Raw genomic sequence first — 72089 nt, 5'->3', positions numbered from 1 at the left:
TTCCAAGTTCAAACTGTAGTTCCAGCAGCATTTTCAGGCTTCCATGGAGGTATGAACAAAATTTCATATTGTAAAACTTATTTAACAACAAAAATTCATTTAACTAATAACATTGAGGAGTTGCCATTTAATTTCGATTGAAGGTGATTAATTTGCAATGTAATGACAGGATAAAAGGCAAATATCAAGAGACAAACTTAACAGAATTCTATCCATGTCTTCCTGGTAATGAATATGCTCAACTAAAATCACATGTTTATGGACTGATATCAGTATTTGGCTGGATCTATCTGCATGGAAAGACATTTTCAAAGATGAAGTATGTGAAATTTCATTAACAGATATCCCTTTGCAATTAATTTTAATGATAGAGAATACCAACAGTGAACATTTTGCAAAGTTTAAGGGAAGGATCCCTAAATGGCATTTTATTTATTAAGCTGCTAACATTAGGGGGTTTATCCACCAAAGTATGTGGAATTTATTGCATCAATTTGCCCTATGTAAGTTCAACCAGAGAATCACCTGATGAAAACAAAACTTTCCCTTTTTGTATTGAGGTATAATTCATATACAACATTATATTAGTTTCACATGTACAACATAATGATTTGATATTTGTATATATTGTGAAATGATCACCACAAGCCTAGTCAACATTCAAGAACTAAAAGTATTTTTGGCCTTGCCACACAGCTTGAGCAATCCTAGTTCCCTGACCAGGGACAGAATCAGTGCCCCTTGCAGCGGAAGTGTAGAGTCCTAACCACTGGACTACCAGGGAATTCCCCCAAAATGTTTTAATTTAAATCATCCCAGTGTATGAGCTGGAATTCAAATTACAGTCTTAACATATTTTGTCTCATAGAGGTTTCCCCGGTGGCTCAGATGGTAAAGAATCTTGTCTCATTATGATACATAAATTATGCTATCTGATTATATTTTGTACAAATTAAATTTGCTGTGACTTTAACTAGTTTTTTACCTATCACACTAGGAATTTTTTTATCATCTTAAAGATGAGAATGACTGAGGCTCAAAGTGGTCAATCAGTTTGTCTTAAGTTACAGAGCCAGAACTTAACCCAAGTATATTTGTCTCTAAGTTTGTCTTTTCATGTATAACTCTAACCAATGTCTACTTTCCCATGCAGCTCCCAGGGCAGTGGGGGTGAAGTGCTCAGAGCCGATGTGAGAGCAGTGCAGTGTGGAGGCCTTGGTGTGTCCTGGTGTTCCCCTCCCTGTCCCTGGTTATAGACCTACTAAATGCATTGTGCTGGCCCTTGTCCATCTCTTTTATACTCTGATTTTCTCAAGGTTCAGTTCAGTTCAGTCACTCAGTCATGTCCAACTCTTTGCGACCCCATGAATCACAGCACGGCAGGCCTCCCTGTCCATCACCAACTCCTGGAGTTCACTCAAACTCATGTCCATCGAGTCTGTGATGCCATCCAGCCATCTCATCCTCTGTCGTCCCCTTCTCTTCCTGCCCTTAATCCCTCCCAGCATCAGGGTCTTTTCCAATGAGTCAGCTCTTCACATCAGGTGGCCAAAGTATTTGAGTTTCAGCTTCAACATCAGTCCTTCCAATGAACACTCAAGGTAGCCACTTAATTAAAGCTTAAGTATCAATGCTCTGATGTCATTATAACTTAAATTTAAAACTAAGTATGTCATATATCCATAGAAAGATAGGTACATTAATGTTTACTGTAGCTTTTTTCATGCCAGAAAAAAATGGAAAATTGGAAACATTTCATACTCCATTAACTAGAGTATGAATAATCAAATTGTGGTATATTTATATAATACAATATTACTCATCAATAAAAACAGTGAACTACTGATACATGATCAAACTGAATGGATATAAAAAGTATGACGCTCAATGGAAGAAGTCAGACATGAAAGAAGACTTACTGTACAATTTCATTTCTATAAACTTCAAGAGATAGCAGGGACTTCCCTGGTGGTCCAATGGCTAAGACTCCATGATCCCAATGCAGGAGACTCGGGCTCAATCTCTGGTCAGGGAACTAGATCCCACATGCCACAACTAAAAAAACCTACAGGCCACAACTAAAAATCCTACATGCCACAGCTAAGTCCTGGTGCAGACAAATAAATAAACATTTTTTAAAAAGAGAGATAAAAAAACTTATCTATGGGATGGAAAGCAGACTTATGGTTGACTGTCAGACAAAGGGAACAGAGTAGGAAAGAATATGAGAGAACTTTTAGAGTAAGGCAAATGCTCTGTGTTGACCTGGATATAAACAATTATCAAAACCTAACGAACTGTTCACTTAAGATCTATGTAGTTTACTATTTGTATTTATACTTTAATTTTTTTAAATACCAAATTTGTTAAAGGCCCTAAGGTTGAACTGGAGTCTGAATCTATTTTAAGCCTTAACAGCTTTGAAACAAATATTAGGTTTATTCTAGCAAGTATGCTTAACTTACTGCATCAACTCTGCCTTACATGGACACAATCACAGGACCACTGGCCAAAGCATGGTGCAGTTAACAAGGAAAATGAAAAGGCATTCTGAGTTAGATCGTCTAAAGAGTTAAGCTGAAAATAGCACCATGGTTGTTTTTACAGCTGGATACTACAGTAACTACTGTTCTCCATATACATAAAGGTGTTTGAAAGTTTCAAGTGGGTCCTCAAGTTTCTTCCTTAGTGTGCTTGCTAAAAATGTAATTCCATTTGTAGAGCCTATAACTTTGCTATGGTTCTAAAGAATAATGTGAATGTGAAAATGAAATAGAAGAAACCCTGTAGTAAGAGGCAGGCAAATTGATTTCCAATCCTCTGGAGATGAAATTAATTCATGTATTTTGGAGCTGATTAAGTATTTTTCATATATTTAAAACAATGAAAAAAATCTCTCACTTCAACTAAGTTTACACTTACCCACATGGGAATCTTTAAAAAGTTTCCTGAGAATGTGTTTTTTTTTTTCTTTAGTTTTGTTAAGTTTGCTATCTGTTCTTTGAGAAAGAAAAAAAAGTCAAATGCAAAAATATAAAAGGCTTTGTCTGATGGCTTCTTTTGTCATCTTAGAAGACAGATATCAAAATGCCATGAGTGAGCTTACCTTAGACTCTTCACAAAGAAATTATGGACAATTTTAATTTTATTGGGATAATTTTGTATCTTGTTATTGGGATATTTTTGTATCCCTAGTATTCATTTGTCATTGCGCCTAGTACCTAGCAGGTATTGAAAATGATGGATAGATGAACTGATGGATGGATGGATAAGAATTTTGGAGAGTCTATGGCTTACAACATCACAGACTTACCAAGAGAAAAAAACGGCTTCTATTACTACTGACTTATCTATATCAATTTGGACCTCATGAAAAAACTGAAATTAAGAGGCTCCTCCCTCCATGGGTACCTTTGTGGTCATTAAGTGGACAAAGAGGTCTATAGACTTTGAGTGTATGGAATATTATTGCTTAGCAACAGTGTGTTTTAGAAAATTATACTCTTCCTTCAAATTTTTGGACAAGTGTCTGCTGCTGCTGCCAAGTCACTTCAGTTGTGTCCAACTCTGTGTGACCCCATAGACAGCAGCCCACCAGGCTCCCCCGTCCCTGGGATTCTCCAAGCAAGAACACTGGAGTGGGTTGCCATTTCCTTCTCCAATGTGTGAAAGTGAAGTCGCTCAGTCGTGTCCAACTCCTAGTGACCCCACGGACTGCAACCTACCAGGCTCCCCCATCCATGGGATTTTCCAGGCAAGAGTACTGGAGTGGGGTGCCATTGCCTTCTCTAGGACAAGTGTCTAGATTACGTTCATCAAATTCTCTCTTGAAATATGAATTTTATTCTAGGAAACAAATGAAACAAAAAAGATTTTCCCACCAGTGTCATGAAAGAGCTTTGTGAAGTTCTGAATTTCTGTGCTTTTCTTATGATTAGGCACAGTAAAGTGTTTAGTTTCTCTATTAGATCTATCTTTTTCTGCCACTATCTTTGTTCCCACCTCCTACCCCCACTCCTGCTACTCCAGCTCTCATTGGTATTATGCTTGTATCTTCTCCATGGGCCCCTGAACTGGACAGAGGTCCTTTACAATCCAATGCTTCATTTGATACACTCTGCTTCCTCCTTTGCAGCCCTTTAGATTTGGTTGTTCTCAAATATGTTCTTTCGTGAGGCACCCCCCGTCCATTCCTGAACAGAATCTACCACCAAACTTAAAATACCCAAACCCCTGGGGAACTTCTGTCTCCCATGGTGGCCAACACTTCTTCTACCACAGAGACCATTCCTGGTCTCTCATGGGTGGCAGCTTCTCACTGACACAGTAACACCAACAGAAGGAAAGGCTCTACCAATTTACCTTAATAAAATATGAACTTGAATGTGGAGTAGGAGCTCTTGAGCTATTACAGGAAAACATAATTACAAGGAGGACTTAACTCTGGTTTTGAATCAGCCTGAAATTGTAGGCAAATCCCTTGACCCCCACCCTACGTGTAAAGCCACAAGACTAAGGGAGGACATCATCTCCTGATGCCAGCTCATCAGATTTCAAGAAAAATAAGTTCCATGTATTTTAAAAGATTTTCTAACTTGGTGGATTTATATCACAAAACCTTGAATTTAATCAGCTCTCTAGTCCACCATCCCATACTATTTTCCTTTTACTATTGGGAATATTGAACTTAGCCTTTTGGAGAAGTTGTTTAATTTTATATTTCTACCAAAGAATAATTATTTCTATGCTTTTAGATACCTGTATGTAAAAATGCCAAAACCCTCACCTTTTTTGCATATAAAGGTTATTCTTTCAAAAGAGAGACTTTGTCATATATCAGGTGGAAGAGGCATTTCAACATTTTTGATGATGACAGTGATGTCAGTGACAGAAGATCATGTTTTCCAGAGTTGTTGAATTTCTTGCTTAATCTGATTGATTTTATTTCTGACTTGGCCTATTATTTAGTAAACTTGTCATTACTTTATTCCATCTGATTTTATTATAAGTTGTTTAATTTTTTTTAGATTTTAAAAGTTGAGGAGAGACATGTCATCTTATCCTTTGCCTCTGAGCATGGCTGTGCCTGGAGAATACAAGATACAGATATCCATCTTGAGTTTAACATATCTTTAAGAGGCTGCTCCTGACCTTCAGCGTGCCTGCTCCTCAGCCATGGTGCCCTCCAGGAAGTTCTTCGTTGGAGGGAACTGGAAGATGAACGGGAGGAAGAACAATCTACGGGAACTCATCAACACTCTGAATGCGGCCAAGGTGCCGGCCAACACCGCGGTGGTTTGCGCACCCCTTACCACCTACAGTGACTTCGCCCAGCAGAAGCTGGATCCCAAGACTGCTGTGGCTGCACAGAACTGTTACAAAGTGGTCAACGGGGCCTTTACGGGGGAGATCAGCCCTGGCATGATCAAAGATCTTGGAGCCACGTGGGTAGTCCTGGGGCACTCCGAGAGAAGGCATGTCTTTGGGGAGTCAGATGAGCTGATTGGGCAGAAAGTAGCCCCTGGCAGAGGGACTTGGAGTGATTGCCTGCACTGGGGAGAAGTTAGATGAGAGGGAAGCTGGCATCACTGAGAAGGTCATTTTCGAGCAAACCAAGGTCATCACAGATAACGCGAAGTATTGGAGCAAGGTTGTCTTGGCCTATGAGCCTGTGTGGGCCTTGGTACTGGCAAGATGGCGACACCCCAACAGGCCCAGGAAGTACACGAAAAGCTCCGGGGATGGCTTAAGTCCAACGTCTCTGATGCAGTGGCTCAGAGCGCCCGCATCACTTATGGGGGTTCTGGGACGGGGGCAACCTGCAAGGAGCTGGCAAGCCAGCCTGATGTGGATGGCTTCCTTGTGGGCGGTGCTTCCCTCAAGCCTGAGTTCCTCGACATCATCAATGCCAAACAATAAACCCTGTCCATCTCCGCTACCCTTCCTGCCGAGCCAGGGACTAGGTAGCTCAGAAACCCAGTAACTGTACTGCCCCCCGACCTCCACACACGCTTCTCGTGACGTCGCCTGACCCCTCTCGTGGCCGAATCCAAAGCTCCTCTTCCTTTACCGTCTACACCCTACCTTGTCGTGGTTGGGACCAGAACCATCCCGCCTCCACTTACTGTACCCGTTGGAACTAAACCTGTCACCAAGGTGGCTCCTTCTTGGCTGAGAGGTGGGAGGGTGGTTTGCTCGTGCGTCCCCTTAGTCCCCAGTGAAGACGGGAGAGAACCGGTCCTGTCCCGTCTCCCGCCATGAGGCCAAGGGCTGAGAGAAAGCCCTGTCCTCAGCTGAGGCCAGGGCGCTGCTCCCTCCCACGGTGCCAATGCCTGTGGTCTGAGCAGTCCTGCGTGTGGGGGAATAAATGCCTGGCACTGAAATAAATAAATAAATAAATAAAACGTCTTTAAGAAATGTTTTTCTTGAGCATTAAAATTTTGAATCTAGATAACTAATATTTTGTGGGACTTCCTTGGCAGTCTAGTGGCTAAGAATCTGCCTTTTAATGCCGGAAATGGTTCAAATCCTGATCAGAGAACTAAGATCCCACATGCCACTGGGCAACTAAGCCCGTAGGCCACAACTAGAGGGAAGCCCACTTGCTGCAGAGAAGAGCCCGCATACTGCAATTAAGACCTGATGCAGCAAAATGCTAGTAATAATAAAGGAATAAAATTAATTAAAATAACTGCTAATCTATTCCTTAGAGGAGTGCATAGGATTAAGAGCAGGAAGAACTTGCATACCAAATCCTGTTATAGTAGGAAGACTTTGTCCATAGTAATGAGCATGGGAAAATCAGTCATTCAGTTTGTCACCCTATATCTAAGAAGCTCTTTCTATAGGTGTAGTACCATGACAGCAACACAGAGAGTTATTTGGGAGCAGAGAAAAACAGTGAATTAACTAGAAAATACCAAAAGGAAAAGAAAAAACCCTAAAACTAAAAAAAATTTTAGGGCAGAGGATCTAGATGAAAGCCCAGATACGAGGATAAAAAATCAGCTGGAAGAAAATGAGACATACACATAAAGATTACTCTTCCAAAATGGAGAAACTTGCTTGGAATGCATTGGACCATGGGTATCCCGAGGAATCTACACTGGACACATTCAAGCAGAACATACCAAACTAAATCCAGTAAATGTCCACTATGTGAACAGCTGGCCTCAGCTGTGTTGTAACCTTTACGGCTGATGCAACAGAATGAGCCATATCATACAAAATTACAACACAAGACCACAACTAAAGACTGGCAGTGATTTGTTTTATGTGGAATCACAAACTGTCATTATTGCAGGTCATTTCAGAAGGTCCAAGTCAGTGGAAAACCTAAGGAATACCAAAAATATAACCCTAGCTAGTAACTAAGACTATATTTGTCAATTGTGCAATCCCTGAAATGATGATTTCTGAGAACACATTTCTCGTATTTTGGTGTTTTCATATTTGGTATTTCTAGTATTTTGGTATTTTCACTGAAGAATGTGCTGATTTGATAAATATACTAGGTGTTTGAATTTCACAAAGTAAACATTCAGGTTTTTCACGAAGTAATTGAATAATCAAGTAATAGCACAAAACCTTATCATTGGTAAGTAAAAATTTGCCTCCAGCTCAAAACACAAAGAAGGTATAAGAAAATTATTAACTAAAAAGTGAGATCAAAATAATCCTTCAGTCTGTTCACATATAGAAAAGAGTGTTCTTTCCTTACTATGGCTGATATAAATAGGTATAGACATGACAGCGCTCTGGAAATCATTATCGGTTCCCTTCCCCATTCTCTTAGATATTACAATGGTCCACAGCCTTTCAAAGTTCAATTCTATGATTCCTTAGTATTTAATTTCTCTCTTTAGGAAGATGGGCTTCCCTGGTGGCTCAGTGGTAAGGAATCTGCCTGCAGTGAAGGAGATGCAGGAGACCTGGGTTTGATGCCTGGGTGAGTCTTTGCTGAAGCGACTGAGCACACACAATCAGGGAGATATTATATTAGATTAATTTTTTCTTATTATTGGACAATAATGGAAAAAATAGGTTGAGAAACACTGTGATAGATGGCCTTTCAGTCTTCATTCTTAGTTAGTCAGCCATTATTTCAAGAATATTTATTAAATAAATGTCCTACATCAGGCACTGTGATGACTGGTTGGAGATATAATGGTAAATAAGACCTTGATCCTGTTCTCAAAAATACCTAACCTATTCAGAGGTCATGAGAGATAAGCAATCAGCCCTGATAGAGAAGGGTCATTACTATCACAGGAGTGCTTTGGAAACATAGAAGGGATGCCAACCTAACCAAAGTGAGGCTAGGAACCAGGACAGGTTTCCTAAAGGATGTGACTTCAGAACTGAGCCCTGAATGACCGGTCAGAGTTAGACAGACAAAGAAAGCATGTGTCAGAGCCTAGAGAAAGAGACGTGGTAAAAAGGAAGGAAATGAAATACTTTAGCATGGCTTGAGCTTAGTGTGAGACAGGAAATTAAAGGAGCAGGACTGGAGTCATTTGTAAAAATCAATCACAAAGTGTTTTCTATGCAACTCTGAGAAGTTTAAAGTTTATCCTGAGGATCCTAGAGTCATGGAGGATTTTAAGCAGATGTTGAAAATATATTACTGAAAATGCACTTTAGATAGTTTATTTTGGCCATGGTTTGAAAAATAAAGAGGTTCTTGTAGTAGCCCATGTGAGACAACAGTGGTCAAGTAAGATGACAGTTGTAGTGAAGGTGAATGGAAGTAAGATTTAAGGGGTGTGGAATTAACAGGACCACAGTTGGGTAGGAGGGGTAAAGGACAGACACTACAAGGATGATATCAAATTTCTAGTATGAGCAATTGGAAAAAAATCCAGAAGGGCATCTGGGAATTTGAGATAATCTGGGAACTTCCAAGGGGATATTTCCATTATAAGTTTGATATGTATGACCCTGAAGGCAAGAGGAAAATTTGAATTAAAAAAAAAACCCCAGCAGATGGATAAGTAAAACTACAGGAATGAAAAAGCTCATCCAGAAAGACTCTGGAGAATGTGAAGAGGAGATGGACAAGAAGAGAACCCTGGAAATATCAACATTTAAAAGACAGCTAGAAAAGAGGAGCGCATGAGAGCAGTTGTCAAATAGCAGGTGGGGAGGAAAGAGGAAACCGGAAATGCAGTACCATGTATGCGGGAGAGACGTAGAACTTTTGAAAGAGGAGAAAACAGTCAGCAGCATCAACTGCTATAGATGCTACCTAGGAAAGTGACTGAAAAGTGCTCACTACAATTAACCAGCAAGAACTCATTGGTTAACCAGAATGAAGTCATTGGTAATATTTATGAGTTAAGTTTCTACAGAATTATGGGGACAGAGGCCACACTGCTATGGGCTGAGCAATGAGCTGAAGGTGAAGCAGTTATATCCTTAAATACTGGTATCTCTTAAGAAACTTGTCTGTGAAGAGGAAGAGAAAAATATATGAGTAGCTAGCTAGGTGGGAATATTATGGATGAAGGGGGGTTTTGTTTCTTTGTTTTATGAAAGAAACTCAAAAATTAAATTCCAGTGAAAGAGAGCCAATAGGCAGAAGTAGATGGTAAACCAGAGAGATAAACTCCCAGGGAAGGCTGTAGAGAGATCCAACCAGATTTAACTTTCATTCATTTATCTCTTTCCAAATCTTTTTTATTCAAAATTTGGAAGGAGACAAATTCAGAAACTTTCCCTTGGAGACAGGAACCACAACACAGAAAACAGTCTATAAGTATTCTTGGTTTACTTAGTTTACTGTCTGCTAATAGCACTGTGTGCTAACATATTTGCCTTCTCCTTTAGAAAAGACAAGGAATTCATTGATAAATCTTATTATTGTTCACCTGATGTCAGAAGATATGAAAACGTCCAGTCTCATGTAAATAACCATAGATGTGGTTTTCCTGACTCTGTAAATAGCAATTTAAATAGATATAGTCCTTGCCCTCTAGAATCTCACAATAAAAAACAGATGACATGAATACACATCACCACCACCAGTACCACACAAGAGAATATGATGGTTCTTAAGTAGGAATTTATATTAGGTACAGTTTGGTCTTTGTTTTTCCTGGCTGTGGAATATGTGGAAGTTTTCTGGGAAATTGAGTGTGGTTAGGAAAAGTATTACTTGACTTTCACATAAACAGGAGAGGCCTGGGAGGGAAGAGGGGAGGGAGAACTTGATTGGATTATAAACGTTAATCGAAATAAATGTATCTCTAGTGGCTCCCACCACCCAACCTTATAATTCAATCAGTGATAGCAATTGATTGATTACATAAAAGTTCAGAGAGATACTGATGGAAAAATTAGGCAAAAGTTGAACAGGTAAGCCTGGTTAGAGGGCAAAAATGCCTACTGGCAATAAAAAGGTTAAAGGGGTATGACACCTTAGATTGGGTAGAAAAGGGTCTAATGATGAAGTATCAAAGAGCAACCAGGCTGATGGGGAGATAGCTCATAGAAGAACACTGTAGATGTGAGGGTTGATGTCCAAACTACATACTACTTTTGGTTTCAGAGAGAAAGAGTGGATGAGGGAGATATGGAAGGAACAGTTGAAGGGTTTAGTAATAACCAGAATGTTGGCACACCCAGAATTTTTAGCATTTTTCTGATAGAGAAGACAAAACTTTGACATTTCTTCGAGAAAATTCTAGGTTATTAAGAATTCAATTAAGAGCTGCAAAGAGGCTTCACATGAAACTATGTTTTAGAATATTTATCTTCTTCTTTGTTGTGGCTGTTGTTCAGTCACTATGTTGTATCCGACTCTTTGTGACCCCATGAACTGCAGCACCCCAGGCTTCCCTGTCCCTCATTATCTCCTGGAGCTTGTTCAGACTCATGTCCATTGAGTCAGTGATGCCATCCAACCATCTCATCCTCTGTTGCCCTCTTCTCCTCCTGCCCTCAGTCTTTTCCAGCATTACAGACTTTTCCAACGAGTAAGCTCTTTGCATCAGGTGGCCATCTACTTCTTAGACTTGGCTATTTATAAGTCAATATAGAGCATCTTGAACTCTATATTCTAGCAGGCAAGAAGTAACAAACAACGATGAAAAGAAAAGTTGTGGGGGGAGAGTTTTTAGACTGAGAGAGTTGAATCCAAGGTAAAAAACTAGCAAGAAACACCAGGACTTCAGCTCAATCTCTGATTCTAAATCTTGTGGTCACAGAAGTCTGGGGACAGGGAAATAGGCCACAGTAATATTCTCCTCTAGTATTACTACTATAACCTGGAAAGAAGTAATGAGAACTTGAAGAAAGGCAGAAGCGATAAGAAAAGAGGGAAGATGGATTTCAAAGAAACTGTGGAGGAAATATTAATAAGATTTGATACCTGAGTAAACATGGCAGGTAAGAAAGAAGTGTACATCACAATAAATGTGGGTTTTTTCCAGAAACGACTCATCACACAGTGCAACTCAGCTGTGGCACCAATGAGATGAATGTATATTCATATGGCATAAGAGAATCAGTTCATAACAACCTGTTTAAATAAAGAAGAGCATTATGATAGTGAGATTTCAACAAAAAGTTTTGTTGCATCAGCTGTCATTAAAAAAAAAAAAAGCAGTAAGGATCTGTGATTTTTTTTCTAGCACCACTCCTCAGAATGTTCCAGCTAGCATGCATGAAAAATGCAGCCAATTTAGATTAGAGGCTTCCTGGAAAGGATATATCAAGCTTAAATAATTTATAGAAAATAAGAGATTACAGAATATTGGAAACAGGAAAAGTCTTAAAGATCACTTAGTTCAATAATTTCCATTAAAAAATAACTATGTACAGACCTCTACAAACATATACAAAAGTGAAGAGCATAGTATAATGAATCTCCACTGACTTACCACCAATTTGATGATTATAAATTTATGGCCAAGCTTGTTTCATCTTTTTTCCCCACCTCATGATATCTATTTCATCCATGAATATTTTAAGATTGAATCTCTAAAAGATGAGAATTCTGTATTTATGTTTTTCTTTCTGGCTTACTTCACTCTGTATAATCGGCTCCAGTTTCATCCATCTAATCAGAACTGATTCAAATGCATTCTTTTTAATGGCTGAGTAATACTCCATTGTGTATATGTACCACAGCTTTCTTATCCATTCATCTGCTGATGGATATCTAGGTTGTTACCATGTCCTGGCTATTATAAACAGTGCTGCGGAGGTGGGAGGGGGGTTCATGTTTGGGATTGCATGTACACCCGTGGTGGATTCATGTCAATGTATGGCAAAACCAATACAGTATTATAAAGTAAAATAAACTAAAAATAGAAAGTTAAAAAAAATAAAAATAAAAAAAATAAAAGATGAGAATTCTTTTAAAAACATAATTCAGTTCAGTTCAGTCGCTCAGTCGAGTTAATAATATCATTATACATAAAACTTAACAATAATTTCTTAATACCATAAAATATGCAATTCAGTTCAGTTCAGTTCAGTCGCTCAGTCATGTCCAGCTCTTTGCAACCCTATGAATTGCAGCACACCAGGCCTCCCTGTCCATCACCAACTCCTGGAGTTCACTCAGACTCACGTCCATCAAGTCAGTGATACCATCCAGCCATCTCATCCTCTGTCATCTCCTTCTCCTCCTGCCCCCAATCCCTCCCAGCATCAGAGTCTTTTCCAATGAATCAGCTCTTCACATGAGGTGGCCAAAGTACTGGAATTTCAGCTTTAGCATCATTCCTTCCAAAGAAATCCCAGGGCTGATCTCCTTCAGAATGGACTGGTTGGATCTCCTTGCAGTCCAAGGGACTCTCAAGAGTCTTCTCCAACACCACAGGTCAAAAGCATCAATTCTTCAGCACTCAGCCTTCTTCACAGTCCAACTCTCACATCCATACATGACCACTGGAAAAACCATAGCCTTGACTAGACAGACCTTTATTGGCAAAGTAATGTCTCTGCTTTTGAATATACTATCTAGGTTGGTCATAATTTTTCTTCCAAGGAATACGCGTCTTTTAATTTCATGGCTGCAGTCACCATCTGCAGTGATTTTGGAGCCCATAAAAATAAAGTCTGACACTGTTTCCACTGTTTCCCCATCTATTTCCCATGAAGTGATGGGACTTCATGCCATAATCTTCGTTTTCTGAATGTTGAGCTTTAAGCCAACTTTTCCACTCTCCACTTTCATCAAGAGGCTTTTTAGCTCCTCTTCATTTTCTGCCATAAGGGTGGTGTCATCTGCATATCTGAGGTTATTGATATTTCTCCCGGCAATCTTGATTCCAGCTTGTGTTTCTTCCAGCCCAGCGTTTCTCATGATGTACTCTGCATAGAAGTTAAATAAGCAGGGTGATGATATACAGCATTGACGCACTCCTTTCCTGATTTGGAACCAGTTTGTTGTTCCATGTCCAGTTCTAACTGCTGCTTCCTGACCTGCATACAGATTTCTCAAGAGGCAAGTCAGGTGGTCTGGTTTTCCCATCTCTTTCAGAATTTTCCACAGTTGATTGTGAGCCACACAGTCAAAGGCTTTGGCATAGTCAATAAAGCAGAAATAGATGTTTTCTGGAACTCTCTTGCTTTTTCAATGATCCAACGGATGTTGGCAATTTGATCTCTGGTTCCTCTGCCTTTTCTAAAACCAGCTTGAACATCAGGGAGTTCACAGTTCACGTATTGCTGAAGCCTGGCTTGGAGAATTTTGAGCATTACTTTACTAGCATGTGAGATGAGTGCAATAGTGCGGTAGTTTGAGCATTCTTTGGCATTGCCTTTCTTTGGGATTGGAATGAAAACTGACATTTTCCAGTCTTGTGGGCACTGTTGAGTTTTCCAAATTTGCTGGCATATTGAGTGCAGCACTTTCACAGCCTCATCTTTCAGGATGTGAAATAGCTCAACTGGAATTCCATCACCTCCACTAGCTTTGTTCATAGCGATGCTTTCCAAGGCCCACTTGACTTCACATTCCAGGATGTCTGGCTCTAGATTAGTGAACACACCATCGTGATTATCTGGGTTGTGAAGATCTTTTTGTACAGTTCTTCTGTGTATTCTTGCCACCTCTTCTTAATATCTTCTGCTTCTGCTAGGTCCAGACCATTTCTGTCCTTTATCGAGCCCATCTTTGCATGAAATGTTCCCTTGGTATCTCTAATTTTCTTGAAGAGATCTCTAGTCTTTCCCATTCTGTTCTTTTTCTCTATTTCTTTGCATTGATCGCTGAAGAAGGCTTTCTTATCTGTTCTTGCTATTCTCTGGAACTCTGCATTCAGATGCTTACATCTTTCCTCTTCTCCTTTGCTTTTCACTTCTCTTCTTTTCACAGCTATTTGTAAGGCCTCCCCAGACAGCCATTTTACTTTTTTGCATTTCTCTTCCATGGGGATGGTCTTGATCCCTGTCTCCTGTACAATGTCACGAACCTCATTCTATAGTTCATCAGGCACTCTCTCTATCAGATCTAGGCCCTTAAATCTCTTTCTCACTTCCACTGTATATTCATAAGGGATTTGATTTAGGTCATACCTGAATGGTCTAGCGGTTTTCCCTACTGTCTTCAATTTGAGTCTGAATTTGGTAATAAGGAGTTCATGTTCTGAACCACAGTCAGCTCCTGGTCTTGTTTTTGTTGACTGTATAGAGTTTCTCCATCTTTGGCTGCAAAGAATATAACCAATCTGATTTTGGTGTTGACCATCTGGTGATGTCCATGTGTAGCGTCTTCTCTTGTGTTGTTGGAAGAGGGTGTTTGCTATGACCAGTGCATTTTCTTGGCAAAACTCTATTAGTCTTTGTCCTGCTTCATTCTGCATTCCAAGACCAAATTTGCCTGTTACTCCAGGTGTTTCTTGACTCCTACTTTTGCATTCCAGTCCCCTATAATGAAAAGGACATCTTTTTTGGGTGTTAGTTCTAAAAGGTCTTCATAAAACCATTCATCTTCAGCTTCTTCAGTGTTACTGGTTGGGGCATAGACTTGGATAACTGCGGTAGTGAATGATTTGTCTTGGAGACAAACAGAGATCATTCTGTCGTTTTTGAGATTGCATCCAAGTACTGCATTTCAGACTCTTTTGTTGACCATGATGGCTACTCCATTTCTTCTGAGGGATTCCTGCCCGCAGTAGTAGATATAATGTTCATCTGAGTTAAATTCATCCATTCCAGTCCATTTTAATTTGCTGATTCCTAGAATGTCGACGTTCACCCTTGCCATCTCTTGTTTGACCACTTCCAATTTGCCTTGATTCATGGACCTGACATTCCAGGTTCCTATGTAATATTGCTCTTTACAGCATCGGACCTTGCTTCTATCACCAGTCACATCCACAGCTGGGTATTGTTTTTGCTTTGGCTCCATCCCTTCATTCTTTCTGGAGTTATTTCTCCACTGATCTCCAGTAGCATATTGGGCACCTACTGACCTGGGGAGTTCCTCTTTCAGTATCCTATCATTTTGCCTTTTCATACTGTTCATGGGGTTCTCAAGGCAAGAATACTGAAGTGGTTTGCCATGCCCTTCTCCAGTGGACCACATTCTGTCAGACCTCTCCACCATGAGCTGCACCTTGGGCTGCCCCATGGGCATGGCTTGGTTTCATTGAGTTAGATAAGGCTGTGGTCCTAGTGTGATTAGATTGACTAGTTTTCTGTGAGTATGGTTTCAGTGTGTCTGCCCTCTGATGCCCTCTTGCAACACCTACCATCTTACTTGGGTTTCTTTTACCTTGGGCGTGGGGTATCTCTTCATGGCTGCTCCAGCAAAGCACAGCCTTTGCTTCTTACCTTGGATGAGGGGTATCTTCTTACCACCGCCCTTCCTGACCTTCAACGTGGGATGGCTCCTTTAGGCCCTCCTCTGCCCACACAGCCACCGTTCCTCCGGTTGCTCCTCCCAGCTGCCGCCCCTGGCCTCGGACTTGGGTAGCTCCTCTCGGCTGTTCCTGCGCGGTTGCAGCCTGGCACTCTCGGCCACTGCCCCTGATCTCGGACGTGGGGTAACTCCTCTGGGCCGCGCTTAGTGCGCCGGGTCGCAGCCGCCCGCGCTTAGTGCGTCGGGTCAATTAGCTGTCAACATTTCTCTGTTTCATAATTTCTCTAGAAATGTCTCTGAAATCTTTTTAATCTATAGTTTCCCTTCTTTCTCTTTTTTTTTTTCAGCTTCTCCTGCTAATAAGAAGCCAGGTAATATGTTTGATAACCTTTCCCACTTTCTGAACTTTGCTGAATGCATCCCAATGATGTCATTTTTAAATAGTCATCTGTTTCCTATAATTTCTCTAGAAATAGAGATTTCATCAGGTTCAAGTCCTACTGATGGGGAAGAATCCTCCACAGGTGACGGAGGAATGATGGTCCAACTGATTGATGGTTAGTTCTTTTTGGTGTGAAAATTCCCTTATTTTTAAAAGATGGCTTAAATTGAAGTCTTCTTGAGGTTAAGTGGTTCACATGTTGGTAGAACAAACTTTCAGTCTTTTGATTCTCAGTTCTCAACCCCTTTTATTGTATCTTATAAGCTCAACATTCAGAAAATGAAGATCATGGCACCTGGTCCCATCACTTCATGGGAAATAGATGAGGAAACAGTGGAAACAGTGTCAGACTTTATTTTTTTGGGCTCCAGAATCACTGCAGATGGTGATTGCAGCCATGAAATTAAAAGACACTTACTCCTTGGAAGGAAAGCTATGATCAACCTAGATAGCATATTGAAAAACAGAGACATTACTTTGCCGACTAAGGTCTGTCTAGTCAAGGCTATGGTTTTTCCAGTAGTCATGTATGGATGTGAGAGTTGGACTGTGAAGAAGGCTGAGCGCCAAAGAATTGATGCTTTTGAACTGTGGTGTTGGAGAAGACTCTTGAGAGTCCCTTGGACTGTAAGGAGATCCAACCAAGGATCAGCCTTGAAGGAGATCAGCCCTGGGATTTCTTTGGAAGGAATGATGCTAAAGCTGAGACTCCAGTACTTTGGCCACCTCATGCGAAGAGTTGACTCATTGGAAAAGACTCTGATGCTGGGAGGGATTGGGAGCAGGAGGAGAAGGGGACGACAGAGGATGAGATGGCCAGATGGCATCACGGACTCGATGGACGTGAGTCTGAGTGAACTCTGGGAGTTGGTGATGGACAGGGAGGCCTGGCGTGCTGTGATTCATGGGGTTGCAAAGAGTCGGACACGACTGAGCAACTGAACTGAACAGAACTGATACTATTAACAACTTACTGAGTGATTATATTGTACCAATTAACTCTGCTAGGAATTGCATGAGATGTGGCTGTACCAATTCTCAAAGTTACCCAAGCCCTAAATCCAGAAATCATCCTAATCTTCTCCACTTCTCTTACTTCTACTGAGTCCTATTACTTTTATCTATTTAACATCACTTTTCTTTGCTCCATTCTTTCCATTCCCCACAGCTACTGCTTTAGTTTAGACCTTTACTGTTGCTTTTATGGACCACTAAAATATCTTCTTGAAGGTCCCCTCCTTCACAACAATCTCGCTTCCCTCAATCCACCTCTGCCTTATCAACAAAAGATTTTTCCAAACTTCAATTCTAAATATATTGTTTGTCTGCTTTAATCTTTTGGGATTCTCTCATTTCCACAGTGGAGTCTGTACCCCTTAGTGCAGCCTAAGCCCCTTCCCTCATCTGGCCTTTGCCTCTCTGACCAAACTCATCTGTCCCTACATCCACTCACTATATTGCAATCTATTGAATCACTGAAGTTTTTTCAACGTGCCAGCAAGAATACATAGCGATTAAAAGTAGAGTCTAGAACTGGACTTGACTTTGGTCCTTCAGTTCAGTCGCTCAGTCATGTCCGACCCTTTACAACCCCATGAATCACAGCATGCCAGGCCTCCCTGTCCATCACTATCTCCCGGAGTTCACTCAGACTCACATCCATCGAGTCAGTGATGCCATCCAGCCATCTCATCCTCTGTCATCCCCTTCTCCTGCCCCCAATCCCTCCCAGCATCAGAGTCTTTTCCAATGAGTCAACTCTTCGCATGAAGTGGCCAAAGTACTGGAGTTTCAGCTTTAGCATCATTCCTTCTAAAGAAATCCCAGGGCTGATCTCCTTCAGAATGGACTGGTTGGATCTCCTTGCAGTCCAAGGGACTCTCAAGAGTCTTCTCCAACACCACAGGTCAAAAGCATCAATTCTTTGGCACTCAGCCTTCTTCACAGTCCAACTCTCACATCCGTACATGACCACTGGAAACACCATAGCCTTGACTAGATGGACCTTATTCGGCAAGTAATGTCTCTGTTTTTCAATATGCTATCTAGGTTGGTCATAACTTTTCTTCCAAGGAGTAAGCGTTTTTTAATTTTATGGCTGCAATCACCATCTGCAGTGATTTTGGAGCCCCCCAAAATAAAGTCTGACACTGTTTCCACTGTTTCCCCATCTATTTCCCATGAAGTGATGGGACCGCATGCCATGATCTTCGTTTTCTGAATGTTGAGCTTTAAGCCAACTTTTTCACTCTCCTCTTTCACTTTCATCAAGAGGCTTTTGAGTTCCTCTTCACTTTCTGCCATAAGCGTGGTGTCATCTGCATATCTGAGGTTATTGAGATTTCTCCCGGCAATCTTGATTCCAGCTTGTGTTTCTTCTAGCCCAGCGTTTCTCATGATGTACTCTCCATATAAGTTAAATAAGCAGGGTGACAATATATAGCCTTGATGTACTCCTTTTCCTATTTGGAACCAGTCTGTTGTTTTATGTCCAGTTCTAATTGTTGCTTCCTGGCCTGCATACAGATTTCTCAAGAGGCAGGTCAGGTGGTCTGGTATTCCCATCTCTTTCAGAATTTTCCACAGTTTATTGTGATCCACACAGTCAAAGGCTTTGGCATAGTCAATAATGTAGAAATAGATGTTTTTCTGGAACTCTCTTGCTTTTTCCATGATCCAGCGGATGTTGGGAATTAGATCTCTGGTTCCTCTGCCTTTTCTAAAACCAGCTTGAACATCAGGAAGTTCACAGTTCACGTATTGCTGAAGCCTGGCTTGGAGAATTTTGAGCATTACTTTACTAGTATGTGAGATGAGTGCAATTGTGTGGTAGTTTGAGCATTCTTTGGCTTTGCCTTTCTTTGGGATTGGAATGAAAACTCACCTTTTCCAGATTCCCCCATTTATTAGCCATCTACCCCAAGACATACTTACCATCCCTGGGCCTCATTTGCCTCACCTGTAGATGGGAATAATCTCATAGAATTGTTTTCTGTGTGAGAAGGATAAGTAAAATTGCACAAATGAAGAACTAGCATGAGAGAACTCAGTGAATACTAGATGCTGTTGGTATGTTTTCTGTATGTTTCCATATCCTTTAAACTCATTCCCAAGAATGTTTTTTCTCTTCCTTCTTGATAACATCTTATCTATGTATAGTAAATTCCTATTCTTATGTCACAGCCTGGCTCCATTGCTCATTTGTCATTTAGAATTAAAACACCATACATTCATAGCACCTCTAAACCTTGTATATATTTTGACTCCTCTGCCCCAGATCCATCTACACAAGCATACATGCTCAGTTGCTCAGTCATGTCCGACTCTGTGACCCCGTGTACTGTAGCCCACCAGGCTCCTATGTCCATGGGATTTTCCAAGAAAGAATATTGGAGTGGGTTGCCATTTCCTCCTCCAGGGGATCTTCCTGACCCAGGGATTGAATCTGTGTCTCCCGCAATGGAGGCAGATTCTAAAATTTTTAAAGACGAAGACAGGATCTGTCTTGTTTTTGGCTCTCCTTCCTAGAACATTTGCTTTCCATTGTCCTGGGTCGGTGGACAGTTTAGTAATTTAAAGTTTGGCAAATTGAACTAAGATGAGGTTAAGCTGAATTTTTAGAGCTTATCCAATTGTCTTTACTATGAGTCTATATCTTTTAAACAACTTTTCTAAAACCAAAGACAATTTATCCAAAGCATCTAACAGGGTGACTGGCACATATGCTTAAAACTAGTATTTATTGATTTTTGGTTTCTCAGGTAGACTTTACAGTCAGAGGAAGGTTTAATGACTGGACAAGCAGAATATGCAAGCTATTAAGCTAAGTTTCTCTTTGCAAATTAAAAAATCCAGTACTTTAGTTTATCAATCAGTTTCTTGTGTGTCTGGTTTCCATGAATCATTTCTATAACAACAGCTCACCCTTGCCAGCTCTAATCATTGTTTTCTATACCCATGGGAAAAAAATTAAATGTGAAAATGAACAGAAAATAGGTATACAGAAGCCCAGGAAAATACACTGAGGTGACATTTCTTATACAACAGAAAAAGACCATATAAGTAGATAGTCTAAAGTGGTTTATTTTACAGACCAAAAAGTGCAACCTGCTTCTCAGTAGCAGGATTCTCAAAAACTTAGTATAAATTTTATACTCAGCAATATATCTCAGGAAATATATTCTATAAATTCTGACATTTAATTATACCAAATTTATGAGTCACTATTTGAATATATAAAATAATTGATTTTAGAGTATTAATTGCTTATTAGCTCCTATCTTTTATTATTCAGTTTCTTTTTCTTTTTTTTTTACTAAACTAATCATGTAGGATTGTATCTGATTACAATAAGTTTTCCTTCCTTTCAACATAGTGAAAATTTGTATAATTATGAAAATTTTAAATAGTTAAATCTCTTGCTATTTATTTTAATTCAAATCCAGTATATTTTTATATATATTCAGAACTCAAACTATTCATCTTCATCTTAACCTTCAATTAAATTCCACAATGCAAACCTCTTGGCACTAGAACCACAGTTCATGTTTATTCAACTGAGCTTGTGTCTTGAAAAAGTGTGGAATTTCGGGAGTTTTCTGGTGAGAATCCACATTCTGACATCACTTTGGCCATGACAGTGATTGGCTGTGGGAAGGCAAAAAAGAGTTTATAGCCCACAAGAGCAAGTGAATGAGTGAGTGAGAGAGCAGAGAGAGTATTCAATCTGTGTTACTCACTCCTGGGAGCCTGCCTTCTCACTCCAGGACTGCAAAAGGTAAGGTTTACTATAACAACTTCATTGTCTTATAAATCAGACACTCTGCATTTCACATCTCTGGGGATGGTTTTGAACATTCTATTTAAATATAGATATTAACACATTGTAGAGAATTGCTATGTAATCTAACACTTGTTTATCATTAAACTAGTACCTCAGGTTTTAGATTCTTTTGAAAAGGCTAAGTTTATTAATCTATGCTTGTAAATAAGCTCTTACTATTATATACATTAACTAGAAAATTATGCTTTCTACTTTCTATCTCTGTACCTTACAGATAACTGTTTTTACTCATTCTAATGCATTCAAGGTAACCTAACTGGAATACTATTTTGCATTTATAAATGTACCTCGATGTATGTTGATTTCTCCATCAGTTGCCTAGTCTGTACTTCAGTTATAAACAATATTTTCCAAAATATATATTTGGTTTCAAAGTGTTAACATCTTATAGCTCTAAAATCCAAATGGAAAAATGCATAGTACTAGGGAAATAAATGATGCTGTTAGTTTATCATACTCTTCCCAATAAAAACTTGCAATTAGATTATCAAAACAATCCTTTAAAATTTTTTGAATTGTTGTCTGGGTTCGTAGTGGGCACTATAGAGGTCTTTTGCTCTTGATGAATCACAAAGTAAATAAAATAAGATTTATGTAGGCAGCCGATTGCTGCCTAGGTGAGTCACTTGGTTCTTTTTATATTATTCCTGTTGTATTTTCATCTAGTTGTTTTTAAGGTTTGTTATGAGAAATTTTATACTCCAAAATCTTTCTACAGTTCTATGTATTTACATTTTTAGCTGTTTAAGATATTGTGATTATTCCAACTCTTTTCATAAAGCTACAGAGCAGTAATCTTCCTGTTTGTTGGTGGGCTCCATCAAGAATGGCCAAATTCAAAGTATTATTCAGAGAACCTCAATAGCAATGAAAGCTTCTTAAACAGACAAGTCCCCTTCAGGGGAAAGTCTCTTTCTTCTCATGTGGCCATCAAGAACTAAAGTAGACAGGACTGTGAGCAAGTTAACAAGCAACAAAATCAAAGACCCACTCCACCACAAAGACAGGTGACAGAGGACGCAAGACAGCTTTTCCAGGCCTCTACCCTTCCCCTGTGTAATGTTTATTTTAGCTTCAGATACTCAATAAGGATGTGATAAATCATGACCAGTGATGATAAAATGCAGAATCTATTTTCAGATATAGTATATGACATGGATTTCATATCTTTTAAATATTACTTCTCCCAGTGTCTTTATGGGGAAATTCTGATCACCATTACATACTGCTCTTAAACATTGCCAAAGCTGTCACTCTGGAGGAGAACTCTCTCAGTTAAGTGTGTTGGTGGCTTTCAGCAAAGTTTGTTCAACTTTTATTAAATTAGGATTTTTATCAAACAGAATAAAATTAGGATAGGACTTCACGATTGCTCTCCTTTGCCTGTGAGAAATCTGTGTGGAACTGAGATCTTTGCAAGGCTGCAAACCCCATGACTGCTTACAAAACTACTCCTATTCTGAGAGTTGCATCTTCTATTCCTCCATAGAATCGACATGACTATCACCCTGACCCTGGAAAGGCCCACGTCCATTCCATAACAATCACACCAGTGATTATAAGCTTAAATGGAACTGGAGAACAATGTAATTTGAGGAAATTTGCCTCTGATATCCCAAGATGAACTCTGACAACTTTTCTCATAGATTTTTCCTTAAACGTGGATGTTAGGGTGCTACATGTTGTGAGAATGATATTTCACATATCATGGATTTTTCACACACATAAAAATTCAAGTATTCTAAGATAGCCATGGAAAAATGACTCTTAGTCTTCATAGTACAAACAAACTTTTAGTTTAAAAACTATATAGATGCTGGAAAGAGCCTTTAGGATAACTGGCATAAAAGTAATCATTCAAACGTATTCAAATTTTCCCTTAGTTTTTAATTATAAACAAAACAAACAGGTCACATAACTACACCAGCTGGTGTTCCATGTCAATGGTATTATAAGGCCTCCTCACCCCAATGTGAAACACACTAAACACTCAAACTCTGTCAGTGATGAAATGGATATTCATTTACAAGTCAGATCAGATAGGTTAAAACCAAATATGGAACTCATGATTATTCAAATAGATGGATAAAGTCTATCTTCTACCACTTACATAGCAGGAACAATTTTGAAACAAAAGCAGAAATTTGGTCCTAGCTAGTCAAAACTTTAATTGGACAAAAAATGAAAATTAAATACATCCCCTAGTATGTGAAGTATGTGAAGAAAAGGTACATTCTTAGTTTTACTCATTAACTTTACCACTTCATTAATTTCAGAAGCAATCACCAAAATGAAGACGGTTTTAATTTTGCTCAGCATTTTGGGAATGGCCTGTGCTCTTTCCGTAAGTTCTTTACTAAAAACCTATAGTTATTTCCATTTTTTGTCTTTTGATATTAAAGAGAGAATATATAGTAATTGATTGCTCTTTTAAACAGATGAAAAATTTGCATCGAAGAGCCAAATTAGAGGATTCTGAAGAAAATGGGGTAATTAATTTTAGCATAATTCCTTGGTTTGACTACACTTACTCTAGATTTATTGTACATGAAATATGAATATATCATTTATTGTGTTCATGCAGGTATTTAAGTACAGGCCCCGATACTATCTTTATAAGCATGCCTACTTTTATCCTGCTCTAAAACGATTTGCAGTTCAAGTAAGTATAAAAATTAATTTTTTCTCACTCCTTATAATTGAAAAGGGATTGAATTTAACTACAAAACACCTAAATTCAACTCTCACTGAAATTCAGCCAGAAAGACCACTTGCTAAAGCAGTCTGTTTTTAATATAATAAAGTTTATTCCCAAGTTTTCTTACAAAGCAGAGCTATACACGCACACAGAATAAACTCATTTGGGCCCAGTCTAGAAAGATATAATGAAAGCACACACCATGGAAGATCGAGTTCAGGTGTTTTGACTAATTCACTGACAAAGTGGACAATTTTATCAGTTGTTGACATTTAAGTCAGTGATGCAGCCACGAACTGCCATTTTATAGTAGATTCAATACTGTCATATAGCTGTTTTATATCCAATAATGTAGAGTCCTTTAATTTAGGGGGAAATGAATTCATAAACAGCAAAGACCATTACAAAATTCCTGATAATCTATGGTTTGCTGAAGATTTTCTTAACCTTTGACCTGTGTAATTCACTAGAATAAGAATGGCTCAAGAATGCAAAGGAAAGAGAGAAATTCATGAAGTGAACTAAAAAACTTGTGAGAAAAACAAAACATTCTTAAAATTTATAAACATACAAAAAATAACTAACCACTAAAAATAAGAGTTTCTGTTTATACTGGGTTACTACCTGTGAAGAGGGTTCTGAAAACTAGAGGGTGTGGTGCTGATTTTAAATAGACAACAAACCAGCATTGCGCTATTTTTATTACTATACAGTTTGGGTTCAGGGCACCAATTATGCACCATCTGACCCAGGACTTCTGAGACACTAAAAGCAGTCAGGACGCCGAAAACTATGCCTCAGCACAGTGGCTTGGCATAACATCCTGCCATATGTTGAGCTAACCCATTTCTAACTCATACAATGATAGGAAATGATCATTTTAAAGTATTTCTAGCACCATAATAATTATGGGGAATGTGTGTAGCCGCAGAAATATGAGCATGGTTGATACAAGCATTGTGGGTTTTCAGAATTGCCTTCCATTCTTTGGTTTGCCCATAAATAACAGTGCTCATTTGAAATTTCGTTGTCTTTCTTAAACTAAATGATAATATATTCAAATTTTGGACCACTTCCTCAACTTTTCTAAAATATCATATACTTAGAGATATTCCTATCTAGAAAATTTTACAGATATATACATATGGTCCAATTCAAATGTCCACACTGAAAAGATATTAGGAAAGGTTATATTTTTCCTTATTGATAGACCCAAACTTCATAGATTTTTAAGCAGATCTTTAATATTCAAAATTGCTACAGGCTATATGCAGTAAGGTCTATCTCAAGCAATGTAGAATTTGTAAATAAGAGAGTTGTTTTAAAATAGAATTCATAACGCAACATTGTAAATCAGCTATACTCCAACAAAAATTTTTAAAAAAAGAAAAACTAAATTAATTAAGTAAAATAGAATCCAATAAAATATATCTCACAATCTAACAGTCTGAGCTAGTATCAATGATCTACTGTTCCACTTTACAAAGTTTGATTTCCAAGATGTTTCTCCTTGCATGCCTATTTATATGCTTCCATAGCTCTTAATTATTCATTTTCTTAAGTCTATTAAGTATTTAGTACCCAGATTATCACCCCCCAAATCATTAAGCTTCATTGACTTTGAAATTCATGTTATATTCAGGTGGAATCTTTGTTTATATATAATCATTTCCAAAATACCAACATGCATGAAATACATTGACTGCCAGGCTGTCAACCTATTGCAGTTTATCTGCTTGGCTATAGAAATGGAAGTATAAATAAGGTTAATACCCTAAGCATTTTTAATTGAGGAAACTTTTTTTTATGATTAAAAGATTTGATTAGTCCTTAGTGTGTGAACTCTTAGACAGCAAGGACTTTATCTTATATTTCTTTTATCAGACTCATCTCAGTTATCACAGTACTTGACGTGGAAAAACTGCCCATATTTCCAACTTCTTCTCTTGCTATAATTCTGATTATTAGTACAACACCTGGAATGTGTCTTCTGGAATTGAATAAATCCAGTAAGGATAGAGTTTGGAAGGAGTATATGAAAGACTTCCAGAAGGATCTGTAGGACTTAGTACAACTTGGTAATAAGGCCTCACTGAAAGAAAGGAAAATAAAAAAAAATGCTGAGGCTTCAAGGCATTTCAAGCAGTTTTTAAATTGTCCTTAAATACTAATTGAAGAGTGATGTAGTTGACGTAGAATGGAAGCTAGGGGTGAGGAAGCTTGTAAAATGATGGAAACACTCCCACTGAGTATGATTTCAACACCTTTGAAATTTTTGTACCTTGAAATTTTTGTACCTTGTTTTATGTCCCTGGATAAGTTTCAGAGTTTCCTGGTTTATAGTCTATGGGAACTTGAATAGAATTTTTATCCTGCTGCTGTATGAAAATTGAATAAATCTTAATTACATTAAAAAAACACTCCTGCTGAGACAAAATATGCTACACAAATAAGCTGTTCTCTCTCTATATACTTTAACTAACAAATAAATAGCTTCAATAGAACCTTATGCTTGTTTCACCTCTGGGCTAGGGGAAAGCACAGCAATTAAGGTCACGGCAGTGGAAGAGGCAGTCTAATTGTTCTCTTTTCCACTCAAGGTTATTCTTGGCTCAAGGGGAGAAGCATTCCTTTCCTTGGGTGAATGGCGTGGCCACCTGAAGAATGAGCCCAACAGGCAGAGACCTGAGCAGTACTGGGACATAAATATTCCCTCAACTGATCTCTCACCCTAAGGTTCTTCTATAGCTATGTTTTCTAAGATCCACCGTACTTCACAAGTCACCAGAATCAAAGATAAACTTGCAGGGCAGAAAATGATAGAATCTTATGTTGGGTTTTTACTTATACCAAGGAGAAATAGTGGTTGCGGAAAAAGAAGGAAAATTCAATTGGGATTAGCATTTCCTTTTAAAAAGTAGCAGAGTTGGGACTTCTCTGGTGGCCCAGTGGCTAAGACTGGACTCCCAATGCAGGAGGCCTGCGTTCAATCCCTGGTCAGGGAACTAGGCCCTACATGCCACAACTAAGAACTGCAAATATACATAAATATTTATTTATAAATAAATACATAAATACAAAAATATTTTTAAAAACATAGCAAAGCTCATTAACTTTTATTTTTATATAGACTCCTTGGTTTAATTTATTCTCATTCAATATTGAGTGTTCTAGAGAAATGGTACTCATAAATTTCCTAAATAGGTAAATTAATTTTTCTTCTTATATAGCTTATATCTCTTGTATGAATTTTTCTCTCATAAAGTTTTATAGACACACACACTTCAATTTAGGAATGGCTTTAATTAGATTAAAAGGTACTAAAATTATATGCAAATTTAATTTCAAGTCAAAGTCTAATTTAAATTCACCAGAAGAGCTCTTCATTTAAGAAAATCATCCAGGTGGTGCTACTGATAAAGAACTTGCCTGCAGTGCAGGAGAAAAGGAGACACTGGTTAGATACCTAGGTTGGGAAGAGCTCCTGAAGGAGGGCGTGGCTACCCACTCCAGTATTCTTGCCTGGAGAATCCCATGGACAGAGGAACCTGGCGGGCTACAGTTCACAGGGTCGCACAGAGTCGGACACGACTGAAGCGACTTAGCACACAACAACTTATATTTTGTAATAAGTCTAATTATCATTTCATTCATATTTTATAAAGAAAATGAAACAATGATATCTATGTTATAGCTTAAGATTTGCCTTAACTGGTTGGAGAATTCAGCCATTGTGAGCTTCAGATTCCTTCTCTGTGAAACAAAAAAATTAGACTAGATAATCCTCTCATTCTCTCAGAGCTAAGTCATTCTGCCATTCTTTGCTCTAGTTTTTACATACAAAATGTTTCAACATATTGTCAATACTTTTGAAGTTAAAAATGGAGTATTTCAAAGCATATCTTGGTCACTGTAAAATTCCCCTTTTCCTCTAACCTCATTTTGTATATGTCTAGTCGCCTCATATCTTTCTCACAGTAGCTGAGAACGGTTCTAAGTAAATAAATATATATGTACATATATTCATATGTGTATGAATTCATGTATACATATTTTTTAGAGCAGTAGTGACTCATCTGAAGAAAATGGAAATGGTGATAGCTCAGAAGAGGAGGAGGAAGAAGAGGTAAGGAATTTCTGCAGTCTTTTTTTTTTTTTCCATAACAAACCAGGCAGCACAAAATAAATAGGAAACTAGTTTCCTGTAACTTAGACTCAGCAAATAGCCATTGCCAGCTTACCAACTGCCCTCAGTCTTCTATTTTGGAGAAGGGGGGTATTATTTAAATTAAAATGAACTAAAATGATCTGTTTAAAACACTATTACAGTTTGGGGTTAAAGTTATCTGTAAGCGGTACATGAATACAAAAGTATCTCCATTTTAAGTGGAAGAAATGTTGATTCTGAAAAAAAAGGAAGAAAGCATTATTTACATTTATAGATGGACAGAGGGTGATGGTAAAAGATAAATACATAATAATCCTAAACTTAGTGCAATACTTGTTTTATGTATTGCACGAAGTTTATAAGGACCGAACTTTAAAAATTCAATTTGATGAGTGGGTAGTATAAGAAAGTTAGATTCTCTACAGTGTTACTGTGATTCATCTGCCTTTTTTTTTTTTAATGTTTATTTATTTATGGTTGTGCTCGATCTTTGTTGCTGTGTGCAGGCTTTCTCTAGTCGTGAGTGGGGCTACTCCAGTTGCAGTGCTCGGGTTTCTCCTTGCGGTGGCTTCTCTTGTTGCGGTGAGCAGGCTCAGTGGTTGTGGCCCATGGGCTTAGTTGCCCTGTGGCACGTGGAATCCTCCCAGACCAGGGATGGAACCTGTGTCCCCTGAAATGGCAGGCAGATTCTTAACCACTGGACCACCAGGGAAGTGCCTCATCTGCCTTTCTTGACTCACACAGTAGGGTTGTTCTTTTTAATTGGAATTTCATATGTCTTTTTGTCTAATAATAAAATTCATGTCCTTGCAGAAATGCAAATACTCAAGATGTAGAAATATCTTCCTATACAGTACTACAAATTAGTGTAGTTCATGGCTAAAATTCATCTACATAATCTGGAAATTGTACTAACATGTTTACAGCTGACATCCTTGCCCATGCAAACTACTATTTAGGTACATTTTCCTGGATAGTCAATTATAGCTATCCACTGGTTTGAGAACCTTCTAAATTCAGGTATTCTTAGGTGCTATTTATGAAGGGACAATGACAGTCCAAAATGGATCATGGGTAAATGTCTACTATCCTGAAAACAAAGTGGTATGGGAATTTTAAAAGTGAAAAATAATTAGTTCAATTTTTTAAACCATAAAATAACATTTTCAGTACCATAATTTAAACCCAATAGCTTTTAAAGGAAGACCTTACAAGAATGTCAAGCCATTACCAGGAAAAATGCCACCCATTGCCTGGAGTTTCACATACTAATCTTATACAAGAACTAAGCTAGGGTAATCCATTTAACTACAGCTGTTTGCTGTACAGTGACTGTAAAATTGCCTTACCAACTAGATTTCCCAATTGGATTGCATACCTTTTGGCAATGGTTCTTCATTTGTTGTAATGGTGTTTGGGGATGGAGGGAGATTAAGAGTCCTTCAGGACTCTGATGAAATCTCACCTACTCAAATTTTCCCAACAGTCTGTGAACATTTCTAGTCCTCTCAGAACTTATCTGCAAACTCCCCGAGATCCAGGACACTTGAGACCACAGGTTACAGCCCCTGCTTTGAGGATGAACAGTGTTGTAATCTCTTTTGCATCTCTTCACGCTGCCCAGCTCAGTTTCTTATACATATTTAGTGCCAAGTCAATATTTGGTGGTTTGGTTTTAGAACTTCAGAGGAATAAATGCTCCAAAGACCATTCATTCAAAGTGATAATGGAAAGCGATGTGAATAAGACTTATAGTCTTCCATCCTGAAGAGAATTTAGAACTTCTTTTTTCCCCATCTCTTCTCTAAAATTTCATTGGCAATTTAGGTTAAATACAGAGTCCCCAGGAATTGTATTCCCAGGAACAGGTGCTTAGGCCTATTTTCTACTTGATGATCATACATTTTTTCCCCCTCTCCTAAATTATCCAGTCTCATATTTTAAAGTTTTATTGACACATTGGCTTCCGTTGTGGCTCAGCTGGTAAAGAATCGGACTGTAATGTTAGAGACCTGGGTTCGATCCCTGGGTTGAGAAGATCCCATGGAGAAGGGAAAGGCTACCCACTCCAGTATTCTGGCCTGGAGAATTCCATGGACTATACAGTCCATGGTGTCACAGAGTCAGACACGACTGAGCGACTTTCACTTTCAATATACATAACACAATTATCATAAGTTTGTAGATGATTGAAATTTCAGAAATCAAACACTGTAAGTATTACCCAGAACCTATAGAAAAAGCAGCACATGCATTGCATTCCATTCCATTCATTAACCAGCCCCCACCAAGGGCAAATGCTAGGATGACTCCTATCAGAAAGATTGTTTTTGGCTCTGTGTTTCATTCATATACACACATATATGTATGGAATCATGCAGCATATACTCTTTTACATGTAGTCTCTTTTACTCTCAGCTTCAGAGACTGACTCATATGATTCTGTAGTTGTAAACCATTTGTTCTCAATATCAGTATTTCATCATGTCTGTGTATCACAATGTGCTAACCTGTTGATGGGCAGTTAAGGAGTTTTCAGATTTGGCCTGTGACCAAAGAGTGCTGTACTCCTTCTGGTGAACACATGCATTCATTTCTGGCGGCCACTTTACCTAGACATGAAATGTGTATGTTGAAAGGTCTGCATATATTCATCCTGAGGAGATGTCACCAATAGCTTCCCACAGCTGAGATACTAATATAAACGCCCACTATCCCTGTAGGAGCATTCCATCAACTCTACATTCTCATCCGCACGTTTCTTTCAGTCATTTTAGTCATTCTGGTGGATTAATAACACACTCAAGGACAAATGACTGCTAATTTTTCTATTCAAAAAGATATTTGAGGCCTAGGGCTTCCCTGGTGGCTCCGATGGCAAAGAATTCATCTGCAATGCAGGAGACCTGGGTTTGATCCCTGGGTCAGGAAGAGCCTCTGGAGAAGGGAATGGCTATCTACTCCAATATTCTTGCCTGGAGAATTCCATGGGCAGAGGAGCCTGGCAGGCTATAGTCCATGGGGTTGCAAAGAGTTGAACATGAGTTGAAAACAGAGCCACTAACACACATCCACCCATTAAAAGTTTGACCTACTTTCCTTTTTAAGTCATTGCAGCAGGACAACCTTCAATAAAGTACCAAAAAAAGAAAGCATGTTGTAGGAGAAAATAGAGAATCCTGCGAATTGGGAGTCTGGGTCTGTGGTCACGACCCTGCTGCTAATGACCTGCCATGTCTTTGACCTCATGCTAGTCATTTGTCCCACTGGACCTCAGTTTTTTCACTTGTGAAACAAGAGTGAAGGACCCAATCATATATTTTCCTACCCAAAAGAGCTTTCCTCTTTCTTCCCTAAAAGGTTTAGTCTCTTGGACTAAAGCATATAAACATGAAAAATTAAATAAACAGTATGATGTTTGTGGAATATTTGACAAACTTAGCTTGGAGACTGTTTTGAGGCAGACTCTAGTAGTCCCAAGCGTTCACTGAAACAGTAAAATTTACATATCTATGAAACAGACATAGTTTGTTTTAGTAATAAGAAAAGCTAAATGTGGCTTTTGTTTGTTTGTTTTGAAGTCTTAAAATATAAGATGCCTAGTTAAAGTTATCCTAACATATAATCTCTTTTAAAATGCATTGAAATAAATTCACTTTTCTAGTACTCATTTAAACTAAATAAATTTTCTGTGTATGAATTCCTGACTTTCAATACTAGCTATGAATTACTTTGGGAGATTAACTCAGTCAACAGTTTATTGCCTAACAACAGGGAGTAAAGACAAAACAGTAAAATACTGAAGATGATAAAAATATTCATGGAGGAGTAGTGATTTTTAGAAAACATCTTCCTACAATAACATAATACATCAGTAAGAATTCATTGGAGTGTTCGGTTTCTTCATTTCACAGAAAAATCATGGAATCTTTTGAATACTGCACATAGCTCAGAACTGGCTTATATGTTAGCAGATGGAGTTTGAATTTAATGTATTTCTTGTTCTTTAAATACTCTTGAAAGTAAATGAAATACATTCACTTCTTTTTTCTTATAGTACATAAGACATGCAATTAACTTGTTTGAAGAGAGGAGGTTTTATATAAAAAAATTCCTTAAAATAAAAACAGCCTAGATTTAGTGTGGGCAATTCACATAAATCCTCCTTCTCATCAAAAAATCATCACGGTACAACAAAAGGGCTCAATTTTTCTTTTAGTTAGAAAGATATACTTTCATCATTCACCATAAGACTTTCGTTAATTATTTATCTCAGCTCACTTTCCTTTTCCAAAGAGTGTAAGTAATAATCTTACCTTACAAGGCTGCTCTAGGGAATAAGAAAATGTCTAAATTTCTCAGCTTATTTGTCAGCAAATACAATAATTATTGTACTATTATGTCATTGTAGTTATTAATAAGACTTCAAGAGCCTAAGCTATATATGGTATGATACCATACAGTCAGATGTGCTGTAATTATTACATAAATATTTTGAATTGATTAAGTAGAATACAGAAATATCTAAAACACACCATAGTGAGGTAAATAGGGTGAAAATACTTTGAATTCCAAGCAGTGACAACTGCAACTGGCATAAGAGGAAGCAGAGGTATCAACACTGGGCAACCAGATGGCTGAGGGAAACCATCAGCCATTGTTATTTTCCCAATAATGGTTCATGACTACAACAAATCTTGAGTCAACTTTCAGCTAAAATAATTTTTTTCTTGCTCTGGACATTTTCAACAGGAGACTTCAAATGAAGAAGGAAACAATGGAGGGAATGAAGATTCTGATGAAAATGAAGACGAAGAATCAGAGGCTGAGAACAGCACCCTTTCCACTACCACACTTGGCTATGGAGAGGAGATTACACCTGGAACTGGACACATAGGTCTAGCTGCCATCCGGCTTCCCAAGAAGGTAACAACTCCTCCAAAATGTTCAATCTGCTTTCCTTTCTTTACTGAAGTCTGAGGTTATCCTGACGCTATACCTACAGTATTTTATATTCTCTTCATTAACTTGATGAAAAAGTAAGAGCAGGTGCAATATCCCTGTTTACAAATAAATAAGGAGAGATCTTTCCCCAGGCAAGATCTCTTCCCATGTTCTTACACTGACTTTTCAACATTATCACAGAAGACTCAGGCCAAGCATCTTAGCAATGGATAAAAAGTGCTGAGAGATGCCATTGCATTTCTGGGAAGAGGTTTCCAAGGCAGAGAAAGTGGGTAGCAAAGTTATAGGAAACATCTCCCACAGAAAAGACTTATCAAGTGGCTTTTTCTCCATCAGCATCCAATGACAGAGGTATTCATTCTGGATTTAAAACCTCCACCAGTTCTTTTGTAAGTTAAACTGTTTTCAATTCAAAATTACATGTAGTACAAAGATGTCAGTACAGAAAGCTTGTGTTGGATGAAACAATGGCCTTAAGTTTTATGTTTTTCACACCTAGATTTGGATTCTTTCAAACTCTTCCTTATAGGCTGGGGCTACAGGAAAGAAGGCTACAAAAGAGGATGAGAGTGATGAAGAAGAAGAGGAAGAAGAAGAGGAAGAAAATGAGGCAGAAGTGGATGATCATGAGCAAGGCATAAATGGCACCAGCAGCAACAGTACAGAGGCAGACAATGGCCATGGCACCAGTGGTGGGGATAACGGAGAGGAAGACGGCGAAGAAGAAAGTACGGAAGGAATCACAGTGGCTGGAGAGACCACTGCTTCTCCAAACGGCGGGTTTAAATCTACAACCCCACCCCAGGAGGTCTATGGGACCACCCCACCACCGTTTGGGGAAACCACCACCCCTGGGGAGTATGAACAAACAGGCACCAACGAGTATGACAATGGGTATGAAATCTATGAAAGTGAGAATGGAGATCCTCGTGGGGACAGTTATCGAGCCTATGAGGATGAGTACAGCTACTATAAAGGGCGTGGCTATGACAGCTATGATGGTCAAGATTACTACAGCCACCAGTGAAGGCCCAGATTGGGATGAGTTCACCCCTTCTGGGATTTTGCGTGGCTACCGTTTTCAAAGTTCAACTCAGGAAGGTGCAATATAACAAATGTGCATTTTATAATATGGAATGGTGCTACTGTTCCAAAGTGGTTTTCTATAATTGTTTCTGCAAGTAATGAGCTTCTTATTGCTTTTCCCTACTATGTTATTGAAAGGTCGTAAATCAGGGCCATTCATCAAGTGGTAAACCAATGCATGAGACAGTGTGTGATTGAGTATTTTGAGGTTGTAGTCCTATAAATAGTCATTTTAATGTGTTTCCACTAACTGCTAAAACATATTCTGTGCAAGAGCTGCTTCTTAGAAGAGATTAGATTCACTAACATTAGTGACACTGTATACAATAAATGTGCAGTTCTTTAATCACACTATCTGTCACTGTATATTAGGTTTAATTATCACTGTCATGTATTTTTATGTGACCTGTATGTATATTGTATCTATGGATTTTATCACAAATAAAAATGCAACCCTTCAGATGTGTTATAATTATGAAGAAAAATGAGAGCTTCAGGATGGAAAAAGGTGAGACTGGAGGGAAGACAATTCAGCTACAGGACAAAAGTTTATTTTTGCTATGGTTTAAAACTCAGAAAGACTATAGACATTTTCTCATGGACAAATGAACTTGACTAAGATTTTGACATGTTTGTGGGCAGGGTCAGCCATGTATATCAAGATAAACAGCTTTTATTAGACTTGCCAGATTTTATAAATAAAAATGTAGGACACCTAAATTTGAATTTCAGATAAATAATGAGTAACTCATTAGCATAAGCATGTGCCATGCAATATTTGGCCTTTGTGAACTATTTGGGACATATTTGTACTAAATGAATAATTTATTATTTGAAATTTAAGTTTAATTGAATGTCCTGTGTTATATCTGGCAACCCCATACCTATTTGATTTGGTTTTAGGTAGGGTAGGGGTGCGATGAGGTAGAAAACTCTTACACATACATCAACCCATCATCTCCTTTTTATTATTAAAAAAAGCAAGCTTCAGAAAGGTTGGGTTGCATGGGGATGACCCAGAGAGATGTTATGGGGAGGGAGGTGGGAGGGGGTTCATGTTTGGGAACGCATGTAAGAATTAAAGATTTTAAAATTAAAAAAATAAAAAACTAAAAAAATAAAATTGTGATAAAATGCAAAAAAAAAAAAAAAAAAAAGAAAGGTTGGGTAACTAGTACATGAGCACCTAGATTCACCAATGGTTAACATTTTGCCACATTTATCTCTATTTCTGTGTGCCTATCTTCATATGTGTATATATTTTTGTTGTTGTTCAGTCACTCAGTTTTGTTCGACTATTTGCGACCCCACGGACTGCAGCATGTCAGGCTTCACACATACATATATACTTTGCCAAACCATTAAAGAGTGATTGAAGACATCATGGAATCATAATGCTTCACCCTTAAATACTTTAGCATTTAGTATTAGAACAAGGAATTCTCCTATATAGCTGCCATATCATTCTCATTCTCAAGAAATTCAACATAGATATGCTAATATTTTCTAATACACAGTCCATATTCAAATTTTCCCAGATTCCCATAATATCATTTATTGCTAACTCAGTAAATTCTCACAAAATCAGGTAGGTTTTACTGTCATTGCCAATATTATTGACAAAGGGGCTGAGGAACAAAGAGGTTAAGCAGCTTGTACCAGATCATTGTGGCAAAACTGAAGTTCAGACATAGATAGCCTAGCTTTAGGATCTGTTTCTTAACCATTAGCCTGTGTTCATCAGGAATGCTATATTCACTAGTATGTATTCATTAGGAATGGATGTTAAGCCATGAGTGGGCAGAAAATCTTTAATGATGAGGGTCTGTTGAACAAATAAGCCTTGTTCTCTATCACGAATTTCTTAGAACCAGCTATATTTTATGACTTGAGCCCTAAAGAACATTTCCAAAACAAGGATCCTCTGATATTTTTGGTATACCTTTCTATATAGGCTGTTTGGTATTGTGCAAAATGCATGAAACCTGAGTCAGGTAGGCTCGAATGATGGTGACATCAAGAGCTTCCTTCCTTAGTCTTTGTTCCCTCACCTTCTACATATGGCGTGTACTCTGCCAAGTACACTGTTTCCTGTATACACTGGATTGCTGTTGAGAATCCAATACATTGTGAGATATCCAGATCATCATAAGCTCTCTCCTCTCCAGTCCTTTCTTTTCTGTATCTTAACACTTAGATGTATCTGATTGTAATAGAATTACCTGACCATAAAAATTGCCTTTTGAGAATTCATAGAACATTTTTTTTCTTGTCCTAATGAATCTTTGTAAGCAAAAACTTTTGATTAGATGGATGCCTTGGGAATAGTGTGATAAATATTTATTAGGTGATATAGGAGTGGTTCTCCTGGGTTTCCTTACCCTACTGCTCTTCACCCGGGTGCCCTCTGCCAATAAAATCTCTTGCTTTGTCAGCACATGTGTCTCCTCGGACAATTCATTTCCGAGTGTTAGACAAGAGCCCAGTTTTGGGCCCTGGAAGGGGTCCCTCTTCCTGCAACAAATGGCGACTCTGGTGGGATTCTTCTTTGCTGAGACTGACATCCTGACCACTCAGGGTACTCAGGGGCCAGCTTGCCTACCAATGGACCAGACCCAGCGGCTGCAGCTGGGACCCTTTTGTCCCTGGTCTCCTCCTGACATGGACAACTGGCCAGAGTGCCCCCACTGGTAAGGAACAAGAGACTTTATTGACCTCTCTTCCCTTCCCTCTCTCTTTCCTCTCCTTAACTCTTCCTATCCTTCCCTGTTTTTCTAGTCCCCCGGTCCTGGACGCAGGAATCTGGTCAAAGGGCCCTCAGCCTGAGCTGAGAATGGGAGACTGATCACCTCCTCTTGGCAGAGAACTCGAATTCTGGTTCTGGTCTGGTCTGATTTCTGGTAGGGCCGAGTTCCAGCCCCCCCTTCTCTGGAGGCCCAGGAAAAAGTCCCATAATGCCTGGGCATCTGTAGGTGGCAGGAGATATCTGTAAGGCCACCCCTTTCGCCCCCCAACCTCCCATGTCCTCCCCCTTCTTTCAACCTGGCTTCCTTTCCTCCCTTGAAATCTTTGATGTTAGTACTTGGATTCTTGCATTTGAGGGCTTCCTTGGTGGTGCAGAGGTTAAAGCATCTGCCTGCAATGTGGGAGACCTGGGTTCGATCCCTGGGTCGGAAAGATCCCCTGGAGAAGGAAATGGCAACCCACTCCAGTATTCTTGCCTGGAGAATCCCATGGACGGAGGAGCTTGGTGGGCTACAGTCCATGGGTCACAGAGAGTTGGACACGACTGAGTGACTTCACTTTCACTACAGGTAATTTTTCCTATTTATTTGTGACATTGTCATAAACCAAATCAATATATCATAGAATCATCAAATCTTAGATTTGGAAAGGATTGCTGAAATCTCTGAACTTTATTCATATTTTGAAGTTATTCATTATTATATAAGACTTCCCTGTAGCTCAAACGGTAAAGAATCTGCCTGCGAGGCAGGAGACCAGGGCTTGATCCCTGGGTTGGGAAGTTCCTCTGGAGAAGGGACTGACAATCCACTCCAGTATTCTTGCCTGGAGAATTCCATGGACAGAGAAGCCTGGCGGGCTATAGTCCATGGGGTCGCAAAGAGTCAGACATGACTATGCGACTAACACTGCCCATGCAGTCTAGTTCATTGTTATATACAAAAATCGGTTAATCTTTTCTTTTATGTTTGTTTTTTTGCTTTGCTTTTGACATGTAATATGGGTGTCCACTATTCTATCTCAAGGATTCAAGTCCCTGAGTACAGAATGGTGACTGTTCTCCACCATTGCTCAAGCATCTAGGAATCTCCTTCAGACTTGCAGCCTAATTTTTAAAGGAGCACTGTGGCAAGGCCTTCACTTGGAGGCATACAGTGGTAGCAGAGGAAACATTAAAACTGAATCCAGAAACTAGCACAAATGGGTAATCAGAAAGGCCTGTGTACCATCAACTATCCAGGGTCCATGGAGACAATGAAGTTCTTGGATGAAGACTAGGAGGTAGGCTGGTGAGGGCTATGATTTAACACAGTCCCTGAACACTTGTAGGCTTTCCTAGTGGCTCAGTCAGTAAAGAATCTGCCTGCAATGCAGGAGGAGACCTGGGTTCAATCCCTGGGTTGGGACGATCCCCTGGAGAAGGAAATGGCAACCCACTCCAATGTTCTTGCCTGGGGAATCCCATGGACAGAGGAGCCTGGTGGGCTACAGTCCATGGGGTCAAAAGAGTCAGACATGACTTAGTGACTAAATCACCATGGCAAACCCTAATGCCCTTCCTAGCGGCTCTCTCCTCTGTATCCTGTAATATCTGCTGCATGGAAGCACCCTCTTGAAACACTTTTCCTACTTCCATGTCAGAGTTCCAATCTCTTCCTGCCATTCTAGCTAGCAAGCCTCCTTGGCCTCTTGCTCCAAATTCCCTTTGATCTTCCCTACCAGAAGCCCTATTTTCTGTAATTCCTCATAGTATTTATTGAACGCTCACCTGAAAGAAACCTGACCCAAATTATTAAAAAAAGAAGAGGAACATTTTAATTTTTCCCACAGAAAGATAATCTTTCCCCCAAGAGTGAATCAAATGACTACTTTGAATGGAGAAAAAATAAAAAGTGAAATAAGTTATGCTTATATGGGGTGGTGGTGGTAATGAAGTTGGATATTTATACTCTCCTACACATAGAAAATTCTTTTATCCTTGTTTAATGGTAGAAAGCAGTCTGTAGCTGTGACTGAGATCCTAGGTGCCAGTCAGTATCTGTTCACCTTTATTTCTCTGAACTCTGGGGATTTTTAGCTAAGCCGGTGGTTACAGAATAAATTCTAATTTCTTCCACTTCCCTTGGAGCTAGATGTGTCCATTTGATTTAAGTTCTGGCGCAGTTAAATGTGCACAAGCTCTTGGTTGTCTCCCTCAGATGTTATCCTCTTTCTCTTCCTCCCATTTCTCCCTCCTATGGCTGGAATTCAACCATGGTAGTGAGCCATCTGTGATAGTCTTTGGATGATGAGGTCACAAGGTAGAAAAGGTCTGGCTTTAAGGAGCATGATACCAGTCCTGGACACTCAACCCCTAGAAATTAACTTCTATTTTTTTTAAGCCACTTTGCTAACAGGTTTCTATAATTTTTTTTTTTTCAGAAAGTTACATCCTAACCCAGTAGTTCTCAAAGTGTAGCCATCAGAACAGCAGTATCAGTATCACCAGAGACCGTGTTAGAAGTGCAAAGTCTGGAACTCCATTCAAGATCTATTAAATCAGAAACGGGGGCGGTGGAGGTGGGCAGGTGATTCCCATGCACATTAAGATTTAAGAAACACAATTTTCATTAATATAATAAGTAGTGTTTATTAGACACTTGTTAAGTGTCAGTTGGTTTCTAAGTATGTTACATATATTCAGTTCAGTTCAGTTCAGTTCAGTCACTCAGTCGTGTTCAACTCTTTGTAACCCCATGAACCGAAGCACGCCAGGCCTCCCTGTCCATCACCAACTACCAGAGTCCACCCAAACCCATGTCCATCGAGTTGGTGATGCCATCCAACCATCTCATCCTCTGTTGTCCCCCTCTCCTCCTGCCTTCAATCTTTCCCAACATCGGGGTCTTTTCAAATGAGTCAGCTCTTTGCATCAGGTGACCAAAGTACTGGAGTTTCAGCTTCAACATCAGTCCTTCCAGTGAACACCCAGGACTGATCTCCTTTAGGATGGACTGTTTACATATCTCACTTCATATATGGACTGTTATATACATTCCTTTAGGATGAATGTTACATATGTCACTTCACTTAATTCTTACAGTTACTGGAAGTCAACTCCATTTCATAGGTAAGCACACTGAGTTACAGAGATCTTTAGTAACTTGCCTGAGACAATAGGACTGGTAAGTGGAGAAAGGAGACTGGTCCAGGGTTCATGCCCTGGGTAACTCTCAGAGCTTCTTTCTTCATACAGAAAGGATACCCTGTTAAGATAAGTTAATCTATCTGGGAATCAGAAGAGGAAGCTTTCAATAAGAGCATGTGTAACAAGCATGACAATGTTTTACTCCTTTGCTCTTCAGAGTTAATAAGATAAAACTTCACAGCTTTCATGTCATGCTCAGGTGATTAAAGAAAAAAAAAATCACTTTGAGAACAGCAACTGCTTGTAAGCAAGGAAAATCTCCTTTCATGCTGTTGCCAAAATAGGGCAATACCTTGTTCCTTTTGAGCAGTCAAGCATCCCCACATGGCAGTGTGATTCTAATAGGACCATCAAGACCTCACTGCAGCTGTTGGGTTTGGTCACTGAAATTCCACAGATTCAGCCAGTAGGGAGACTGAGCTCTGGTGGAGTCAAGCAGTTTACACAAGAGCAAGAGCAGGGTCAGCATGAGGTCCTCTCCCTGCATCCCTGGTCCCATGGGAGACCCTGAACCAGAGAGGCCAGACGACAGACAGCACAGGTCCTGGGTCATTCTGCTGATGAGTGACCAGCTCTCGCCTCTAGCCAAGGAGATTGTCATTCAGTTTCTAAGTCATGTCTCTTTTGGGATCCCAAAAGACTGTAGCCCATGGACTGTAACCCACCAGGCTCCTCTGTTCATGGGCAAGCATACTGGAGAGGGTTGCTATTTCCCTCTCCAGGGGATCCTCCCACCCCAGGGACTGAACCCGTGTCTCCTGCTTTGGCAGGTGGGTTCTTTACCATTGAGCCACTGGGGAAGCCCAGCCAAGCAGAAAGACTTATGCTGAGGTGTGCAACTAAACCCTAAGGCGAGGCAGGTGGGGATAAAATTGAAAGTCCTATACTCAACTGACACTAGGGATGTGGATGAGAAATGACGTTGTGGTTATCTCCCGTTAAGACAGAGGAGGGGTCTGCCTAGAACATCTCCTCAGCTGGCTGCTCATCCCTTCTTGCTCCAGGAGAAATCACAAGGCACTTTGCCCAGACTAATTCTGGACTGCAGTCAGTTCTTGCCCATATGGTTTACATGGAGATGTGCAAAGTTGTCAGCTGCTCCTCTAAACGCTTCTTCTAAAAACTAAAGTTTGGGAGGCTTAGGAGTGTCCTGGACCATTTAAAGAAGGCTGGCCACATAAGCAAAGGGAGTCTGGATGGACTAAGAAAAGTCCTAGGGCATGAAAGAGGGCTACTTCTGTGAGACAATTCATGGAAACATGTGGGATCTCACCAGGCAATGAGATGCTAATTGGCCTCCCAGCACATGCCACACTTCAGGGGTGGTTGGTCTGGATATTAGCATAGCCACAAGATAACTGCTTCTGAGAGATGACTTTGGCCCTCTCTCTGTGGTCACTCCAGGGCCTGTCTCCTCACTTCAAATCCCTCTTACCTCCTCCATCATGATGCCTCAACCAATATCCTCCCCAGCTGGCAGCTAGGACAAGCCATATTTAATCTGAGCACTGAATATCCCTCTTGGCTGCTGCTGCTGCTAAGTCGCTTCAGTCGTGTCTGACTCTCTGCAGCCCCATAGACGGCAGCCCATCAGGCTCTGCCATCACTGGGATTTTCCAGGCAAGAACACTGGAATGGGTTGCCATTTCCTTCTCCAATGCATGAAAGTGAAAAGTGAAAGTGAAGTTGCTCCATCGTGTCCAACTCTTCACGACCCCATGGACTGCAGCCTCCTAGGCTCCTCCGTCCATGGGATTTTCCAGGCAAGAGTACTGCAGTGGGTTGCCACTGCCTTCTCCCATATCCCTCTTGGACTTTCCAATTTATTATTGAAACATAAAGTCTATACCCTGCCTCTTTCATGGTTGGCCCTGTTGATTTTCTATCACCCTTTCCGCTCTTAAAAAGATTTTCACATTGCAAAACTATAGCTTTAGCTTTCCAAATGACTGCTTCTGCTGAAAGTTTCAAGAGCCTATTTCAGAACTGAAAAACCAAATGTTGACTTTCTTTCCATTTGGACTCCTCTTATTAAAAAAGACAAAACAAAACAAAACAAAACAAAACCCAATCCATCTCCAGGTAAAGTGAACCTCTCTGAATGATAAAGAGAAGAAATAACAAAGATATAAAAAAGCAGAAAAATACAAATACACTCTTCTGAAAAGGACAGTCTAATGTCGAGAAATGTGAATTTCACTTTAAAAAAAGAATCAACGTTGATCAAAAGGAAACCATGAAACAATCACTTTTGTTTATCCAAATACAAGTACTTGTAAATACCTTCTCCCCTTAGATCTTTAAAATACTCAATGGAAAAGAAAGAAAAACACCAATATAGTATACTAACACATATATATGGAATTTAGAAAGATGGCAATGATGACCCTGTATGCAAGACAGCAAAAAGACACAGATGTGTATAGCGGACTTTTGGACTCAGAGGGAGAGGGAGAGGGTGGGATGATTTGGGAGAATGGCATTGAAACATGTATACTATCATGTAAGAATCGAATCGCCAGTCTATGTCCAATGCAGGATACAGCATGCTGGGGGCTGGTGCATGGGGACGACCCAGAGAGATGTTATGGGGAGGGAGGTGGGAGGGGGGTTCATGTTTGGGAATGCATGTACACCCGTGGTGGATTCATGTCAATGTATGGCAAAACCAATACAGTATTGTAAAGTAAAATAAAGTAAAAATAATAATAATAATAAATAAATAAATAAAATACTCAATGGGTTAGAAACTCATTAACTTGATTTGTTGTTCTAAGAATGAAAGTTCCATACGAATTTCATTCTTTCGTGTTCTGCTTTATTTCAGGAGGCTTTCCTTCCTGTATTTTATAACTCCCAGGATCCAGGAAGATAAGCCCTCCATCAGTGTGTGCAGAATTTGTCTTATCTCTTTTTCTAAAACTTTTTTATTGGAGTATTAGTTGATTCACAACGTTTTATTAGTTTCAGGTGTACAGCAAAGTGAAGCAGCTATACATGTACATATATCCACTGTTTTTTTTAAAGATTATTTTCACATACATGCCATTACAGAATATTGAATAGAGTTCCCTGTGCTATGTCTTATCTTTTTAAAAAATACAAATTCAACCATTTTATTTTATTTTAGTTATGGGTCAGCAAACTGTCTCTGTAAAGGACCAGATAATGAATATTTTTGGCTTTGCAGGCCATATGGGTTCTGTCACAACTCCTTACATCTGTTACTGTAGCAAAAACTGCCATAGACAAAATGTAAACAAATATGCATGACTGTGTTCCAATAAAACTCTATATGCAAAAACAGATGTTGGGCCAGATTTGGCCTACAGGTCACAGTTTGCTAACTCCCATTTTAGATGACTGTATAAAGTCATAACCATAAAGAATTGATTAATTTAAAATTTTTGTTGTTGTTGTTTAGTTGCTAATTTGTGTCTGATTCTTTTATGACCCCATGGACTGCAGGCTCCTCTGTCCATGGGATTTTCCAGGCAAGAATACTGGAATGGGTTACTATTTCCTTCTCTAGGGGATTTCCCAACCCAGGAACTAAATCTGTGTCTCCTGAATTGGTAGGCAGATTATCACTGGGCCACCTGGGAAGCCCAATTTAAAATTTTAGCTGTTGTTAATCACTTTGAATACAAGCCAACTAGCAATTAACTCACAAAACGTAGTAAAATTTCTGGTATTTGGTACATCAATCTGTGAGTTATTTCTTTTCTGCAGCCACTTAATAAAATGCTTCTGATACTTCCCCAACCTGAACACATCAAGAATGCTATTTATCTTTAATAAACAATGTTGAAGATAATATTTTTATTATCCTAATTATCTTTTGAAATTTCACGACAGAGATTTTCAGGCATGTCTCACCTTTTAGGGAGAAGGCAATGGCAACCCACTCCAGTACTCTTGCCTGGAGAATCCCATGGATGGAGGGGCCTGGGAGGCTGCAGTCCGTGGGGCCATGAAGAGTCAGACATGACTGAGCGACTTCACTTTCACTTTTCACTTTCATGCATTGGAGAAGGAAATGGCAACCCACTCCAGTGTTCTTGCCTGGAGAATCTCAGGGACGAGGGAGCCTGGCGGGGTGCCGTCTATGGGGTTGCACAGAGTCGGACACGACTGAAGCGACTTAGCAGCAGCAGCTCACCTCTCAGAGAGCTGAGGGAAAGCTTAATCTTGATTCTAGCTGTAGGACAGTTATAGAAAATCAACAGCATAACATAAACCATTACTTATGCTGTATAATTCTATGGTTGCAGAATGTGGGCTCAGTACTTGTAATTCCCAGGCTCTAGAGCAATAGTTGTGGTTCATGAGCTGCACATGGCCCACAAAAACAAAAATATTTACTATCTGGTCCTTAGCAGAGAAAGTTTGCTGACCCATGTTAGCAAGAAGCATGCAGGATCTTCCCGGATAAGGAATCAAACCCATGTCTCCAGCACTGATGGGTGGATTCTTTACCACTGAGCCACCAGGGAAGCTCCAGTTAAAGAGCTTTTAACCCATGGAGTTATTTTAAGTCCTGATCCACCATGTAAGAAGCACCAAAGCACCATCTTAGATGGTGTAGCCTAATTAAATCTTCAGAGAACTCTTGCACCTACTCTGTCTGAATGTCCCAAATGAGAGATCTAGTAAGGACCACACAGCTGAACCAAGTCACCCTATAGACACTTGAGAGAAAATAATCAGTGGGTGTTTTAAACCACTAACTCTGGAGGTAGTTTGTTACATGGCAATAGATAACTGAAACAAGAACAAACAAGCACAGAGACAATCTAGGTTTGTGAAAATTAAGATAGTCATAAGAAAAGAGCTGCTGCTGCTGCTGCTAAGTCGTTTTAGTCGTGTCCGACTCTGTGCGACTCCATAGACAGAAGCCCACCAGGCTCCCTCGTCCCTGGGATTCTCCAGAAGTAAAATGATACACAATACAGAGAAACACGAAGTTTAAAAACTGAAGAGACCAGATACGCCAAATCAGGTAAGAAAACAGCATGTGTCCAATACAATGAAAAACTAGCTGGTATATGTCATCATGTTCTGTCTCTTAAGAGGATGCTTAGTCCTGTAAAACTAAACAGCAAGGACTATTGGGAATGAAAGATATTTCCCCCTTGAGGTCACACAACAAAATTTTACAGCTACTTCCAGTAATGTCACCATGTCCTGAAGGAAAAGTCTGGTGTCATTATAATTACATTTTAACCACACCCTCTGAGTTACACTTTAAGGTGCAATAAGACATCTTCCTAATATAAAAATAAAAGTAAATTATATTGACATATCTTTCTTTGCTAGTAATAGCTGAATTGTAAACAAATAGCCTAGAGGAACGAACACGGCTAGCTTCACCCTGTCCGTGACTCTTTGTGGTTCCATGAGTCTTTGTGGTTCCATATCTGGCTGAAATTTGTACTTCTGTTGAAATTCCCAAACACCAAGAGAAAAAAAAAATAAAACCAAAAATAAACATAATTTGGGGGTAGATGAGAAAGTTGTAAGTGATGTTTTAAAAAGTGACCTTCTAAAACTCAGGATGAATATTGATCCTCATGAATGAACATATTTAAAACAGAAGTGTGTTTCCTTCTGCTAAAAACACAGCAAGCCTCAACAGACCCATTTCAGACTCACTTCTGGAAATCAATAGGGAATAATTCTTCTATGAAATGCCTAAAGCCTTGACAAGTCTTCAGCCTTGACAAGTCTTTAAGGGTCAATATGGTAAAGAGGAGATGCTCAATAAGGGTACCCCTTTTTCATTCACAACACTGTGAAGACCCCCCCCAATGATTCAGGAGGGAAAACTCTTTATATTTATTGTGTATATAAATTAGAAAATAGAGCATTATTTTAGTCAGAAATATGTATAGTATATACATACCTCTAAAGCCCTGCAATCATACACAGAATTGTATTATCTAACGTGTTAACAATGTGTTGGGAACCAACATCTCACAAGATAAAAAGAGTTCCTACAATCTTAAGTTGGTGGCTCAGAGGTTAAAGCATCTGCCTGGAATGCAGGAGACCCGAGTTTGATCCCTGAGTCGAGAAGATCCCCTGGAGAAGGAAATGGCAGTGCACCCCAGTACTCTTGCTTGGAGAATCCCATGGGGGAGAAGCCTGGTGGGCTACAGTCCATGGGGTCGCAAAGAGTTGGACACGACACTCACTCACTCAGCACAAGTACAGAGAAGACAGGTGGGAGGTTCCAGAAATAGATGGAAAAACATAACAAGACAAAACAAAAACACATAGCTTTACTCCTAGATGAGGGTCCAGTAACTGAACAGACTGTAGGTTATTAGCTCATATTTTATATGATTGTTCTCAATCAAGTGAAGAATAAGAAATTTTTAAAAATCAGCACAAGATGAAACATGTTTTGTGGACTATTTTGTCTAAAAATCTCTTTGAAGATCAACTCCATGTGTCAGGCTGGCCCAGGAAGGCCAAGCGAGGTGCATCATCTTCAGCCATGAACCAAGAACCAGAAGAGGGTTCATGTCTATTTCCTGTTCTTTTCTATTCTTTCCTAATTTTATTTTGTTTTCCGATTAAATATAAATAGTGTGAGGCTAGATAACATTTTTTTTACTGAAACCTGGTCTTTATCTTTGGTTCCTAAGAAATGTTATGGCAAAACTGTTTATTACAGAAAAACATTTTGGAAATTTATATTGAGTTTTTGAAGCTCAAGCTCAATCAGGGGGCAAGTTTTAGGACAGTAGATGTAACATCTCTATTTCACAGAACTTTAGTAAATTCTCTGTTTTCCCCCCATGGTTTCTTCTCTGCAAACTTTCAGCCAAAATAGGCTCTTTTTTTTCCTCTCTCTCTTTTTTTGCTTTAGTCAATTGTAGGTTCCAAATTTAAAGCTCAAGTTGCATTTTTATTTTTTGAGCTTTGAATTCATTTTAGCTTTGGGAGTGCATATATATTTAGCTACTCCCAGTTTACTTCTTGGTAGGGCCAGTAGCTAAGTCAACTTCTCTCTTAATATTCTATGAATTTTCTCTCAAAGAACACAGATTCATCTAGATAGAATTAAACAGTTTCTCATCACTTGAATGAAGGGGAAATCTCTTATACACCAAATTTTTTTGAAAAGAAGGAAAGGCAAAGGAGAGAGAATGATTTCTCTTCTAGTTCAGGAAATTTCTTGTCTAGTCCTCTTCTATAATAAGAGGACAAAACCTTAAAACATTGCAGACTTTCTAATTGTTATAGAAATTTGTGAATGAGTTACATAGCTGTATGCTTCTGTTCAGTCTTACAGTTGACTGAATACGGTTGGTTGGCCTCTCCTTTCCTTTACTTCTATTTCCTTGTTAGCCTTTTTCTGTATCAGTCAAATCATTTACATTTTGTTGAAATTCGGGTCATTAATATTTGCAATGTTTAGGGAAATAGCCCACCATATGCTCTTAAACTGCAACTCTATTATTTCTTTCACTATTTCATTGATTATTTTTTTCCCTTATCAAATGAGTCATAAAGGAAATACGGTGGGAAAATAAGGACAGAAAGGAGATACAGAAGGATGTCATCCGAATACCAGGTTAGTATACAATGATGGGAGAATGGGTAGGATGAGTAGCCATCGTGTATTTATCATTCAGTTTAGAATTAAGAACATCTGTCAATTTAATGTGTATGCTGACTTTATGAGATAGTACAGTGCAGTGCAGTTCAGTTCAGTCACTCAGTCGTGTCTGACTCTTTGCGACCCCATGAATCGCAGCACGCCAGGCCTCCCTGTCCATTACCATCTCCTAGAGTTCATTTAGACTCACGTCCGTCAAGTCCGTGATGCCATCTAGCCATCTCATCCTTGGTCGTCCCCTTCTCCTCCTGCCCCCAATCCCTCCCAGCATCAGAGTCTTTTGCAATGAGTCAACTCTTTGCATGAGGTGGCCAAAGTACTGGAGTTTCAGCTTTAGCATCATTCCTTCAAAGAAATCCCAGGGTTGATCTCCTTCAGAATGGACTGGTTGGATCTCCTTGCAGTCCAAGGGACTCTCGAAAGTCTTCTCCAACACCACAGTTCAAGAGCATCAATTCTTTGGTGCTCAGCCTTCTTCACAGTCCAACTCTCACATCCGTACATGACCACAGGAAAAACCATAGCCTTGACTAGACAAACCTTAGTCGGCAAAGTAATGTCTCTGCTTTTGAATATACTATCTAGGCTGGTCATAACTTTTCTTCCAAGGAGTAAGCGTCTTTTAATTTCATGGCTGCAATCACCATCTGCAGTGATTTTGGAGCCCCCCAAAATAAAGTCTGACACTGTTTCCACTGCTTCCTCATCTATTTCCCATGAAGTGATGGGACCAGATGCCATGATCTTCGTTTTCTGAATGTTGAGCTTTAGGCCAACTTTTTCACTCTCCACTTTCACTTTCATCAAGAGGCTTTTTTGCTCCTCTTCACTTTCTGCCATAAGGGTGGTGTCATCTGCATATCTGAAGTTACTGATATTTCTCCCAGCAATCTTGATTCCAGCTTGTGTTTCTTCCAGTCCAGCGTTTCTCATGATGTACTCTGCATAGAAGTTAAATAAGCAGGGTGACAATATACAGCCTTGACGGACTCCTTTTCCTATTTGGAACCAGTCTGTTGTTCCATGTCCAGTTCTAACTGCTGCTTCCTGACCTGCATACAGATTTCTCAAGAGGCAGGTCAGGTGGTCTGGTTTTTCTATCTCTTTCAGAATTTTCCACAGTTCATTGTGATCCACACAGTCAAAGGCTTTGGCATAGTCAATAAAGCAGAAATAGATGTTTTTCTGGAACTCTCTTGCTTTATCCATGATCCAGCGGATGTTGGCAATTTGATCTCTGGTTCCTCTGCCTTTTCTAAAACCAGCTTGAACATCAGGGAGTTCACGGTTCACATATTGCTGAAGCCTGGCTTGGAGAATTTTGAGCATTACTTTATAGCATGTGAGATGAGTGCAATTATACGGTAGTTTGAACATTCTTTGGCATTGCCTTTCTTTGGAATTGGAATGAAAACTGACATTTTCCAGTCCTGTGGCCACTGCTGAGTTTTCCAAATTTGCTGGCAAATTGAGTGCAGCACTTTCACAGCATCATCTTTCAGGATTTGAAACAGCTCAACTGGAATTTCATCACCTCCACTAGCTTTGTTGGTAGTGATGCTTTCTAAGGCCCACTTGACTTCACATTCCAAGATGTCTGGCTCTAGGTGAGTGATCACATCATCATGATTGTCTGGGTCGTGAAGATCTTTTTTGTACAGTTCTTCCATGTATGCTTGCCACCTCTTCTTAATATCTTCTGCTTCTGTTAGGTCATACCATTTCTGTCCTTTATTGAGCCCATCTTCGCATGAAATGTTCCCTTGGTATCTCTAATTTTCTTAAAGAGATCTCTAGTCTTTCCCATTCTGTTGATTTCTTCTATTTCTTTGCATTGATCACTGAAGAAGTCTTTGTTATCTCTCCTTGCTATTCTTTGGAACTCTGCATTCAGATGCTTATATCTTTTCTTTTCTCCTTTGCTTTTCACCTCTCTTCTTTTCACAGCTATTTGTAAGGCCTCCCCAGACAGTTATCCAAGTCTATGCCCCAACCAGTAACGCTGAAGAAACTGAATTTGAACAGTTTTATAAAGACCTACAAGACCTTTTAGAACTAACACCCAAAAAAGTTGTCCTTTTCATTATAGGGGACTGGAATGCAAAAGTAGGAAGTCAAGAAACACCTGGAGTAACACGCAAATTTGGCCTTGGAATGCAGAATGAAGCAGGGCAAAGACTAATAGAGTTTTGCCAAGAAAATGCACTGGTCATAGCAAACACCCTCTTCCAACAACACAAGAGAAGACGCTACACATGGACATCACCAGATGGTCAACACCGAAATCAGACTGAATATATTCTTTGCAGCCAAAGATGGAGAAGCTCTATACAGTCAACAAAAATAAGACCAGGAGCTGACTGTGGCTTAGATCATGAACTCCTTATTACCAAATTCAGACTCGAAGAAAGTAGGGAAAACCGCTAGACCATTCAGGTATGACCTAAATCAAATCCCTTATGATTATACAGTGGAAGTGAGAAATAGATTTAAGGGCCTAGATCTGATAGATAGAGTGCCTGATGAACTATGGAATGAGGTTTGTGACATTGTACAGGAGACAGGGATCAAGACCATCCCCATGGAAGAGAAATGCAAAAAAATAGTACAGTGCCATGGGTTTCAAACCTCACTTTGGAGTCAGATTGCCAAATTGTAAATTCTGGCTGTTTATATTAGCTGGATATATGACCTTAAGCAAGTCACTTCACAAAATTGCTTATGTCATATCACTGAATGTCTCATCACTGAAATAAGAATGATAGTATCAGTATCTACAACATAGAGTTTTTATAAACATTAAGTGAGTTAAAGACCACACTAAGAATAATACTTGGATCTTAGTAATCACTCAATGAAAGTTTAGCTTATTCCAAGCTCTCCATTCTCAGATGGAGAAATTGAGGCTTACAGAAGTTCAGTTTAGTTGCTTAAGAAACTGACCACAGCAAACAACAGGTAAGAGTCAGTATTTGAACTCAGGTCTGTTTGACTCCAAAGCTACCAGTTAAATATCTCCACTGTCAATGACAATGTTCAAATACTCTAAACTTCTTTGTTAAATGGTTGTGAATCAACAAGTGCCCCAGCCCAAGAGCTAAAATTCTAATCCAGGCAAGTGTTCTAAGAACCAGCTTCAGACACTCAGAAGAGGATCTGCAGAATTTGGGAAAGCAAAAATAGGGATTCAGCCTGAACTAGACTAGAAATCATTCTCTCAGCTAAAGCCACCCAAGGGCTGTTGTGCTTATTTCCTTTTGTTTTTTTGTCTGTTTTGAAAGTTAGAAGAAATTGGGAGCTTACATTGAAATCTCATTACATACCATTTATAGTCTGCTAAATTGTATTAAGCTTTAGGTAGTTCTTGGGCTTCCCTTGTGGATCAGCTGGTAAAGAATCTGCCTGCAATGCGGGAGACCTGGGTTTGATCCCTGGGTTGGGAAGATCCCCTGGAGAAGGGAAAGGCTACCCACTCCAGTATTCTGGCCTGGAGAATTCCATGGGCTGTCTAGTCCATGGGGTCACAAAGAGTTGGACACAACTGAGCAACTTTCACTTCACTCCACTTCATAGGTAGTTTTTATTGTTTGGCATGAGTTAAAAAATTCTTACACTATCTTTTATTGATGTTTCACATCAAATTCTAACATAAATTATCCCTTCAGGTAGTATAATATTTTAAACTAAATGGAACCTCCTGAACTCTTGCAATCATGATTTTGGCAGGCAGACTGGACCAAACAACTGCCCTAAAAATGCTTATTCCAGTATGCATGTGCTACTTGTTTCACTGAAAAAGTCAATGTCCTAAACTGACCATTTTATAACATTCACATACAAACCCAAACTCTCAACGTTTCCTTCTAAACCACTTCTACAGTTTTCCCCATAACAATACCATAGTGTAACTTTATTCTGCCAGTTGCTCAAAGGGAAAACCTTGGTGCCATCCTTGATTCTTGACTTTCTCTCACAGCCACATCCAGCATATCCGTCATTCCTATTGGCTTTACTTTCAAAATAAATCCAGAACGTGACCACTTCTCACCACCTCTTCTGGTTCAAGTCCCAAATGTCTCATACCGGATTACTGCAGGAGCTTGCTTGCTAGACTCTGCCTTTTCCTACTCAGTCCCTCCTTCAATTCCTCCTTTGCCCAAGACCTCTAAGGGCTTCCTTCTCACTCAAATGAAGTCAGGAGTCTCACGACGACCCAGGGGCACTACATCATCTGCCATCTAATACCCCTCTGGCCTCATTTCCTGCTATTCCCCTTTGCAGTCCATCCAGCCAAAGTGACCTCGTTCCTGCCTTGGAACAAGCCAGCAGGCTCTTGTCCCCGAGAAGTCTCCTTTTCTCTTCCTTTTGCCTAGAATGTTCTTCCACTACAAAGTCATATGTCTACAGGTCTTCACTGGAAAGTCACCCTCTCAACAAGGCCTTCCTGGGCCTCTTAATCTAAAATTTCACCCAATCTTCCCACTTACAGTGCTTGTTATTGTCATCTCCCAGCAACACTTTTTCTTCTTAGACTAAGCCTGTGTCACTACCCAACATAATGTATTTTACTTATTTATGTTGTTTATTGCTTATAAACTACATGAAGACCAGGATTCTTTTTCCTATCTGTTTCGTTCACTGCTGCTGCTGTTTCCCTAATGCCTGTAACATAATAGGCACTCAAATGCATTTTTCTTAAATATCACTGTTTCATTCAGGCACAATTGAAACTACAAAGTTTCTACACAAAAGAATAGCTACAGTGTTTTCTATTTGTAAACTTGCGAGTTACTCAGCTGGAACTAATAGTTCTGAAATCACTTTTAATTATTTGACAACATAATATACCAAGCTGAGGTATTTATATTTTCTGTTTATCCCATTTTCTGGAACATTTGATAGCAGCTTTTTACCACAAAAACATTTTTAGATTAAAATTACTCTGCCCCCTATGGTTATCTGTGGGCACTGGTAGCAAATTGTTTTCTAGTGCTAAGTGAGCCAGTGCTGATTGGCCACTGGGTACTCTAACAAACTTTAAATTTCAGCAAAATACCCAAAGACTGCTAATCCTACAGAAGAAACCAGGTATTCTGAAGGTCAAAGATCCCCAGGTAACTTGACTCTCTTGACAGCAAATAGCCTTATAACGTAGTTTACATTTTTAAGATGCATGCCATTCAGGTAGGAATATTGCTTTTGAAAAGAAATGCATATTGAAAGTATTCTCCAGTGGGCATAACTATGTAATATTTAGTGCTTTGTTTTATAAAAAGAAAGTGTATTACTAAGCTCTAGAAATTAACAACTAAAATTTGTGGCTTGGTAGCAGTTTTCTCTCTGGTTTGACTACCAATATTATCAATGTCCACAATGACTCAAAGACTTCAATTTTACTCTATACTTTTGCTTATAGGAAAGAAGAAGGATAATATGATCAGACTTATGCTCTCAAACCTCATCTGTGCTGATATTTTACTGATCAGCATAAGTCATTCGATACATGGCTTATACTGTCCTGATCTCTAGAACGCTTAGAAGCTAAATCATGACTAGGATCTTAAAACTGCATTAATTTAGAGGATAATAGCCCAGGATTTTAGAATACATTGAATAGTTTTATTTATTTCACCAAAGTTTTTACTTTGAAATGATTGAAAATTACAACAGTATTTAGCTTATTTTTCCTATTAAAGGTATTTTTCTCTTAAGTACTACCAAAGAATGGTGTAAATTTTAAATTTTCATATTGATTGTAATATGTCTGTGTGGTAGTTCGTAAATACTTAGTATCAAAACCAACAGATGAGTCATCCAAAGTTATGTCAATTTTCCTTTTCAATCTATTGGCTTTCTAGATTTAAACAAACTCACTAGATTCTCTTAACACATTTACCAAAGTATAAACATGTACCTTTATCCATAATAAAATGTTAGTCTTTTAAATATCATTTTGTTGAGCCCAATATAATACTATGATTAGTGTTTATATCAACTCCATGTAGATTGTTCTGCAATAAGATAAAAGAATAGAAACTCACTCAAGGTGGTATAGAGTCTGGCTCTATAGCTACATTGCCTGGCTGCTAATCCTGGTTCTGCCTCTGAACACCTAGGAATTCTGGGACAAATTATTTGAATTTGTGTCTATTTCCTAATCTATAAAACAGGACTGGTAATACTACCTAACTCCACAGGGTTATTGTTAGCTTCAATAATTGAATACATGTCAAATGTTTAGAAGTGTTTGGCTTGTTTTAGTTTTTAGTAAATGTTAGCTATTAAAATAAGTGTTATATAAATTGTCTTGGTCTCCAGGCCACAGGTGGCTCCCACTTCATATACTTTGTTAATGAGTATGAGGATATGTATTTGGGCACCAGGCTGATAGCAAACAAGATTTCATTCCTCACAGTGGAGCTTGCTATCCTGGCCGATTCATTTAGTCTGTTATGAGTTGTTATACTAACTTAATATTATTTTTTAACTGTTTATTTTAACAACAATAGCTAACCTTTATTGAGCACTTACTATATGCCTAGGCTTTGTGTAAAGAGTGATCTAAGAGTTTTTTCATCAGATATAATTACAAATATTACTCACATCTTACAAATGAGGTAACCAAAGTTTAGAAAGTTTAAATGACTTGCTCAGGGTCCCTTGGCTATTAAATAACAGAGCCAAGAACACAAACACAAATCTCACTTTAAAACCCTAATTCTTAATTTTGCTATACTTCCTCTCTGAGACATAGAATTCTGGGTTGATCATTGCTATCATCACACAGGTCCCTGAGTAAGCTGAATACACTTACAAAGGGCTAAAAGAAAATGGTCATTTAAAAATCTTTTTTCCCCTCTCTTGTTCAAATTACATTTCTATTGATCTATCTTCAAGTTTACTAACTCTTTGCTTAATATTATTCTGAATTATATAAATAATTCAATTAAATTCTCTCTAAAAACAAAAGGGAAAAGTTTGGGCTGACAATAGACTAAATAAATATCTATAAATTTATTTCTATATTGTTTTAATAATGTTGTACAGTTTTCACACTCACATTGGAATGATTAGATATATGAAAGCTTTTAAAGTTTCTACACTTAGATTTAAATTATATACAGTTTTTTTTTTAAACAAAAGGAAATGGACTAACAGACTGCTAAAGGGATGGATGTTTGCATAGATTTTTGTATTTTATTTACTCTTATGGCTACCATTCATAACTGGTAATACTTTAGGGTAAAATGTTATTGTCTTTTTACAGAGATTCTCAAAGATGCGAATCTTCTATTTTGAACTGCTCCTTTTCAGCCTGACCCTGGCAGCACCAGTAAGCATTTACAAATTCAGTTGCACATCATATAATCTCTTGCTCTTTTTATCTATTTTTCCTTTAAGCAACATCTTTGTAAACTAGTAGCACTTACCTAGTTCAGTTACAATAAAATACCAAACACAGAGGAAGCATTCAACACTTGGCACAAATGTCTGTCACCAAGGAGGCCCTCAATGAACATGTAAGAAGAATTATAAGATGTCCACATGTTGCCTTTGGAGAAGCACCAGAAATAATATTTTCAAGAAAACCAATAGCCAACCACAGTGTTTCAATCAGCTAATGCCAATGAGCAAATATTCTCAAATTGTAACATGTCAAAAGAACTTCTCAGTATTTTACCAAAATCTGAAAGAGTTTGACTTGAATGCTCTAAGGCTAAGCAACTAGACTGTATAACTGCAAGACTACACAAAGGAACCGAGCTTTTCTGTAATTCTTACAACATTCCAACACTGTGAGATCCTGCTAGTGATTTTCTCTTCATCAGCGAGGCTAAAGATGGAAAGAAGTTCCCCACAGCTTAACCCAAATCAAGCTCCAGTTTCCTTCTGTATCTTTTCTTCTTGATTCACCCAGATGAACACTCAGGATGTGACTAACTCGCCTTATGAAAATGCTGAGTGTTACAGATATTTTCTGCCAAGGAGACACAGTGCTCGTAAGATAGTGTCTGAAAAACATCCTAACTTCTCAGGGTAACCTTTTCAGTTGGAGCAGCGTGGAAGCAAGTGGTCATTCTGTGGTCAGAGAAGAACCTACATACAGGTCCTGAGTGAGTGGGTAAGCAACCACTGACAAGCACGACCCATGCCAGCCGCTGGGGAGAGCAGGAGTTGAGAAAACAGGTCCCCTCTCAGCACGCATGCTCCAACAGACCTGTGGGAGTGCGTACGGCTTAAAATAGACATCTGCCGGGCCCAATACACAGAACTGACTTTGCTTAGTCGGGGCCACAGAGGCACGTGCTCAGGCATGAGAAGGATGGAGTGGGTCCTGCTGACCCAGCTCAATCCCACCCGCTGAGGATGGGTCTATTTTGAGCAACACATTCCAAAGAACAGCTGGAGCGGTATCTCTGACCATTTTCCAGTAAATGTGCTATGTCAACACCAATCCACTGACCACTGGTCAAGAGAGGATGCCAGTCTTCTTCCTCTGAAGGAAACAAGGCCATCTCCATTTCAGAGCCACGTTCAAGGGCAGAACTGCCAAGTGGGTGGGGACGGGGTGTGGGAGGAGGAGGGGTGCAGATTTCAAGTGAGAGAGGTTTGGCAAGGATACAGAGGCAAATTTGGAATTACAAATAGCTATATGTGATGTTTTCTTCCAGATATGGATTCTATTTGGGTAATTATATAAATTATTTAATTACAGATTAAGGGTATCAGAAATCAGTGTGTACTGAGCCACTTACATATGTTCCGGAAATATAATCAAAATTCAAACTCTAGGAGAGGAAAAGGTTTTCCTCAATCCTCTTTGGGTCTCTGGCTGGGTCTGAAAATGAAACCAACAAAGAGAGATTAACAGGAGAAGAGAACACAAAATTTTTAAAATAATTTGACATGTACATGGAAGCCTTCACAAAAGAATGAGGACTGAAAGAAATGATGAGGACAGGAGGTTTTTAATACCATTTAGACAAAGTAATAAGATATTGTGAAGAACTGACAGGACAAACAGGATAGGATTAGATAATTCTTATCTTCCTTAATAATTAGGACAATTAAGATTAGTTTCCCCACCTAATATATGAGAAATAGATGGGGAAACAGTGTCAGACTTTTATTTTTGGGGGCTCCAAAATCACTGCAGATGGTGATTGCAGCCATGAAATTAAAAGACGCTTACTCCTTGGAAGAAAAGTATGACCAACCTAGATAGCATATTCAAAAGCAGAGACATTACTTTGCCAACAAAGGTCCGTCTAGTCAAGGCTATGGTTTTTCCTGTGGTCATGTATGGATGTGAGAGTTGGACTGTGAAGAAGGCTGGGCGCCGAAGAATTGATGCTTCTGAACTGTGGTGTTGGAGAAGACTCTTGAGAGTCCCTTGGACTGCAAGGAGATCCAACCAGTCCATTCTGAAGGACATCAGCCCTGGGGTTTCTTTGGAAGGACTGATGCTGAAGCTGAAACTCCAGTACTTTGGACACCTCATGAGAAGAGTTGACTCATTGGAAAAGATTCTGATGTTGGGAGGGATTGGGGGCAGGAGGAGAAGGGGACGACAGAGGATGAGATGGCTGGATGGCATCACTGACTCGATGGACATGAGTTTAGAGTGAACTCCGGGAACTGGTGATGGACAGGGAGGCCTGGCGTGCTGCGATTCATGGGGTCGCAAAGAGTTGGACACGACTGAGAGACTGAACTGAACTGAGGATGAGTTTAGCAAGATTTGTTTGCGTATTCCTCTGTGCCATCTCTAGACTGATAAGAAATTGTCTCTAGTAAAAGAAGAATTTATTCCCTACCTTTAGGCAGAAAAAGGGAAACTTTTTCTACATGTTCTACTTCTTAATTGCCTTCAGCTCAAAATAATTTTTATGTCAAAAAGGCATATTTAGGGGACTTCCCTGGCAGTCCAGTGGTAAACAGTTCGCTTTCCAGTGCAGGGGGTACAGGTTCCATTACTAGTCAGGGAGTTAAGAGCCCACAAGCTTTCTGGCCAAAAACTAAAACATAAAACAGAAACAATATTGTAACAATTTCAAACGAGACTTTTTCAGTGGTTCACATTTTTTAAAGGCATATTTAGGGGTAACATTCTTGTTTCCTTCAAAAACAAAATTTTAAGTGGAAAAAGTAAAATATGATTGTTGGGCCATGCAATTCAATTAATAATCATCAATATGTAATAAGACCATAAAGACTTTGTAATAGGTCACTTTGTTATAAGTTCGTGATTTATTATTGTGAACTATATTTAGGTGCTCTATACTATCATGTAAGTTTTTAACACGTTACGTGTGTGTTCTGTAAGAAGATACCGAATACCCCAAACTGTCATTTCTTTCTTTTGCTTCATAGGTACCTATATCATTTTTCAATATTTTTTCTTTCCTATAGCACTACTTCCAGAACTATTTAAGCTCTTTTGATATTTCTGAGGAATAATACAATGTCCTAAATGTATATGCACATGATCGCATAAGAACCAACAAAAGGAGGGGACAATAAAGGGTAGAACTATAAAATATGCCCTTAGGGGGTAAAAATTACTATAAAATTGAAAAAAAAAGTAATTTTCTTTTTTTTTTTTTGTTAGGTAAAATTCTGGATTTTTGATAGTAGAAGTAATGGAAAGCTTAATCGCTCATAGTGTCATTCTATAACTCACATTCTATAAAATATAATCTTTCAAAATGTCATTTTCCCTTTCCCTGAAAGAAAAAAACTGCCCAGGTGACTGGCAACAATCAAGTCCCCTCTCCAGTGTACCCCTTCTCCTTTGGTGCCAGGCTGTGGCTTCACTCTTGATGGACCATCAGGAGCATCATATCCTAATTCTAATAGCAATGACTGAACTTGCACAGTCAATGCACATACAATGCACACCTCACTCAACTCTGATTTTAGTGCACAGATACCAAACACTTCCAGTGTGCCAGGGAAAATTTTTCAGTGGATACAAATGACATCTAAGCTTTTCCACTTGGAGGGCCACCCCTCCCAGCTCAGCTGTTCTCCCGCACTGAACGAGGTTCTATAGTAGAGACAGCACTGCCTCCCTCTAGGAAGGAAGGTCAGCACCCTCCTTCAGTGCGGAAACAAATGTGATGTATGCGCCCATCTTCTTTTGGTCAGAATGATTTTCAACATTGAATAACCCAGTGAGAGAAAAGGGTTTCTCAGGTGGCGCGCTGAAGAATCTTCCTGCCAACGCAGGAGACTTGGGTTTGGTCCCTGGGTTGGGAAGATCCCCTGGAGGAGGAAATAGCAACCCACTCTAGTATTCTGGCCTGGAAAATTCCATGGACAGAGGAGTCTGGTGGGCGACAGTCCGTGGGGTAACGAAGAGTTAGATACGACTGAGTGAGAACTGAGCACTGAGCACTGAGTGGGAGAAAAATAAAGGAGACGTTTATTGTTTGAAGAAATGAATGAAAGAAGAAATATTTGGTGACATTTTATTTCTTGTTTCCTTTCAGACTTTGAAACCACAGGCTGAGAAAACGAAGCAAGACTGTGTGGAAGAACAGAGGGTAAACAGAATTATTCTTCTCAAATACACCTCTTCCAACTCTATAAAGAGAAAAGTCAATATGGGGAAATGTTTAACTGCCAAAATATTCCTGTGTACCTAGAATGGAAATGGAAAATTACACAACTTAATTTTGGCACTTTAATTCACACAATGTGTGATATAAAAGAAAAAAGCCTTCTGAATGAGAACTTGTTTCTCTTCATGTGATTTCTTCCTTCAGAGGGATAAAATTCTAGGATGTTGCTATTAGCAAACAATATTTTCCCATGCATGTACATGAGAACAAAGTAATAGATGAGGGAGAAAACAAAGGGAGGTGAGTTAACAAGTCTTTATGAGGAATTCTGTGTTCATGGAGTTAGTTTTCACATGCAACCAGAAAGTTAAACAAGAACTCAGCATTTCATGTCACCAAATTGCAGTTTACTTCTGCCTAGCAGGGCTTCTCCTGGCAGTCTCAGAAAATTCTGTTCTAAAAACTAACAATCTTCTGTTCTCTATCTTAGCTTAAAATTACAAAGGCAAAAACTACAACCTTAAGAGCCTGAATGTTTATGCTGCGAATTTTGCCAATTTGACATCAGCATGAATACCACAAAATCTGCCTTTCTCCTCATCCCCCTGCCTTCTCCTATCTGACAATATTACCAATTCTCCATTTGCATTGAAATTTGATAGTAAAATTGATACACTCTGTGGGGGAGAGAGCTGTTTGATACTCATCGTCAAGGAAAACCGATTTAGAGACAGAAAGAAAGAAACAAGCTGCTCTCTTCGGGAACTGGCTGTCATACGCCCCCCTGTGGTTATCAGAAGTACTACCATCTGTTAGATGCATAAGTAGACTTCACCGGAGTTTAAAATATCTTGTACTATTAAAAAGAGAGCCATAAAACTTCTAAGTAAGAGATAAACCCACATTAATACAATGTTGTGTTTTTGTAGATAACATACAAGGGTCACCATGAGAAACATGGGTATTATATGTTTAAGCATGTTTCCACCTCGTCTGGAAGGAAAAACCAAACTGATGTGAAGGTAAGCCGAATCTCAGTGATCCTTATCCTGAGCCAGCTCTGGATCAACACCAGGAGACACTGTACGGGAGACAGTTTACTTTTGTCTGGTCTGGAGTTTCTGTCTCTGGCTGGTGCTTTTGTCCTTTTCCCCTGGTTCTAGTCTCCTGGAGCATCTCTGCTATGGACCTCTGTGTCCCAGAGTCTTCCTGACACAGACAGGCCACCTCATGCCCTGGCCCAAACCCTGCCTTGCTTCAAGACCTGCCATAGCACATGTGATGCTGGTGGGCCCCAGACACCCACGAGTTTTTCATGTTATTGCTTCTGAGTAAAGTAAAGTTTCTCCAGCACCACAATTCCAAGGCATCAATTCTTTGGCATTCTGCCTTCTTTACGGTCCAGCTCTCTCAACTGTATGCGGCCACTGGGAAGATGCATACTATACAGCCTTGACGATACAGACCTTTGTCAGCAGTGTAGTGTCTCTGCTTTTCATCACACTGAAAAGTTTGATCCTTTACAAGGAGGTTTTCTGGACATCCTGTATCATATGCTCTTATGGGGGAAGGGATTAGAAGGAAATAATTTTGACCTTTTTTAGGAAAAAGTGACACATTTTAATGTCCCTTAAATTAATCCTACAAATGACACTGTCTGTGTCAGGATGCTTAGAAGAGAAAGAATAAGCGCTCTGTCGCTGGAATAAAACAATACTTCTTTTCACTCAGTCCCTTCTTGTAAATTCATTGGCCAAAGAGCTAGAAACAGTTTAAAATGCCATCAGCAAAATGACTATTTACTTTTTTTCTTCCAAAATCTGGCTTCATTTCCCATAAAAGTAGTTTTCCTTCAGAATGTTATTTTGTTCTGCCCAATATTCTTTAAATGCGTCTCTAAGAATTAACATCTCTGAGACTCAGTGTCTTTTAAACTTACTGGTTGTAACAAATATATGTTGAGTGCTTCCTATTGTGCAAGATATTATGTGAGATAAATGATTGAGAAAACTTAACTCTTTCCAGGATTTTAGAGTTAGAAAAGAATAAAAGGTGCTTACAAAAATGATTATAACCTGAAAAGAAAGTGCTATCTGAGTGGTACCCCCAGAAGTCATGCTTTAGGGCTTGGAGTAGAAAAGATTAGTTCCTAAACTGGTACTTACGGAAAGCTATATATTTGAAATAATTGAGCTGGAGAATGAGTAGGATTTGAGCAAACATTTGTGTGGGAGAGACTATTCTCCATGAAAAGAATAATGTGAGCCAAGGCATGGAGATAGGAAAGCAGAATATAGGAAAGAAGATTGGCCAATGGATGTATTCACTGTTCAACCATCATACAATCAAGAATGCAATTAGAAGTCAATTGGCATAAGCAAACGCAAAATGACTGACCGTCGTATACCACAATTTAGAAGTTGTTTAACTCTATAATAAAAGAACTCTGTGTGATCTTTAAAGAAATTTACAGTTATTAGTATACATGTTACTGTTTCAAAAGCAGTAAAGGCATCAAATATAAAACAAAACTTCCCCCTTCAGAATAGGAAAGGGAAAAAATTAAGAAGGGATTATTATAGTGTACCTGTTTAACTCAAAAGTTTCTATTAGCAGTAAGCTAATGAACTTGGTTGCAAAGGAAAGTATAGATGTCCAGGTAAAACTTTCCCAGATACAATGTCTTAAATCAAATGTTTAAAATACTTTTTATTCTGAAATAACTCATTATAAAGTTTTTCTATTATATTTTCCCTCATGAGAAAACCTTACTTATTTTCAGAATATATCTGGTACTATAAAAGATTAGTAAATAATAACTCCCCAAAATAAATAATTTCAAATTATATCTTAAAAATACTACACATTGAAATGTTTGTGTACTTCATATTGGCCAGCTTCATAAGAATAGAAGACACCCCCATAAATCATTTTTATCTTGACAATTACCCTCTGCCTCCAACGTTAATAAGATTTATGTATAAAAGTCAGCAGACTTCCAAGTAGAACAGTACTCCTATTTGAGGACGGATCTGAATCTAGTGACCTAATAACAATGACCTGCACATGTTAACCTGGAGAAGACAAAGCATTCAGTAAATATGGAGGAAACCTTTCCTATCCCAGAAGGGTTGTACATGAAAGAGGAAATAACCTTAATGACTGTTCTATCAGGAAAAAAGCGATACTAGTTACTGGTTGCAGGTTAAAAAAAATTGAAAAAAAATTAGAATATCCTTAAGAAAATGATCTGACATGAAAAGTAACAAGCAATTAGCTGATAAAATGTTCCAGGACAGACCAGCTGACCATAGGTCATATGTGTGAAGGACGTGGGCTGGGAGGCTGGGACACCCAACTCTGTCTCTAACTGAATGTTGCATTTGGAGCTCAGATTCTACAGTCCCTCAACAGCAATATGTCTAATATAAAAGGTATCTTTTGTCTTGCCTTCACTACTGCATGTCAACATACTAGTTATTAAAGAAAAGAAAGAGAAGTCGCTCAGTCGTGTCTGACTCTTTGCAACCCCATGGACTGTAGCTTTTCAGGCTCATCCATCCATGGGATTTTCCAGGCAAGAGTACTGGAGTGGGTTGCCATTTACCCTCCTTCTATTTGGGCACCAGTAGGTTTTTCTTTGTAACTTTTTTCTTTGGCATAATCCTAATCCAAGTGATTACCTCTCATTCTTAGACACTACAGCAGACTCCTAACTGTTCTTTCTTAGCTTGATTCCTCCTTGTTACTCTCTTGCTCATATAACATCACTGCCTCTCCATCTTCTATATAATAAAACCAAATTCTCCTGCCTGAAATTCTGACAGTCTGTATGTCTGTGCAAACTCTGACTGAATGTCAGGTCTCTGAGACACCACATCACCCCCACACTTCATAAACCCTGTAGGACCACTACCTCTGCCATTTAATAAGTCATCAGGTACTGCCTGGAACATAAAACATCAGCCCAACTTCTAATATGTCTCAGCCCCTCAATAAATCTCTCTTATTTTGATTTCATGTTATCACCAGTTCAAAGGTTTATGTAGTAGTGTTGTAAATTTTAGCTCACCTTACAAGCTTGAGGTGGAGGGAAAGTATGCCATTTATTTTGTCTATAATTGTTCTGTTGCTCAAGAGCTCCTACCCATGTGTTAATAAATGGGGAGGGAGTATGCAGAAATTAATTTAAATTCAACCCATTTAAATTAAGTTTATCTAATCTTTAAGTCTTCAGTCTCTTTTGGATAAGAGTGCTCAGATCCTCATTTCTGCCATCTCCCCCTAAGATGTCAAGCATGCATACGAGGGAGTCAGGTATGGCTTAACACCATCCACTACAGGTGCCCAGTTGCTCAGTCATGTCTAGTTCTTTGCGACCCCGTGGACTGTAACCTTCCAGGCTCCTCAGTCCATAGGATTTTCCAAGCAAGGATACTGGAGTGGGCTGCCATTTCCTTCTCTAATCCACTATATACCACATACCATATGTACACACATGGCTTACACAATAGTGGAGAGGAAGTCATGGCATCCTCAGACACGGAAGGGACAATACTGCTTGCCCTGCCAAGTCACTGGCTGCAATAGCTTAAGACCAAACAGTACAGTCTTAGGGGGATGGAGGGGACAGTGGGGATTCGGCCTCTCCTGGATCTCATGGACAAAGTAGAGCCCTCTTTGTCTGCATATGTCTCACATTATTCCTAGTATATATGCTCCATCTAAATACATTGCTCCTTTTAGAGCCACTTCACTCCCTCTGGTGAGCTCCTGAAAACTCTCAGATGCTTCCATATCTAGCCTGTGCCACAGAGAGTGACTGGGCAAAATCAACCTCAGTCCCTCTTCTTCCTGACCACATTGTTCAAGCTTCTTGCACCTTGACTGTACCTCAGGTTGGTAAGGTGCTATCTATGAAGCAGCATCCTTACAGACCTTCTTCCTGAAAAGGAAAAACTGAGGCACAAGCATAAACACTCTTCTTCTCCACTTTCTTTTTCATCCCATTATTCTCTCAGGGGCTTTTCTTATCTGGGCCTTGACTACTTAAACTTATGATCTAGAAGAGTAGTTCTCAAAGTGTGGTTACAAGCCAGCAGCATCAACATGAGCAGGGAACTTGTCATAAACACAGATTCTAGAGCCTCACCCCAAGCCTACAGAATCACAAACTCTGGCCATTGAATCCAACAATCTTTGTTTTAGTAAGCCTTCTAAATAGTTCTGATAAGTGCTAAATTTGAAAACTATTGATCTAGACTATCTAATTTCGTTTATTACATGACAAAAAAGAAAGAAAATAAAGATAATAATTACCTTTTCAGACAATAACTAGGGTCACCAACAGTGCAAGATCCTTTGTTTGAATGTCAGAAGCTTAGTATTACCTACATTCTTCTATTTGTATATCCTCTGTAAATAAATAAATAAATAAATAAAAAGGAAAAAGAAGAGAGGAAAATATTTTTGAAGACCAGGGCCAAAACAAAGAGAGAGAATAGAGGTGTGGGGGGGGGGGGGATAGAGAGAGAATGAGAGAGAGAGAATAATCATGTTTGAAAGATGAACTCCATTTCACTTGAAATGTCTCAAGGTCACAAGGTGAGGACCATGCTCTGTCTTCCTTAAATTCAGCTCCTCCTTTAAAATCAGGCCCTAATTTATATTTCCAAATTTACTTCTCTTCTTTAGGATTCTGCTTTTTACCATTCTCTTTGGCTTTCTCTACTCCAGCCTTATAGTTTTATTCATATTATCTTTCAAATGTTTCCTGTTTCCAAACATTTGAATACGCTACTTATTCTTAGGATAGTCACCATTTTCCTTTCATGATTTGAATCTTACCCACTCTTAAAGCCTTGTTCATTCTTCTTTTTCTGTGAAACCTGCTTTGGCCATTTCAAAATTATCTCTACCAACAAATCTCTTTTGAGTTAAAAGACTCTTTTTATTAAGTATCTGGTGGGATTTTAAACATTGTTGCCTAAGAATTATTAAATTTTAAAAAGTTTAACCTAAAATAATCACTTTATATTGAAAATTCCACTTTTGCAGGAAGAAAAAAACAAAGGTATCGCTCTTCCCCATTCTGGCAAGAGAAGTCAAGAGCCAGCACCTAAAGAAAACATTGTCCAGAAAAAAGAGGAAGACTTGTTTCTTCCTAGAACCAATGAAAATAACAAAAGCACAAAATCTCAAAATCTTTCAGGAAATAAACAGTCAATGAATGAAGACTACAGTATCAGTAGCAAAGAAAATGCCCACAGTGACCTAAAGATGTCCATTTATCCTGAATCGACTGGGAAGCATGGGGCTGAGGACAGAGACAGTGCTATCCGCAAACTACACAACCAAGAAGGATATGGCGCAGCTCTCATCAGAAATAAGATGTACCACAGAATGGAGCCCGGGACTGTGATTGAACTCTTGGGGAAAGAAAACAAAGAGAACAAACCCAGGAAGGTCCTAGGCAAACTTCCAGCAGATGCCAACCATGCTAAAGCCCCCTCACGACTTAAGAATCACCAAAGAGATTCCCAAGCCCAGAATATTCCGGTAAAAAGCAAAACTACCCACCTCATCCAACACAACATGAAACGTTTAAAACAGCTCCCCAAAGTAAAAAAAATCCCCAGTGATTTTGAGGGCAGTGGTGACCCTGATCTTCAAGGGAGAGGAGATAATGATCTCTCTCCTTTCAGTGGAGATGGGCCACCTTTCAAGGACATTTCTGGTAAAGGAGATGCTATTGATCCTGACCGAGAAGGTACAGATATTCAAACAGAGCTTCCCAGCCCAAGTGAAACTGAGACCACTAGTCCTGATGCAAAAGGGCCAGGTTACAATGAGATCCCAGAGACAGAAAGGAATGGCAGAAAAACTACTGGAACCAGGGGTAAAACAGCCCAGGAGGCAAATACCGCTGATGTAAGCCTAGTGGAGGGCACCAATGACATCATAGGTGGCACCGATTTTAAGAAACTCCCTGGGCAAGAAGGAAACAGAGTGGATGGCGGCAGCCAAGATGCGCATCAAGGGGAAATAGAGTTTCACTACCCGCATGTGCCCTCAAAAGACAAAAGAAAACATGGCAGTAGTGATGGAGCTGAAAGTACTAAGTACAATGAAATTCCAAAAAATGGCAAAGGTAGCAGCAGAAAAAGCACAGAACATTCTGCTAGAAATCAAGAGCCCTCAAAGGAAAAACAAAGATTTCCCAGTAAGAGCAAAGGTCAGGGCCAGCTCATTCCTTCTCGTGGTCTTGATAATGAAATTAAAAATGAAATAAGTTCCCATAATGGTCCCAATAATGAGGGAACCATAATAACACACAGCAGGAAAAATCATTATGTGCCCCACCGACAGAATAATTATACACGGAACAAGGGTGGGTCACAAAGCAAAGGCACCTGGGGTTATAGGAGCTCCCATTCCAATAGGAGGTTTCGCCCGCCTAAAAAGCATGACAGTAGTGAGTCGTCTGACAGTGGCAGTTCCAGTGAGAGTGATGGTGACTAGAAATTCCCAGCAGGATGAAGATTTGAACACTTAGTCATCAGTGACTTAACAGTAACAAGGGGGCCCACTTGATAGCAGATCAGATGAAGGACAGAGTCAGGAATTGAATAAGCCAAGAGACCTGGCCTCCTGGGGAGAACTATTGCTATCTTAATGGTCGTAGTATGAAATCCTCATGATGCTTTATGAAATTTTATTCAAAGTTACGATGCTTTTTTAAGGAAAAAAATTCATTAAGGATTCATGGGATAGGTAATATTTGAATAGGTACCATTTAAAAATAGGGTGTATCACAAAACCCTTTTTTGTTTGCTCTGTAGATATGAAGAACAATATGTCTTGTATGATAATCTGTAATTAAATGACCTATAAGAAAGTCTGTTGTCTGTGGTGCTTCCTTTAAGACTCAACAAGATGAGCTCTGCCTCTGGCAAATGTAGTGCTATGAAATTAATCCACTGACTAAAGCTTGAAAGCCTCCCTTCATCCCACTCTGCTCAAGCCAGTATTTCCTTTTCCCTCTGACCTCCTCTTCTCTAATAAAGATTTCCTGCTGCATGTCCTTCTGTGCTCTTTTCTCTGTGGCACGTTTATAATTTCTTCTAGAAAAATTTTACTTCCTGTCACAACTCATTTAGAGGAGGGAAAGAGGGAGAATTTAAGAAAGAGACACACAAATGAAAAACTGAGATAAAAACTTACTTTGGCAGGTACTATTCATTGGCTGATTCCAATCATCTCAATCCTATTTCTTTTTTCTGGCCTTAAGTGTAGATGCTTTCCCAGCTAATGGCCTGTGATACCATTCTGGAAATTAGCCCTAAGCCTCCTGATGAGAAACAGAAGCAGAATTCTGGAAGGCTTTTGCTCTTCTTGGTAAAAGCACATACAGTTAGTACCACTCTTCCTCTTTTCTTACCCTATTCTTTGTTTAACATCAACATGATGCCTGGAGGTACAGCAGCCATTTTGTGGCCAAGAGGAAAGGCATGAGACGATAGAAAAATAGTTCTATGTATAGAACTATTTCCATCTGCCATTTCCTTCCTCTGGGGATAGAACTTACATTGGCAGGTAGATTCTTTACTACTAAGTCACCAGGGAAGCACACAGAAACCTATACGAGCAATTAAGTTGCAGAAAAGTAACTTGAAATTGACCTGCTAGTTTTATCTCAGATTATATCAGACCTTTACATGGTCTGGTCTGATCACATGGAAAACACCTGGTGCTGTAAAGTAAAAACAATGAGCTAACAGAGAGAACAAAGATTTTCTTTGGGTGATTACAGGCAAGATCTTCCGAAGGCCGTCTGTCCTAGTCTGCTACCTAGTAGGGAAACTGCATTTCAATTCTCTGGTCAGATTTTAGTTCCTCTGTCCCAGCCTCAGTATTCATGCATATTTATTCAAAATACTGACAATGTTTGATTTTCCTCATCCATTTAAGGGAAACACTAAATGTGTCAGCATCCATGATGCACTGCCAAGAGATGATGCAGACTGGAGTGATGAGTCCAAAACAAAAGGACCAGAGCTTTGGGAGAACTGCTTGCAGTCAGGCAGTGGATCTCTGCTGCATCCAAATCCAGGCTTTAGCCACCAAGCTGCACTAGCTTCACTTTTTTTTTTTTTCATTTTTAAGTAAACATAGATTTCCAAAATAGGGCAGAAAATTTCAACCTCACCAAGGTGCTTTCCATGCAACTACTGAAATGGGTATTGTCTGCCCCCTTGTGCCCAAAAAGAAAAGATCACTCCAGGCTCTGGAATTTATTTTATTTTATTTTTTTCTGAATTTAAAGAAGTTTTTTTTTTTTTTTTGAATTTTAAAATCTTTAATTCTTACATGAGTTCCCAAACATGAATCCCCCTCCCACCTCCCTCCCCATAACATCTCTCTGGGTCATACCCATGCACCAGCCCCAAGCATGCTGCATCCTGCGTCAGACATAGACTGGCGATTCAATTCTTACATGATAGTATACATGTTAGAATGTCATTCTCCCAAATCATCCCACCCTCTCCCTCTCCCTCTGAGTCCAAAAGTCCGTTATACACATCTGTGTCTCCTTCCCTGTCTTGCATACAGGGTCGTCATTGCCATCTTCCTAAATTCCATATATATGTGTTAGTATACTATATTGGTGTTTTTCTTTCTGGCTTACTTCACTCTGTATAATCGGCTCCAGTTTCATCCATCTCATCAGAACTGATTCAAATGAATTCTTTTTTACGGCTGAGTAATACTCCATTGTGTATATGTACCACAGCTTTCTTATCCATTCATCTGCTGATGGACATCTAGGTTGTTTCCATGTCCTGGCTATTATAAACAGTGCTGCGATTGAATTTATTTTTACACCTGCTACTCCCTCCAACCTCAATGCATCAGATTTCTCAGCTTGTAAATATCTACTTTGATTTGTTAGCCCTAATTAAACTGCTCTTGGCAACTACAACCAGTCAAGATACCTGATTCTGTTTGGGATGACATTCAGCTCAGTTGAAGAACACTTACCGAATGACCACATTTTACAAAACTCCATGGGGATCAAAAGAAAGAAAATAGATGTTCCTGGCTCTTATCAAGATTGTAATTTAGTCAGGAAGACAGGCATACAAGATACAAAGTAGACTGTGGTAAGTTCAATCATAGAAAAAAAAGTAATTAAAGGAGTTCTGCGGAAAAAGATGAACTCTCGCTGAAGGAAAGAGCAAAGATGAGTAAAATCCATCCTCCTTGAGGTATGACACCTGCAGAGGGGCTTTTGATAGTTCCAATGCACAAACGAGGGCTTGACCGTTGAATGCCTTAAATGATACTATATATATTTTAGAGCTTAAGAAAGATCATTCCAACAATAGGACAGGGAGGTAGTGGTGGTGGGACAGGGTAGGGAGAGTTGGAAGGCAGAAGGCAGGCTGTAGGGACAACCAAAGAGCGATCACTGTAATCCCTAAGAAGCAACCTGGTCCCCTCATTCAGTCTTTAGGACACACACTCACTTAATCAGGCACTCGAGATGCAGTCGTTTTTAAGACACTATGAAGGCTGCATTTCAAAAAAACATCTAACAATCTGAACTCTGCAGGTCAAGATATTGATACCTAGAATCATTGGTGTTAAGATATTGTATTAGTCGGCCCAAAGGAAAAGGAGAAGAAACGGATCTGTATGAAAGTCATGGAAAGGGGGGTTGGGAACAGAGAAGAAAGAGGGAGGAATAAAGGCTTACAAAAAACCTAATGAGGAAATTTGGAAAGAAAGGAAAACAAAACTCTAATAAAATCCCAGGGCCAGAAACCCAGATAAGGACAAAGTAAAAATGGTGAGTGGATTTAGCCAATAACTGCAAGTAAATCTACCATAATTTATATGGTCTAGACTTTAGCTAGTAAGGACAAGAAGAGCTGAAAGGTAATTATGTTTTACTAAAAGAATAATACTTTGTAAAATCATAGAGTTCAGAATAGCAGATACACTCCCTGTTTAGAAATATGGCTACTGCTATACAGGTGACTCTTGAGCAACACAGGTTTGAACTGTGCAGGTCCACTTATACGTGGATTTTTATCAATAAACGTAACACTACAGGACACAGGGTTGGTTGAATTTGAGAATGAGGAACCACAGATGCCAAAGGCCAACCATAAAGTTATACAGGAATTTTCAGCTGTAAGGAGGTCAGTTCCCCATAACCCTGCATTGTTCAAGGGTCAACTGTATTTATTATTTTTTTATGAAGGATAATAGCTAACAGAATTGTGTTGTCTTCTGTCAAACCTCAACATGAATCAGCCATAGGTATACATATATCCCCTCCCCCCCTTTTTTTAGAACTTTTTTAAAAAATTTATTTTTTATTGAAGGATAATTGCTTTATAGAATTTTGCTGTTTTCTGTCAAACCTCAACATGAATCAGCCATAGTTATACATATGTTCCCTCCGTTTTGAACCTCCAGCCCATCTCCCTCCCCATCCCACCCCACTAGACTGATACAGAGCCCCTGTTTGTGTTTCCTGAGCCATACAGCATTTTCCTGTTGCCTATCTATTTTACATATGGTAATGTAAGTTTCCGTGTTACTCTTTCCATACATCTCACCCTCTCCTCCCCTCCCCATGTCCATAAGTCTATTCTCTATGTCTGTTGCTCCACTGTTGCCCTGTAAATAAATTCTTCAGTATCATTTTTCTATGTTCCATATATATGCTTTAGAATACGATATTTATCTTTCCCTTTCACTCTGTATAATAGGTTCTGGGTTCATCCATACCATCAAAACTGACTCAAATGCATTCCTTTTTATGGCTGAGTAATATGCAGAGTACATCATGAGAAACGCTGGACTGGAAGAAACACAAGCTGGAATAAAGATTGCCGGGAGAAATAGCAATAACCTCAGATATGCAGATGACACTACCCTTATGGCAGAAAGTGAAGAGGAACTCAAAAGCCTCTTGATGAAAGTAAAAGAGGAGAGTGAAAAAGTTGGCTTAAAGCTCAACATTCAGAAAACGAAGATCATGGCATCCAGTCCCATCACTCCATGGGAAATAGATGGAGAAACAGTGGAAACAGTGTCAGACTATTTTTGGGGGCTCCAAAATCACTGCAGATGGTGATTGCAGCCATGAAATTAAAAGACGCTTACTCCTTGGAAGAAAAGTTATGACCAACCTAGATAGCATATTCAAAAGCAGAGACATTACTTTGCCAACAAAGGTCCGTCTAGTCAAGGCTATGGTTTTTCCAGTAGTCACATATGGATGTGAGAGTTGGACTGTGAAGAAGGCTGAGCGCCGAAGAATTGATGCTTTTGAACTATTGTGTTAGAGAAGACTCTTGAGAGTCCCTTGGACTGCAAGGAGATCCAACCAATCCATTTTGAAGGAGATCAGCCCTGGGATCTCTTTGGAAGGAATGATGCTAAAGCTGAAACTCCAGTACTTTGGCCACCTCATGCGAAGAGTTGACTTATTGGAAAAGACTCTGATGCTGGGAGGGATTGGGGACAGGAGAAGAAGGGGACGACCGGGGATGAGATGGCTGGATGGCATCACTGACGCAATGGACGTGAGTTTGAGTGAACTCCAGGAGTTGTTGATGGACAGGGAAGCCTGGCGTGCTGTGATTCATGGGGTCACAAAGAGTCAGACACGACTGAGCGACTGAACTGAAATGAACTGAACTATGTTAACTAATGCACTCCCAGGTGCACAGTGGATAAGGGATATGGGAACTTGGCAGCAAGCATTGGCTCAACAGTGAAATCTTACACCAGCACTATTCAAACAGCTTTTAACTCTTTGAAAGGCTTTATGTTTTAGGCTTCCCGTGCCTCTCACAGTTGGGGGGCTGTAAACAATCACATGCGTAGTTGTAAAAGTCCGGGTAAACCTGTCAGGCAATTTA

General features: G+C 39.3%; 2 protein-coding genes and 1 pseudogene across 2 annotated transcripts; all 3 read left to right on the top strand.

Moving 5' to 3' along the window:
* Nucleotides 1-5138: 5138 nt before the first annotated feature.
* Nucleotides 5139-6331, top strand: LOC101103815 (triosephosphate isomerase-like; annotated as a pseudogene).
* A 14640-nt stretch (nucleotides 6332-20971) lies between these two features.
* Nucleotides 20972-34640, top strand: IBSP (integrin binding sialoprotein). The gene is made up of 7 exons (XM_004009717.5): nucleotides 20972-21036; nucleotides 23379-23446; nucleotides 23541-23591; nucleotides 23687-23764; nucleotides 27861-27926; nucleotides 32721-32894; nucleotides 33463-34640. The coding sequence occupies exons 2-7, from the start codon at nucleotides 23393-23395 to the stop codon at nucleotides 33958-33960; spliced, it is 921 nt and encodes a 306-aa protein (XP_004009766.1). The 5' UTR covers nucleotides 20972-21036; nucleotides 23379-23392; the 3' UTR covers nucleotides 33961-34640.
* A 17965-nt stretch (nucleotides 34641-52605) lies between these two features.
* Nucleotides 52606-66978, top strand: MEPE (matrix extracellular phosphoglycoprotein). The gene is made up of 5 exons (XM_015096406.4): nucleotides 52606-52695; nucleotides 54849-54914; nucleotides 59077-59130; nucleotides 60078-60170; nucleotides 65206-66978. Exons 2-5 carry the CDS (start codon nucleotides 54861-54863, stop codon nucleotides 66667-66669), a joined length of 1665 nt encoding a protein of 554 aa, XP_014951892.2. The 5' UTR covers nucleotides 52606-52695; nucleotides 54849-54860; the 3' UTR covers nucleotides 66670-66978.
* The last annotated feature ends 5111 nt before the right edge of the window (nucleotides 66979-72089 follow it).

This window comes from Ovis aries, chromosome 6 (genome assembly GCF_016772045.2).
Source record: "Ovis aries strain OAR_USU_Benz2616 breed Rambouillet chromosome 6, ARS-UI_Ramb_v3.0, whole genome shotgun sequence".
Taxonomy (NCBI): domain Eukaryota; kingdom Metazoa; phylum Chordata; class Mammalia; order Artiodactyla; family Bovidae; genus Ovis; species Ovis aries.
Note: the sequence above shows the minus strand (reverse complement) of the source record. Positions and strands in the feature narration are given on the sequence as shown.

Coding starts and splice junctions, on each gene's coding strand:
- IBSP (XM_004009717.5), top strand. CDS start 23,393: ATGAAGACGGTTTTAATTTTGCTCAGCATTTTGGGAATGGCCTGTGCT. Junction 23,592..23,686: donor AGGATTCTGAAGAAAATGGG/GTAATTAATTTT, acceptor GTGTTCATGCAG/GTATTTAAGTACAGGCCCCG. Junction 27,927..32,720: donor AAGAGGAGGAGGAAGAAGAG/GTAAGGAATTTC, acceptor CATTTTCAACAG/GAGACTTCAAATGAAGAAGG.
- MEPE (XM_015096406.4), top strand. CDS start 54,861: ATGCGAATCTTCTATTTTGAACTGCTCCTTTTCAGCCTGACCCTGGCA. Junction 54,915..59,076: donor GCCTGACCCTGGCAGCACCA/GTAAGCATTTAC, acceptor GTTTCCTTTCAG/ACTTTGAAACCACAGGCTGA. Junction 59,131..60,077: donor ACTGTGTGGAAGAACAGAGG/GTAAACAGAATT, acceptor GTGTTTTTGTAG/ATAACATACAAGGGTCACCA.